This window comes from Dromiciops gliroides, chromosome 2 (assembly GCF_019393635.1).
Source record: "Dromiciops gliroides isolate mDroGli1 chromosome 2, mDroGli1.pri, whole genome shotgun sequence".
In the NCBI taxonomy this organism is placed as follows: Eukaryota; Metazoa; Chordata; class Mammalia; order Microbiotheria; family Microbiotheriidae; genus Dromiciops; species Dromiciops gliroides.
In genome coordinates this window covers 604675191-604747279 of record NC_057862.1, presented here as the reverse complement: position 1 = coordinate 604747279, position 72089 = coordinate 604675191, and the positions used below count along the sequence as shown (strand labels likewise).

Genomic DNA, 72089 nt, shown 5'->3' with positions numbered 1-72089 from the left:
GAACTCATGATAGAAGAGGATCTCCAAAGCCAGGAAAAAAAAAAAAGAACTGTGGAGTAGATGCTGAATGAACCATACTATTTCTTTTGTTTTTGGTGCTGATGTTTTCCTATTTTGAAGTTTTTCGTCATTGCTCTGATTTTTCTCTTATAGCATGACTAATGCAGAAATATGTTTAATGTTATTATGTGTGTGTAAATATATATATAACCTATATCAGATTACCTGCTGTCTAGGGGAGGGTGGAGGGAGAGGAGGGAAGGAGAAAAATCTGAAATTGGAAAGCTTGTATAAACAAAAGTTGAGAACTATCTTTACATGTAATGGGAAAAAATAAAATACTTTATTAATTAAAAAAAATATGATTGCACATGAAACTTGAAATCTATTGTGTACAACTTGCTATTCCTTTTCAATATATAAAAGTTATTGTGTAAATTTCTTTTTTTCCTTTTTTTTTCCTCCCCCTCCTCTAGAGCTGGCTACCATTAGACACAAATAAAGATAGATAGGTAGGTAGGTAGATACATACATACATATATACATACATACATACATACATATGTAAAATCATCCTAAACACATTTCTATTTTTCAGTTCTTTCTCTAGATGCAGATAGCCTCTTCCTTCATATGTCCTTTGTAGTTAATTTGGGAATTTATAATAGTCAAAATGACTTATTCACTCAAATTTGTTCTTAAAACAATATTGCTGTTACTGTATCCAATATTCTCTTGGTTCTGCTCATTTTACTTTTCATTATTTCATTCAAGTCTATCCATATTTTTCTAAGATTGTTGTGCTCATCATTTCTTATTGCATAGTAGTATTCCATCACAATCATATACCACAACTTGTTCAGCCATTCCCCAAGTGATGGTCACTCCCACAATTTCCAGTTCTTTGCCAACATAAGAGCAGCTATAAAAATTTTATACCTACCTTTTGACAAAGGCCCACTTACAATCCCATTACATTAATTAGTGAGAGACTCCTCAAATCAAACAGAGGTTCTCCTGATCACTTCTACTACACTTGAATTATATTTATGTGTATTTATCCACCCCACTCCAGAAGCAGGGTTGGTTTGGTGGATGGACCGCAGGTTTGGAAGCTAGAGACCTGTATTAATGTTCCAATATTGAGACATATTGATGATGTGACCCTAAGCAAATCACTTCACCTCTAGGTGGCCCCAAGTAAATTTCTTTTTTTTTTTTCTTTTTCTTTTTTAGTGGGGCAATTGGGGTTAAGTGATTTGCCCAGGGTCACACAGCTAGTAATTGTTAAGTGTCTGAGGCCGGATTTGAACTCAGGTACTCCTGACTCCAGGGCCGGTGCTCTATCCACTACACCATCTAGTTGCCCCTCCAAGTAAATTTCTAAGACTACAAGTGGCAGAAAAAGTTCTGAACCACATGGGTTGAATCATGTGTTCATCGAACAGTTCCCTATACCTATGAAGTTATAGACACAGTAGCTATCCTTATTTTCCTTTCTCCTAAATTATAAATTGCTTACAGGCAGGGATTGTATTTCTTTTTAAATTTTGTGTGGCTAATTCCAAGGACAGGGCCTTAGATGTTAATACAAGCTAGTTAGATCTGGTCCCTCATGGGGAGTAAAGGAGATATACAAGTAAGAACAATTAAAGTAACTGATGAATAGTCATGACTTAAGCCCATGACCTCCAAAGAAATGCTACCAACCCCTCTGTTTAGCCATGTCTGACTTATTCATGATTGACTTATTCAAATGTAGGTGGTGTCTCCTTGCCCTGAGACCGGTAAATTTGTGAGAAGCTGAAGCTTCCTTTGTCTAGTTCAGTATAAAACCACACAGGCCCTAACATCTGTGAGTCATCCAGTGGTCAGGCTATTGTCCCTAGGCCAAACAAATATGGGGACCCAGAGGGTGGCAGTGAAATAGACCAGAATACACATATCCTCTTGTATTCTTTATTATGAAGGAATATTTACACTGGTGATATGTATATTATTCAATAAGCCTTGGAGTTAGCTTAAGGTGTGGCTGTGTCTCTCTTGAAATACCAAACCTAAGAGGCACACATGGTACTCAAATAACAAATGTTTGCTGAGACTTCTGGGTAGTAATGACCAACAAATCAGAAGACTAGAGATTTTCTCTGATCCTTACAACCTTTGAAACCTTTCCAAAATGGGAATTATGTGCAAGAGATAAATCAACTTCAGCTGTTTTCATGGTTTAAGATACTAAAAACCCTAATGAGGTAAAAACTCAGTGAATTAACAGCAGAGCAAGCTAATTCCTAACCCCTAATGCATTCACTAAGCACCCATTCTCCCACCCGAAGAAACTGATATTTCTAAAAGTGATGCACAACAGAAAAATGAGAATGCAAAATAAATGCCTTGGAAGCATTAATTCCATAATGAATATATAAACTAAAGAAGGAAAACAAAAGTATAAGGGCCAAAAGTCAAAGAATAAAAAAGTCTAAAATAGAAAAGAAGACAAATAATTAAAAGAATGTGGGAAAGAAATGGTTTATAGAAGGTACAGAAAATGAACATTTTAAAAACTAACAAACAAAACAAGTTAAAGGGGAAAAGAAGGAGGATTTTATTTGACTACTTAACTGAGAGGGAAAAAAGAGGGGAAGAAGTAGATAACTAGATAAAAGTAAGAAAAAATGGAATTAATAAGCAAAATTTGAAAATTAGGAAAAGGGGTAACAAATGGAAATTTAGAAGCTTTAGAGTGAGGGGAAGAGAGGGGAATAGGGCTGCCTTAAAATAGATTACACTTTAAAAACTGAAGAAACAAAGTACTATCCTTATTGAGAAAGAAGGGAAAATTCTAATTAGGTAAAATATTAGAGGTAAATGGAGGAAAATATAAGCTTAATTCTCATAACTTTCAATGTGAATGGAATAAACAACCCAATAAAATGAACAAGAGTGACAGACTAGATAAGAAAACAAAACAAAACTTCTCAGTCTGTTGCCGACAAGAAACCCCCCTTCCCCAGTAAAGACTCATGCAGAATAAAAATGAGGGGCAGAAATAAAATTTACTATGCAACACGTGAATCCAAAAAAGGAATTGTAATCATGCTGATGAAGCAAAGATAAACATTCAAAAAATTAAAAGGGATAAACAAGGAAACTGCATTATGCTGAAAGGAAACATAAATAACAAAACAATATTAAACTTACATTCTTTAAATTCATATAGAAAAAAACTAAGTTACAAGAAGACATAGACAGTAATACAATAATGGCAAGAGATTTCAATAACCCATTATCAGTTTAGGACAAATCTAACAGAAAGATAAATAAAATGGAAAATAGAGAATCAAATAAATAACTGGAAAATCTAGAGCTAAAAAAACTTATGGTATCTTCTAAGTGGGATTGCTAAGGAATATATACATGTTCAGCACCACATGGAACTTTTAAGTTCTATTAAGGCATAGAGATATTATAAACAAAAATACTAAATACATCTTTTATAGACCATAATGTAATAAAAACAACAATTAGTTTGTGGAGCACAACCAAAAAACATGGATCCAAAAGGAGATTTTTTTTTAATAGGTTATACATTACAATCACGTTAAACATATTTCCACATTAGTCATGTTGTAAGAGAAGAATCAGAACAAAAGGGAAAAAATTCAAGAAAGAATAAATAAGAACAGTAACAGAAAAGTAACAACAAAAGTGAAAATAGTATGCTTCAATCTGCATTCAGACTCCATAGTTATTTTTCTGAATGTGGAGAGCACTTTCCACCATAATAAGTCTTTTGGCATTATCTTGGATCATTGCATTGCTGAGAAGAGCCAAGTCCATCACAGTTGATCATTACACAATGTTGTTGATAGTGTGTACAATCTTCTCTTGGTTCTGCTCATTTCTTTCAGCATCAATTTGTGTAAGTCTTTCCAGGTTTTTCTGAAATCCATCTGCTTATTATTTCTTACAACACAATAGACTTCCATTATATTCATATACTACAATTTGTTTAGCCATTCCCCAATTGATGGGCATCCTCTCAATTTCCAATTTTTTGCTACCACAGAAAGAGCAGCTATAAATATTTTTGTTCGTGTGGGTCCTTTTCCCTTTTTTATGATTTCTTTGGATATATAGACCTACTAGTGGTATTGCTGGACCAAAGGGTTTGCAGAATTTTATAGCCTTTTGGGCAGGGTTCCAAATTGCTCTCTAGAATGGTTGGGAAAAGGAGACTTAACAATGAAAATTTATTTTAACTAATGAGTGGGTCAAAGAACAAATCATAGAAACAATGAATAATTATATAAAATAAAATGATAATGGTGAAACAACATAGCAAAATTTTTGAGATGAAACTTAAGCAGTCCTCAGGGGAAAATTATATCTTTACAAATATATATATATATATATATATATATATATATATATATATATATATATATATAAACCAAAAAGAGGATTAGTGACCTGGTTTTGCTTTTTGTTAAATTAGAGAAAAGAAAAGAGAGGACTGCCTTTTAAAATGGGCAGCTTGGTGGTGCAATGGATAGTGCACTGGACTTAAAATCAAGAAGACTCATCTTCATGAGTTTAAATATGCCATCTGACACTAGCTGAATGACTCTGGGCAAGTCACTTAACCTTGCTTGCCTCAGTTTCTCCTCTGTAAAATGAGTGGGAAATGGAAATGGCAAATCACTACAGTATCTCTGCCAAGAAAACCCCCAAAATGGAGTCACAGGGAGTCAGACATGACTGAAATGATTCAACAACAAAAATCTTTAAAAATACAAAATATACAAAGTAACAGAAGACCCCAAATAAAAAAAAAACGTACAGATAATTCAAACTCAGAAAAAGAAACAGAAATACTTATAAAGGAACTATAGGGGGCAGCTAGGTGGCACAATGGATAAAGCACGGGCCCTGAATTCAGGCGTACCTGAGTTCAAATCCAGCCTCAGACACTTGACACTTACTAGCTGTGTGACCTTGGGCAAGTCACTTAACCCTCATTGACAAGCCAAAAAGAAAAAAAGTTATAAAAGAACTATAGAAGGGGGGGGGGAACTCTTTGTCCTAGTGTATACTTCTTTTAAACAATAACAATAAAATAAATAAATAAAACAATAAAATAAAAGAATAAAAATGCAAACAAAGGCGATGTCCATCAATTGGGAACTGGATAAACAAATCATGGTACTTGAATGTGATGGATTATTACTGTGCAAATTTGATGAATACAGTGAAGATGGAAAGTTCTACACGAAATGATGCAGAGTGAAGTAAGTAGTGCCAAGGAAATAATGTACACAATTAATAAACCAATTTAAACAAAAAGAAACAAAAATTAAAAGTGGATGTTGTGAAATTACAAAGAACAAGCACAGCTCCAAAGAAGAGGGATGAGAAAACACCCCCGTGACCCCATTTTTGCAGAGGTCAGAGGTCTACAAGTGTGGCACATTGCACATATTTTCAGAATTATTCAGTGTATTGATCAATTGTATTGAGTTGTTCATCTTCTTTTTTTGTTTCTTTAAATATATTTGTTGTATGAGATGGCTTTCTTGGAGGGAGAAGAGAAAGGATAATGAAGGGAATATGGTAAGAATGAGTAAATTGTTGAATTGAAAAAAATTAAATGTTTTCCTCACTATACTATTCTACATTTAATAATGTACTGGAAGGCAGCTAGGTAGCGCAGTGGATAAAGCACCAGCCCTGGATTCATGAGGACCTGAGTTCAAATTAGGCTTCAGACACTTGACACTTACTAACTATGTGACCCTGGGCAAGTCACTTAACCCTTACTGCCCTGCCAAAAAACAACAACAACAACAAACAACATAATAATGTTCTGTTTTTAAAAAGTAAGAGGTAACTTATGGGAGGCATTGTGGTACAGTGGTGGGTAAAGAACTGGCCTTGAAGTCAGGAAAACCTGAGTCCATCAGATCAGAAGCCCCTTAAGTGCAAGGATTTAGGGGTTTTGTTTTGTTTTGTTTTGTTTTGAGGGGAGAAGGGAGTTTTCTTTGTATTCCCAGTAATTAATGCAGTGGCTGGTTCATGGTAGGATGCAAAGGCATTGAAATATCACTATCTCCCCACTCAAACAAGTTTGAAACATCAAAGTCAACTTGGATTCTTCCCTCACACTCATCCACTCCCCCACCCCACCCCCAGCAATATCATTCAATTATAATATTCTATTAATTGTATGTTCATGCCATCTCTTACTCTTATTCTCTTCTCTCCTCTCTAGACACCCATCTTCTTTCACTTGAAGCAGTGTAGTACAGTGGACAGAGTGCTGGACTTGGGAGTCAGGAAGACCTGGATTTGAATCTGGCCTCTTTCTAGCTCTTTCTGACCCTGGGAAGGCCGCTTTGATTCTCTGGGCCTCAGTTTCCTCATCTGTAAACTAAAGAGGCTGGACTCCATGACCTCAAAGGTCCCTTCCAACTCTAAAACTGGTACCAAGGACATATGAGGCTTCCCTTACTGTTGTTCTCCAGCACAACTTCAAATGCTCACTGTAGTGAGGCAAGGGAACTTCTTGTTCTTGGGGGAAGCTCTAGGAAGCCAGAATCCCATGTGCTTTCTAGCTAGATGCATTTCATTAGGAGAGGTGAACTTAGAAGAGAAGTAAATCGTAGAGTCAGGTCCTTTGTCTCCAGAGCCAGCATTCCTTCCACCATGCCACACTCTTGTTCGATGCACACACTTCAACACGGCACATCAAGCTCCAGAGACTCTGGCAGATGGGAACTCAGGAGGTGACCGCCATGGTCAGGAACCTGACAGCCCAGAGCTGGCACCAGATGACTACAATCCCAACAGATTGTAGTATATCTCCATGCCAGTTGCTGAGAGCATCCGTGCAGAGAGGAGATAAGAGAATGACTGACAGTTTTCTCACCCAGTTTCCATACCAACATGCTGAGTTGTTTCCTCACCCTTTTCCAAGGTTTTTCATTTTTTTTCTGGGACGTTTCTTTCCCATCCTTCACTTCTGGGGTTCTAGGAGATTGAGCCTATTTGTATATTGAGGCAGTTAATCAATCAGCCAAGTACCTACAAATACTTATTAAGCACCAGCTCTGAGCCAAGCACTGGGCTAGGCACACTGGGGATACAAAAACAAAAACAAAAATGAAACCTCAGAGAGCTTACATTTTATCAAGGGAGACAACAGACAGTCAAAGGACACATAAAATGTGTACAACAAAATACAGAGGCTTTTTTGGGTTTGCTTTTGCCAGGGAAGCTCTAGCAGCTGGGATGGCAGAGGGAGACAATGATTCTACAGATTGATTCTCATCTCATTGTTTACCCTGTTTTAATGTAAATCACTCAATCGACAAAACATTTGTTGAATGCTTTTGCTATTGGATTCATGAGTCTTTTATGTTCTATGAATAGAGATTTCATTCTACTTTGGGGAAATCACAGGACTAGACCATATGCATACATGTATATATATACACATATGTGTATACACATGGGTGGATATATACATTGTGTGTGATATATTATACATTTACATTGTTAACATAAATATACACATTCTCTTGCTATATGATATGGCATTTAATAACGTTCTGACTTCAAAGAGCTATGAAAAGCAGTATGCTATGGTAGTGAATGGAGAGCTGGTCTTAGTCAGAAAAACTGATATTGAAAGAAAGAGAGAGTGCTTTAATCTCTGACTCTTGTTATCCTTCTCTTCCTTTGAGTCTCCACTGGCTACAAGTTGTTTTGTATACTTTTCCCTGACACTCCACTCCAAAATGAATGTGTTCTCTGCCTCCTCAGATCTTTCTGGAGCACTTACTACATCTCTCCTACATTTCTATCACTCCCAACTTCGTTATTGCAATTACTGAGGTCCTTGTTATAGCCCTTCAATAGGACCATAAATTCCTTGAGCACAGGGGACCTTTTCATTTTTGTCTTTGTATCTCCCATGCACATCCTAGATGCTTAATAAATATTTGTTCTGGGGTAGCTAGGTGGCACAGTGGATAGAGCACTGGCCCTGGATTCAGGAGGACCTGAGTTCAAATATGGTCTCAGACACTTGACACTTACTAGCTGTGTGACCCTGGGTAAGTCACTTAACCCCAATTGCCTCATCAAATAATAATAATAATAAAATAAAAAATAAATAAACATTTGTTCTGTTGAATTTGTTGAATCAATGAATTCATTAATTGCCTATAGGGTTCCCATTACCTGGTAGCGTCTTACACTTTGAGGGATACAAAGAAAGGGCAGGTATGGTCCCTGCCCTCAAGGAACTCACAGCCCCACTGGGGAGATGAGAGGCTCTCATACACGAAACAGCTCTGAAGAAAAAGGACACCACACAATTAAACCCTTGGTGGTGTATTTCAGGCTGAACTATAGCACTTCCAGCCTAAAACACACCATCAACTATTTAATTGTGTGGTGTCTTGCTTCTCCAGAACTGTTTCGTGTCTGACTTTCCTCCCTCCAACAAGAGAAGGAGTCCAGAGAAGATAAGGCTCCTCCTAAAGGACTCTTGCAATCAAGGAAGGCTTTCCTGAAAGGGTGGCCCTTGGGACTTAACCTTCAGGGATGGGTATGGTTTGCAAAATTTGAGGGAAGGGCATTCCAAAGTAGGAAATACAATGTCTTGCATTATGAATTGGCTTATTCGGAGAAAAGAGTGGACCTCATGGAGCAGTTGCGTAGGATGGGGTCAGATTCTGAGGGATCCTCAGCACCAGAATGAGTCTGTAAGCTCCCAGACACAATGGCTTCAATCATCAGAGAATCAGAGACTGTTTCAGAAGGTACTTTAGGAATAGCAGCTTCTCAGATTTGGAAGAGAGTTACTTCAGAGGCCACCTAGTACAACCCAGACCTCAAAAACAAATCTCTTCAGTATGCTGAACAATGAAAAGAGGGCAATGTCTTGAAGAAGTCCTTTTCATTTTGGGATAACTAGTCATCTGGAGATTTCCCCTTACATAAAGCCTAAATTTCCTTCTTGGCCACTTTCACCCATTACTCTGAGTTCTGTCCCTTGGGGCCAAGCAGAATAAGTTCAATCCCTTGTCTACACGAAATCCCTTCATTACCTAGAATATAGTGATCCTGTCCCCTTCCCCTACATCTCTTCTCTAGGCTAACTGTCCCAGTTTCTTCAAAAGACAGCACAAACTCTAGGTCTTTCATTCACCATCCTGCTTGCCTTCTTCTGAATACTCTCTAGCATCTTAATGTCATTACAAAAACATGACACCCAGAACTCTAAATCACCTCATCCAACCCCCTCAGTTTACAGATAAGAAAATTGAGACCTAAAGGCAGAAGGGACCTGCCCAAGATGATCCAAGAAACCAGAGATAGCCCTTGAACCTAGATCCATGATACCTATGAATTATTTAGATAACAACAACAACAATTACTGACCTATCTATAAAGCTTTAAGATTGGCAAAACCCTACAAAAATAGTCCCATTTGAGCGCACAAGAACCCTGTGAGTTGGTCCCTACAGGTATTATCTCCCCTCTTTTACAGATGAGGAGGCAGAGAAGTTAAGTGGACACATAGCTAATAAGTGTAGGAATTAGGGTTTGAACCCAGGCGATGTCTGACCCTCATATCTTGACCTATTACCACTTCCCCATTCTACCTCCATGGAAGATCTCAAGTTCCATTCTCAAGATTCTCCATAATCTGGCTCCATCTAACATGATCTATTGCTCCATGAGACAGCTGATCACTGACTCTTTTTGCAGAAACAAAGATTGAGTTAAAATTGGAGCCTAGTTTTTTTTTTTTTAAGTCTGGGGGCAGGAGGGGAGGAGAAGAGGGGAGATATTATGCTATTTGGCACACCAAGACTGAACATTTTAGCACCTCCTTAATGTGAAAATGTGAAACCATCTTTGAATCTGGCTTGACTTTCTTTCTTTAACTGTAGCCAAAGTGCTGCTGAATTTCAACTTTTATTTAAACCTTGGAAAGCCTTGAACAGGTCTGATGCATTTTGTTTTAGTTGGGAATATTTTTGTAAATCACCTCCTAAGTCAATAAGCAACTTGAGCAATAAAGCTCAGACTTTGAGAAGTACAAGACTGAATCACCTTCAGTATGCAACGTGATGTAGTGGAAAGAATTGGGAATCAGAGCCCAGATTTGAGTCTTAGCTCGCTTTATCAGCAAATCATTTTACCTCCAAGAGCTTTTCTCATCTGTAAAATGGGGCTCATAATGTTTGTACTAAGTACCTCACAGGGCTGCTGTGAGGATTCACTGGGACAGTGCAAACTGTTTTGTCAGCTCTGAAACACTACATGAAAATGTGCTATAATTATTATTATAATTGTTATTGAAATGGGTAAAAGTTGCCAAGACACAAATTTAGACTTAATGCCAGGAAAAAATTTCCTAACATAAAAGCTAGCCCAAAGTAGAATGGGCAGCCCGGGAAGGGAGTGGCTTCCTCCCTCGTTGGAGATCTCCAAGCAAAAACTGGATGACCAAATGACCGCGCGCTGGGTGTGTTGTCATGGGGATTTATTTTCCCAGTATGGGTTGGGTATGATGACTGCTTGGGTCCCTTCCAAGTCTGACATTCTTCCATTCAGGGATGATCCTTGTTTACATCCAGGGTGGATAATCTGCCCTCAAGAATTGGGTATTTGTCTTGGAGGAAAGTGAGAAACTAAACATAGCCAAAGCATTGGGAAGGAAACACTTCTGGTCTCTCTCATAAACACTGAAGTAATGACCATTATAAGTATAGGAGGAGTACCCCCATATCAACTGAATTCTCCAACCCACTTGATGAAATTACCAGATATCATATTTTAAATGGTGCATTTGCATATGAAGGAGTTAAGATTGACAGAGCTGATGGATTTGTCTCTGGCTCTGGCATGCTACGGTTTCTTTTCTCCCACCTGCTCATTTACATGAATGAGAAAAGAAAATGAGAATTTTTTCAATGTGGGAACCTTCCATAGTGAGTCATTCAAGAAGAGAGTCAGCTATGGAGGAAAGACTGCGCTCTGAAGGATACTCTGACTTCTGGCGGGTTCACATGTTCCTCTTATAAAGGCAGGGATTTTCCCTTCCTCTCTCCCCTCTGGATAATGGGATCTTGCAGCAGAAGCACATAGCCATAGGAGACATTCCTGCATGTAACCTCAGAAGAGAATTCAAGGATGTTTCCTGAGCTCCAATGTTCTGTGTAGAGTAGTCTAGAACCTGCAGTGGGGCATCTGCTTCTCAGTGATTGCAGGATCCAGAGCCAGAATTCCAAGGGAAGCAGGACTAGAGGAGCTTCCAGCTAATTCTAGAGGAAGTTCTTTCTGAAGGAACAGAGTAGTAGCCCATTTAAGGACTTCAGTTTAATTAAAAGTTGGAGGGGGCAGCTAGGTGGTGCAGTGGATAAAAGCATAGGCCCTGGATTCAGGAGGACCTGAGTTCAAATATGATCTCAAGACACTTGACACATACTAGCTGTGTGACCCTGGGCAAGTCACTTAACCCCCACTGCCATGCCAAAAAAAAAGTTGGAAGTAGTAGAGACTACAGGCAAAGCAATATGTCCATCAGAGAGCAGCCCCAGAGGGTGCAGCAGATTACGTTGTGCTCTGTGTGTGCTTGTAAGAGAGCACCCACATCCTCAAGTTTTGGTGGGGTTTTTTAGGGGTGAGGTAAACAAAGAGTATTCTATTGTAAATCTTCTTGCTATACTATTCTAGTAAATGTCTACTTAGAGATAATTGTATCTTCTGGATGACTTTTTTTTTTTTTGTTTTCCGGGGCAACGAGAGTTAAGTGACTTGTCCAGGGTCACATAGCTAGTAAGTGTAAGTGTCTGAGGTCAGATTTGAACTCAGGTCCTCCTGAATCCAGGGCCAGTGCTTTATCCACTGCACCACCTAACTGTCCCCCTGGCTGACTTTTAAAAGGCAAAGACATCAATGGACTCTCATGAACTATATTTTTTTCAGAGTATACATCCGTGAAATACCTTGAACCTAAAGGAGCATCCTCTGAGGAATCTAATCTACCAATGAAAGTTAGGGAGATAGCCTAAAGGAGATACTACAATATTCATCTGGAATTTAATATTCCTATGTGAAATAATTATTAATAACCAACCCCATAGGGAGATTCAGCTCTCCCCCCACCTTTTTTAAACTAATGCTGTAATTTAGTCTTTGCCTTTGTTACTAATAGATTTGGACTCATGGTTTTGCACCAGACCACACCCAGGTGAAAACTAGTGTGCTCTGCTCAGCTTGTGTGGGATCTACATTCCTTAAATTGATTACCTTATATAGAGATATTTTCCTGAATCTAGCAGACTCTCAGTCCTTCATCTTAATGTAGCCCACCTTCAATTAAGTTAACCAATTAGATTTGATTGCTGCTCAATGGACCAACTCTTGTCCAAAAGGCATAAAAAGCTGAGGGAATAGCCATTTGCTCTCTTTATTGGGGGGGGGGGGTGATGAGAGGTTAAGGAGCCATTTTTGTCAATCTCTTACCAGTCATGATTGATAAAATTGATTATAATTTACTCAAAATTTTGTCTCTTGTAATTATTTTATTCATCAAATTCCCAAGCAACTGACCTCCAAGAAGACACAATCCTAGCATGCCAGGGTACTGATGCCAAACTCATACTTTCCATGGGCTATGTGTGTATCCTACTTGGAATGCAAAGCTACCAGTTGACATTGACCCAAAGCTCCACTTTGTATCTGCTGCTCTTCCTGGTTTCAATTACAGGGAACAAGATGCTCCTTTACCAGGTGACAGCAAGAAAAGCCCAAGAAAGAGTTTCTGGCTAATTAATATTAAATTTATTACATATTTGTTATTATTTGCTTATTAGACAATTTATTTATTATTTATTAATAATTGCTGTATTAGGCTAGCAAACAGTCAATAAATTGGTGGTCAGTAACCAAAGACAAACCATGGAGATCCTTGAGTGCTTAAATACCTTTGGAAAAGTGAGTGCCCCTGACAGAAGATCAACTTTGATTGGTGAAAAATCAATGGGGGTGGGGGGTGGATTTTCAAATTAGGAGGTGGGTTGAAATCTTTCAGTGGCTTGATAATGAGACTCAGCTGTCTCCAGCTATCTAGACAAAGAATCCATCTCCAACCAAGCCACTCAAATTAAACAAGGTGGTGAGGGGGTAGGGTGTTGAGGCTCAAAGGATGTGAGCCTGATGGTTTAGGGCTGGAATTCACCTAGATTACATTCTATTTCCACCTTAGTCAGAAGTAAACTCTCCGGGGGCAGCTAGGTGGCGCAGTGGATAAAACACCCGCCCTGGATTCAGGAGAACCTGAGTTCAAAGCCGGCCTCAGACGCTTGACACTAGCAGTGTGACCATGGGCAAGTCACTTAACCTTCACTGCCCTGCAAAAAAAAAAAAAAAAAAGTAAACTCTCCTAGCTGGGTAGGATCTGGCCCCAAATAGAGGAGAATGTTCCTGGAGGATTAGGCCAATCTCATTATCAGCCTTTGCCTTCAGAGATTGACTGACCTACTAGGGCTGGACCCTGAATGAGGAAGTAAAAAGAGAAAAACCTCTGAATCCCAATACTAATAACTGGTTATTAATAAAAAAGAAAAATAATCACTTCTCTCACACATACCCCCTGGTGTCCCACACCTCACTACCACTGTGTTCCTGCTTCCTTTTGTTTGTAGCCTCCCCTTTAGATCATAAACTCATTGAGAGCAGAGACTTTCTCTTTATTAATTGTATTCCCAGCACTTAGCATGGTGCTGGGTATGTCATAGGTGCTTAATAAATGTTTATTGGATTGGGTTTTATTGGATTAGGGGTTGAAAGACTATAGCCATAGATTGACCAGTAGCAACCAGGGGAACGAACTCTAGCAGACATTCTGAGACTAACATCAGCAAAGGCAGTAGAAAGATGGTTGTGGGAGAGTCCCTCTGAGTGTATGTCTTGGCCACATATATTTGCTATGTATGTGACTCTCTACTTGCACCCTCTGTATGTCCACTCTCTGATAATTCTGGGTACATTTGTGGGAAACCACATCCACGGTTTATGGGAAATGTGTTTTACCATGATTTTTCTTACTCTGCCTTTTCAGGAAGTGACTTTACTTTGAGCTAATTGTATAGTCTAGTTGACTACTGAAAGATAAACATATCAGTGAAGGCTGATGAACTGTGAGGAGTATGAACTCAAAGAATACCTTGGATATGGTACAGCTGTGCTCCACAGGACCCAATTTGTGCCTGCAAATTAGGGTAGGTGGGGCCCAGGATGCTATATAATCCTAATAAAAATCAAATAATAGAAGTATAAATATTCTATACACCACTGTCATTTCAAAGATCTTAAAGAGGCCCTTTGTTTTTCTCTCTTTGTATGACTGGGAGAAAAGCATTTAATCTCACAATGCCCCCCACTCAACTCTCTAAGATTAAAAAATTACAGAACAGTCAGTCACCATTCTGCCCAATGAGGAAAAAAGATTTTCTTTACTTTGAGTTCTCGGAGCCAACAAAAGCATAGGTCTGGGTACCAGCTCCCATCTCCCACCCCCAAATCTACTAATTAGAGATATTAGAGACATAAGAAGTCTTAGATCTTCAAACCCCTTATTTTACACATGAAGAAATGGAAGCCATGAGAGGTAGATGTACCCAAGGTAACAAAATTATTTCAAGGCATTGCTGGGATTAAAGCCCTCCCTTTTGGAGAGGTAGAATGGGGTGAAATCGCACATGAAAGAAGCACAAAAGGGCTTATGGAATAGGGGGAGAGATATGGGAGGAGTGGGGAAGTGAATAAGCCTTATACACATCAGAATTAGCTCAAAGACTTTAATCTCATCAGAGTTGTCTAAAGGAGGAAATAACATACACTCTCAATTGGGTGAGTAATCTATCTAACCCTGCAGGAAAGTAGGAGGGGAAGGGGATAAGGAGGGAGGGGTGAAAGAAGGGAGGGCAAAGTGGGGGAGGGGACAATCAGAAGCAAAACACTTTGGAGGAGGGATAGGGTAAAAGAAGATAGAAAATAGAGTAAATATCATGGGAAGGAAATAGGATGGAGGGAAACAGTTAACAATAGTAATTGTGAAAAAATTTTTGAAGCAGAGGCAAGAGTAAGATGATGATGGTAATGATAGTTGATCGATAATAATTGGAGGAAGATGAGGATTGATTGATGAGGAGGACTGATTAATGAAGAGGAGGATTCATTGACAATGAGGAGGATTGACTGAGGAAAATGATGAGAATTGATGGATGATGATTGATTATTGATTGATTATGATGGCAAAATATATGGTACTTTGCTGGGCTATTGTGAAGAAAATTCTTTGTCAAGTTTAAGGTACGATATAAAAGTTATCTATTACTGTTGTTGCAATAATCAACCTCATGGGTTCATTGTAAGGAAATCTCTCTTTAAAGTACTATATAAATGAAGTTTACTATTTTTAAAAATGATGAGCAGGATACTATCAGAAAGACCTGGAGGGACCTGTATGAGCTGATTCAAAGTAAAATCTACCGGGGCAGCTAGGTGGAGGAGTGGATAAAGCACTGGCCCTGGATTCAGGAGGACCTGAGTTCAAATCTGGCCTCCAACACTTGACACTAGCTGTGTGACTCTGAGCAAGTCACTTAACCTCATTGCCCCACAAAAAAAACCCAAAGTGAAATCTATTGTATACAAAATAACAGTAATACTGTGAGATGATCTAGATGCTATCAGAAAAACCTGGAAAGTCCTACACGAACTGATGCAGAGTGAAATGTACTGTATACAAAATAACAGCAATAGTGTAAGATGATCTGCTGTGAATGACTTGGTTATTTTCAGCAATGCAATGATCCAAGATAACTCTTAAAGACTTATGAAAATTGCAATCCATCTACAGAGAAAGAACTGATGGTATCTGAAAACAGATTGAAGCATAATTTTCTTTTGATAGTTCCTTCATCTTAAGTTTTGTTTTTGCCTGTTTTCTTTTACAACCTGTCTAATGTGGAGATGTTTTGCAAGACTACTCATGTATAACTTATATTGAATTGCTTGAGTTCTTGGGTGGAAGGGAGGGAGGAAGAGAAGTTGGAACACAAAGTTTTAAAAAATAGATGTCAAAATTTGTTTTTACGTGTAATTTGGAAAAATAAAATTCTAAATAAAAAACAAAAGGGTTTCCTTTCTCACTGTATGGGATTACTCCTGAGGCAGCTAGGTGGCACAGTGGATAAAGCACTGGCCCTGAAGTTGGGAGGACCTCAGTTAAAATCTCACCTCAGACACTAGCTGTGTGACCCTGGGTAAATCACTTAATCCCAATTACCTAAAACATCTGGGGCCATCTCTAGTCCTCCTTATATATATATCATATAACTGGACCCAGATGGTTCTGGAGGAAAGAGTGAGGTTGATGATTTTGCATGGACCTCCCTCACTTAAATTCTATTCAGTACAAGTCATGACATCATGTCCCAATGTTATGGTCCTCTTCAAGAATGAAGAATAAACAACAACAACATTGCTCCTAGAATGCTAACCACATATGAGCCAATTGCTGTGAAATCTTTCCTAAATTGCTTCACCTATGGCCATTTGGCCATAGTTTGTACTCTATGAGTTCAAAGGTCTCCCTTCGGCATTTTACTCCCTCAGAAAAACATTCAGTACACAATATATACTCAGTAAACAAACAACATATTGAAGCTGAGATTTGTATATTGGGCCAGGGAATGTGGTATTGGGCAATAGACCCCGAATGGGGTCAAGAAGAATCAAACAGGACTGAAATAACTAAACAACATCAATGTGGTGGAGTGGGAAAAGCCTTAAAAGTAAAGCGCCTAGTCTTGAATTGCAGCTTTGACTTTTACTGTGAGACTTTAGACAAATCATTGTATTTCTCTGAGTCTTGGTTTACTCATCTGCAAAGTAAGGGAATTATATTCCTAGATCATTTCTAAGGTCCCTTCCAACTAAAATGTTCTGAGTTTGGGAGAGAGGAAGGCTGATTTCATTGATACAAAGGAATCTATAAAATCATTCTTTTTTTTTGTTGTCCAAGACCATGTAGGGAATAGTTAGCTTCATTTTTCTTTGGGGCAGGGGCAGGGAGGGAAGAAGGATTTTTTAGAAAGCAGTTGTGAGGTCATTTGAACTGTTGTTGTTCAGTCATTTCAATCACATCCAACTCTTCATGACCCCATTTGGGGTTTTCTTCACAAAGATACTGAAATGGTTTGCCATTTCCTTCTCCAACACTTTTTTTGCTGATAAGGAAACTGAGGCAAATAGGGCTAAGTGACTTGGTCAGGATCACACAGATAGTAAGGGTCTGTGATGAAATAATGGGATTTAGCAGATACTCAAAGACCCACCTGGAGATTAATCTAGACTGATTGAATCAAGTGAGAGTGATTGACTGCCGATTAGCCTACTTCAAGTTAACTGGATTGTAATCACACCTGGCTAGCCCTTAAGAAGGTATTGTTCTCAGAAGCTAGACTGTGAACTCAACTTGAGAACACCTTCAAAGCCAATGGATTTGGTTGATGCCAACCAATCAGCTTGAAGCAGTGTGTAAGGACTGCCTCTGTTCCAGACCTATAAAAAGCTTCCACAATCAGCTTGCTGGAGAGTACCTGATTAAAGAAGGCTCGTGGAGGAGAACTTGAGGAAGAACCCAACCAGGCTGGAACTCTAGGCTAGATCGACCTTTTCTTAACTTTCTGAACTCCATGTTAATACCTGTATGCTTTAATAAATGTTTAATGCCCAAAGATTGGTGCTGAATCTAAGGCGATCACACAATATAGATTTTAAACATCACAGGTCTGAGACAGGCCAGGTGCTCTATTTACTGTACCACCTAGCTGCCCCTCTTTGAATAACCTTGTTCATTTGCCTTAGGAGAAGATGAGATAAAAAAAAAAAAGCAAGGGTGCCACTATAAACTCCAAGATTCAGTGAGAGATAATATAAGCAAAAGGTATAATGTTCAAGGCTTAGGGGAGGAAGTGGGTAAGCAAGATTGATTGGACAGAAATTAGCACAGAAGTGAAAACAGAGGGGCAGCTAGGTGGTACAGTGGATAGAGCACCGGCCCTGGATTGAGGAGGACCTGAGTTCAAATACAGCCTCAGACACTTAACACTAGCTGTGTGACCCTGGGCAAGTCACTTAACCCCAATTGCCTCATTAAAAAAAAGAAGTGCAAACAGAGACTTATTTGAGCAGACCAATAGGAAAATCTTCTCATAACCCTAAGATGTGAGAAGGTATGAGAAGGGAAAGGCTGTGGGAACTGGACATTCAGGGGAAAAAAGTTCCAAAAGGATGGAGGCACTCTGCTCCAGAGGTTTCTTTTGCATTGTAAAGACTTTAATCTTAGAAAGAAGCTTCAGAGTGGTTGTTCCATATAGACCAGGTGCTAGAGAGCTGGTGCCCTGGGGAAATTGACAAGCACCATCTGCTGAAGAGTGGTGGATCTTCTGATGCTAGGAACTGAGTCTCTGGATACAGAGCTATAAGAGTGCTAGGACCTTAGCTACGTAAGCCAGAGCTATCCTGAAAAGCAAGTGGAGCCTGTGAGGGCAAGCTACCATCTGTTGGAAGGTACAATCTATTCTTATAGCTCTTCTCTGGAGCCAAGTTTGAGTGTTATAATTTCACAATATTCAGTTTCTATTATTTTATTGCATTGTTTCCCATTTACGTTGTTTTAGTCATTTTGTATATTGTTTGCCTAGTTCTGTTCACTTTGCATTAGTTCATATAAATCTTCCCATGACACCCTATATAATTCATATTTATCTCTTATAGCACAAAAATATTCTATTACATTCATATGCCACAATGTTTAGCCATTCCTCAATTAGTGGCTATCTATTTTGTTTCCAGTTTTTTGTTTGTTTGCTTTTGCTACTACACAAATTGCTACTATAAATATTTTGGTGTGTATTGGGTCACTTTCTAGTTTTGACCTTTTTAGAGAATATGACTAAAATAGGGTTTCTAGGTCAAGGGCTATGGAAATTTTATTCATTTTCTTTGCATAATTACAAATTGCTTTCAAGAATCATTGGACCAATTCATAGCTCCACTAATAATGTATTAGGTGCCTATCTTTCTACAACCCCTCCAATATTATATGTCTATTAATTTTCAAATTAAATAGTTTTATTTTTTGAGCCTTGTTAGCCTGAATGTTTGTAAGGGGAATTTATGGCTTTCCTTCAGGGAGTGACATTCCATAATCCACCCTGGTAGAGTCAATAAGTCACAGAAATGAGAGGTCATAAAAGTTACACCCAGACCATTTGTGTTAAAAGGGAACATTACTTTAGGTGGGGTGGGGTAATTTGATTCATTTATTCAATTAACCATGAAGGGTTTGATTTAATTTTTTTTTAAAGGAAAAGAAGAGGGAAAAGATTACAAAATATTTTAGGACTATTCATTCTTTTCTTTAAAATGATTTTAACTTTCAGTTCCAAATTCTCTCCCTCCCTCCACCCCTTTTCCATTTTATGGAGAAGGCAAGAAATACAATACCATTATACATATGAAGTCATGCAAAACATTTCCACCTTAATTATGATGTGGGAAAAAAAGAAGAAAAATAAAGAAAAAATCTTCAATTTGTATTCATATATCATTAGTTTTCTCTCTGGAGGTGGATAACATTTTTCATCATAAGTCCTTCAGAATTGTCTTGGATCCTTGTGTTGATCAGAATAGCTAAGTCAATCACAATTGATCATCATACAATATTGCTGTTACCATGTATAATGTTCTCCTAGTTCCACTCACTTCACTTTGTATCAATTGTTATAAATCCTCCCAGGTTTTTCTGAAGGCATCTTGCTTGTCATTTCTTATAGCACAATAGTATTCTATTACAACCATATACCACAATTCATTCAGCCATTCCCCAGTTGATGGGCATCCCCTCAATTTCCAATTCTTTGCCACCATAAAAAGAGCTGCTATAAATATTTTATATATTTATATGTGTGTGTGTATATGTATGTGTATATATATATATATATATGTCCTTATCCTTCTGCTTTGATAATGTTAGGGTACAAATCTAGTAGTGGTATTGCTGGGTCAAACTATATGTGCAGTTTTATAGCTCTTTCAACATAATTCCAAATTGTTCCCCAAAATGGTTGGACCAGTACAATTTCACTAACTATAGTTTAGTGTACTTATTTTTCCACACTCCCTCTAGTATTTGTCATTTTCCTTTTCTGTCATGTTAGCCAGTCTGATAGGTATTAGGTGGTGTCTCAGAGTTGTTTTCATTTGCATATCTCTAATTATTTAGAACATTTTTTCATGTGATTATTGATGGCTTTGATTTCTTCTGAAAATTGCCTGTTCATATCTTTTGCCCATTTATTGATTGGGTAATAGTTCTTATTTTAAAATATTTGGCTCAGTTTCCTATATATTTGAGATATGAGACCTTTATAATAAAACTTGTTCTAAAATTGTTTTCCCAGTTTTCTACTTTCCATCTAATTTTAGCTACATTGGTTTTGTTTGTGCAAAACCTTTTTATTTTAATATAATAAAAATTATCCATTCTACCTCCTGTGATCAGACTCTCTATTTTTTGTTTGGTCATGAATTTTTCCCTTATCCATAAACCTAACAGGGAAATTTTTCCATGCTCTCCTACTTTTGCTTATTATCTTACTCTTTGTGTCTAAATCACGTACTCAATTTGAGCTTATCTTGCTTTAAAGTGCGAGTGTTTGTCTATGCCTAGTTTCTACCAGGCTACTTTTCAGTTTTCTCAGTAATTTTTGTCAACTAGTGAGTTTTTGCCCCAATAGCTGAGATTTTGAGGTTTATCAAATGCTAGATTACTGTGGTCACCCCTTTATATTATGTACCTAATCTATTTCACTTTGACTTTTTGTTGGCTTTTCTGCTCAGAATTCAATTTGGCATTTTCTATGATTGTTTTGTAAGAGAGATTTGGGAGGAAGTTGGGTAGTTGTAATCCTTCATTCAGTTATCTAGACTCCACCTTGGAAATAACTATTCACTTCTCATAAGCAGGTGAAAAAAACCAGGATTTTCTCCTCTTGTTATTGTTTTGTCTTTCTTTTCTGGCTATGGAGACAGCCGTTTGTGTAGTTGATAGAGTGCTGGGCCTGGAATCAGGAAGATCTGAGTTCAAATGTGGCCTCAGACACTTACCAGATATGTGACCCTGGACAGGCATTTAACCTCTGCTTGCCTCAATTTCCTCAACCATAAAATGGGGATAATAATAACACCTACCACACAGGATTGTTGTGAGGATCAAATGAGTTCATATTTGTAAAAATGCTTGGCATGGAATAGATGCCATGTAAATGTTTATCCCTCTAACTCAATGAGAAGAGAGGAAAAAACCATGAATCCCAGTCTGCATCCCTAAAGAGGGCTTCTTGTTCACTTGTTTTCAGTCATGTCTGACCCTTTTTGACCCCTTGGGGGGTTTTCTTGGCAAAGATATTGGAGTGTTTGCTATTTCCTTCTTCATCTCATTTGACAGATGAAGAAACTGAGGCAAATAAGTTAAGTCACTTGTCCAGGGTCACACAGCTGGTGTCTGAGGCCAGATTTGAACAGGAAGATGAGTCTTCCTGACTCCAGACCTGGCACTTTATCCACTATGCCACCTCTAAAGAGGGGTAGGATTGCCTTTCTTGGGAATCACACACTCGTACTTTAAATGTCTGTGATCTAACTGACTGATGTAGAATAACTACCTGACCTATGCCTTTTTCTTCTCTCTACCCAGAGAAAAAAAGGGATAAGCTTGATAGCCTATCGAAGCTAAGATCAAAGTGAAGAATGACATCATACTTCATTAACATTCTAATGCCAAGCTTTTATATGTTACTTTTGAAACATTCTCTGAGGTGATTTTCTCAACTTGTACTTCTTCTGATGTGTCTAGCACCCAGAGTGTAACTGCTATGTCCCCCAGGGCTCCCACTAGCATGATTCCTGCTAGGATGGTGAGTTGGTTTTCAATTGGGCAGCCAGATTAAATTGCCTTTTATAGGAACAAGTACAGTCAAGTTTGCAATTACATTTGTTTTGAAAACATGAATGTGTTCCATCGTGATTGATCTATTTTTACTGGTAATATTATTTCCCATTTATTTATACATGATTTTGTCAGTGAGAAATAAAACTGTACCAAGCTGAACAAAACACAAAACACACACAAGCATACAACCCAAACATCTACCAGCTGCCTCAGTTTACCACAAGTGATGAACTGCAAGGTTCAGCATCAGGCTACTTTACAATAACTCACAAGCTGTGACTCTTCCTGTACCCACATCCAAAGCAAACACCAGGTCATTTTCAAGGTAAAGTGCCATATTTTTCATATATTTTCTGGTGCAGTGGGAAATATGGGCAGTGGAAAATTGATCCACCCCTCCCCATAACCCATGTTCCAGCATGGCCAAGCCCTCCCACCCCAAATCCAGTCACAGAGCCACAGCTCAGACCAAGGAGTGGAGGGCAGTCACTGATGTTGCCACTATTTATTATAGTAATTATGTATTTCTAACCATTTAACATGTATAAAACTATGCTACCACTTTTATTAGATTCCCATCTTTTTCTTATTGTCACTGTCAAAGTATTTAATCATTGTGCTCCTAATCTCATTTTCCCCATAAGCCCTGTGGTTTTTATTGCACATTTTGCATAGGGAATCCTGTGAGTTTTAGGAATACATGACCCATTATAAGAAAACTGACTGTTCTTATTAAATTGGTAGAGTACGAACAGTTGTTATAAAGCATCCCCTCAAAAGTCTGTGACTCTTTCCCCCAATGCATGCATAGGCCCTCACTTCAAGAATACATGTGACAAAGCAATGACTGCGTCTGGTTACTATAAGTCCTTTTCTTCTCTTCATGGGGTACGGAAGAAAGCATGGTGTAGCTTCTAGAGCAGGCTCCTTGTAGACCCTCGAATCTGTGTCCGATCTGTCCTTGGCTCCCAAAGGAGAAACTGCCAGCTGCTATTCCAGGGACACTGACAGAATATTGATGAGAAGATGGGAAGTGCTCTGGATTTCTGGCCAAAGTGGGGGTGGGGAAGAGGAGAGGATGTCAAATTCAAAGCCTAAGGTGTTTCTTTGTCCTCTCCCCAAGTTACTTTTCCTCAGAGGCAGTTTCCTCTCCACTGATGAATTTCCCTCAGGCCAAAACTCACTTAATATTTTATAGATGACTCACAAGGCATGACCAAGTTTTCTTAGCTCTTCCTGAGCAATGTCACTTCCAGGTCATCCAATGGCTCATCAGGGACATCTAAATCGATCAGGGCCTTTTAACACTGAGTTGGAATGCCTCTGATTGATTTGACTCAGTGAGATGTGTTCCCATCTGGTTAAGTTACCAGAGATTAGCATTTTACCATTTCTCTAGGTGAGGTAGTGTAATTTGATGGAATTATTCAATCAATACTCCCCTACCCTCATACTTCCTTTTGATTTTTCCTTAATTCTTATTTTAATACTTCCAAACATCCATCATTTTATCAGGGTAGGCACTCCTTCCCCCATGCTGATCTCAAGCCCTACCTGTTAGTTATTCTGGCCAAAAATAAACAAAGAAATGTCAGCTGGTAGCCAACCTTAGTTGTGAACCTTTTTGAAAACAGCTAGCCAGTTCCTTGGACACTAGACAGTCTATTATTGGGACCATATTTGAAGCCTTACAAATTAGTATGGCTTACTAAAACTTATACTCTATTAGCTCAGCATTGTCACAATGAAGCATTATATTAAGATTTGGGGGGACAAATTCCTATGCAGATATTGAATTCAAGGAAACAGAGTTTACTGACAACTGAACCAGAGAGTCAACAAATATTTATTAAGTGCCTACTATGTACCAGGCACTATACCAAACACTGGGGATAAAAAAAAAACAAAACCCTGCCCTCAAGAACCTCACTGTATAATGGGGGAGAAAACATGCAAATAACTATATGCAAACTAGGTTATTGTTGTTCAGCCTTCAGTTTTGGAGAGGATTCATGTCATAACGATGCTGTAATCAGTCTGGCTGATCAGTCCAATATAAGTTCAGAAGGCGCTACCACAGGTCAGGCACACACAGTTCGTTAGAACATTTGGGATGGAGATTCTCTGGATTTGTGCAGCTCACATTTCCTTTGTGCTACTTACTGCAATTCTGCTTTGTTCATGTAGTATAGCACCTTCTTCGATGCCAGCACTCCATGCTGGGCCAGCATCTCCCATATTTCACAATCAATACCACAGTTCTTCAGAGGGCCTCATACCTGCTTCTTCCAACCACCTGGTGAACGCTTCCCTTGTGTGAATTCAAACTATAGTTATCCCTTCAACAACTTGACTTTTCCCCTTGCAGTTTTGATATATTGAAGGTCACATAAGAAATTAAATGGAAATTTGGGGGAGTTTTGCAGAAGCTGCAGACGACATGTGAAGGCCAGCAGACAACACAGAAAAAATTTAGAAACTAAGGATTGCATAAAATATATGTACAGTATTGTATAATATCAAACCAAATTTTATAATAAGGCATTGTGAACACCCCATAAAAGAAAAAGGAAAAAAAAAAACAGACTTCTGGTACAAAGGTAGGGCCAAAAATGTTATGTAGATTTTCTATATTGAGGAGGTAGTATCCCCTAACCCCCGTGATGTGGAAGAGACAACTGTAAGTTAATACAAGATAAATTGGAGATAATCTCTGAGAAAAGGCACTATCATTAAGTGGAATCAGGAAATGCTTCATGTAGAAGGTAGGAACTCTTGAACAAAGCCAAGAAATCCAGGAGGTGGATTTGTATCTTCAGGGTTTAGCACAGTGCCTTCCACATAGTAGGCATTTTAAAATGTTTATTGAATGAAAAAGGAGAGAATTCAAGGCATGGGAGAGAATCAGTGAAAATGTTGGAGTCAGGAGATGACTGTCTTGGGCAAGGAAGAGCAAGGAGCCCAGAGTCACTAGATATTAGAATATGTTAGGAAGAGCAGAAAGATAAGTGGGGGGCGGGTTATGAAGGGCTCTGAAGACCAAATCAGAAGGGAGGGGAATTCAGATTCCTTTAGGGGTCTAATATAGGCTGATGGTAGCAGAGAAGAAAGAGAAGGAAAAAATGATCTGGAGTGTTATTTGGGATTCACCTTCAGAAGCTGCCCCAGGCTTTTCTGGTATATGTCACCATACATACACTTTTCATCTGGAAGAGATCTCTAAGGACTTGGACCAGGCTCCTGCCTCTGAGAACTCAAAAGTGTATATACACTATCTTTGAGGAACTCCAGGACTCCACTCTATTCATGCATCCTCACACGCATGTTTAGAAAGCTCTTCCTTAGATAGAGTGAAAAGAGCATTTAACTCAGTCAGAGACCTGAGTTTGAGATCTAGCTTGGATCCTTGAAAGATGTGGTATCTCCAGCAATTTGCTTGAGTTTCCTTCAGTTTCTTCCTTTGCTGAATGAGAATACTAAAAGCCTCACAGTGTAGCTATGAGGAGTTTCATAAACCTTTGTAAATGTGAATTACTATCTAGCTGAAGTTGGGCCTCCCATATCCTCATTTCTTCTAGCTCTGCTTTTGGTTTAGGTTCCCTGAATTTAGTGAGCAACCTTTTTAATCTCTGAAGAATGTCATTAAGAGGCAGGACCTGGAGGGATAGGAGCAGGGAACCCCAAGGGACTATGAGGGATTGGTTGTCTGTATGCTCTGCAGATGGAATGTAGGCCTTATACTGTGGCCACTTGCACCAATGTAAGAATTTGGGTGGGTCCCTAAAATTTCCCATCCTATTCCTGTGTTAAAATAATTTCATAGACTTTGGGAGGAGCTGGGAGGAAATTTAAAGTCCATCTAGTCTAACCGTATATCATCAATATGCTATCAATCAATCAAGAAACATTTTTAGGTACCTACTGTGTACTGCATCTATCACATCTCCAGGTGGGCAGCTAGCCTTCATTTGCAGACATCTAGTGATAGGGAATTCACTATTTCATGCATCAATACATTCCATCTTTTGAACACCTCTAATTGTAAGGAAGATTTATCTTAAATTGAGCCTAAATCCGTTTCTCTACAACTTCCACCTATTGTTCCCAGTTGTTATCTGTTAAGTAGAATGAATCTTGTCTCTTATACATGATTTAGAGAAACCTTGAAGAAATCTTGTCAGTCTACTCTCATTTTCCTAGTCAATTTCTTCTGTGCCCGCTCCAGATAATCAATGACCTTCCCAAAATATGGTTACCAGAACTGAACATAATACTCCAGAATCAGAGAATTCTAGGTATTGAAGGGTCTCCAGCTGTTGTCTATCTGTCATATCTGAAAAGGAATCCCTACTATAACATGTCCAACAGAGTGGTCATCTAACCTCTGTTAAAGGCCTCTCATGACTTCCCAATGCACACCATTCCACTTTTGTATAGCTTTGTTATTAAGGTTTTCCTGACTTCCAGACTAAATTTATCCCTATACCGTCTACAGAATTGTACCAGATTTTGTCCTCTGAGGCAGACAAAACTAGTTAACCTCTCTTTCATATGACAGCCCTTCAAATGCTTGAACACAAATAGTATGTGTGTCTCTCTCCCAACTTCACCAATCACCCCCCCCCCAGTCATATTTTCTCAAGATTGATTACACATACCCAGTTCCTTCAGTTGATTCCCATATAGCATGGATTCAAGGCTCTTCACCATCTCGGATGCCTTCCTCTCAATGCTTTCCAGCTTATTGATGTCCTTAAACTTTAGGGTTTAAATTGAATGAAATAATCCCAATGTGTCTCATCAGGGCTTAATATAGAGAGATTGTCACCTCCTCTTTCCTAGAAGATGTCTCTCCATGCAGTCCAAGATCTTATTAGCCCAGTTCATAATGAACTTTTAAAACAATTTTATCATATTAGATTTGTTTAGCTTTATATTTTGTTTCATTTGTATTTTCTATATGTTTTCCTAGATTTTAGATTGTAAATTATATAGAATTATGTATGTTTTATTATATATTATTATACAATATTATTTTTATATAAATATAATTATGCTCTATTTAGTTTGGCATACAATATATTATAATAATTTAATCTATAATTATAGAATGTTATTATATAATCTATTGTTTATTATATTATATTTTATATAATTGTATTTTATATAGAAATGTATTTTAATATATTCTACATGTATTTCTATATATAAATTATACATATATATTATATATTTCACCTTTGTTTAGCTTTAGACTTACGGTGGCATTAAATCCATACTGTCAGCTTTTTCCTCTCCATATTCCCCAACACACACACACACACACACACACACCTCTTGACAATCCACTAGTCTCTAAACAAAGGATCCTATTTCATCCTCTGCCTTCTTTTTTCTCCCTATGAGAGAAAATAGAAGGAAAGCACCGATTTTCCAGATGGGAAACCCGGACAATACCTCATTGGGGGTGGGGACTGGGTCACCTTTGCATGTGTGTTTCTGGTTCCTCTCACACAGTACATGCTTTAAAATTGCTTGTGCATTGATACTGATTATCGTAGATGACCTTTCCAAAGGCTTAGGGATTTAAAGGCTTGATTCATTTTCTGTGACACACTGCTCCCCAGTGGTGATAAGCCATGGTATACATGGGTGTGGAGACAGAGGGAGATGATGGGATTGTGCTATAATAGAACGTTTTTATTCCCCTTGCACCACTTAGTGTTTTGTACCTTTTGAGTTCCCAGAGTGTCGTGCTTCAATAACCTTGGAAAAGGTTTCTGCAGCAATAAAGCATGATCAGGGATAAGGACTCTTCCTCCCTTTCCTGTTTACTGATACATGATAAAATACTGATTCTGATCTCTCACCAGATGTACAGAGTGAGATAATGGCATGAAGCAGATTAAAAGAAGAGAGGTTGGGAACAGGGGAGAGGTTGGGGTGAATCTAAGGAAGAAGAAAGTTTGAGAGATAAAGAAATCACCAAAAAGGAGTCTGGGGAAATCCTCAGAGGCTTTTGTTTGGGGATCACACTGAAGGAGAAGAAAAGCAAGAGAAAAGAGTTTGTGGAGGCAGTGAGGGAAGAGATGGAGGGCTTGAACCAAATGGGTTAGGGTTTCCCTTCTGGTTCTCATAACATGTTGATATTCTGGCTAAGGTTACATATAATACTGCCTAAAGAGGTTGCAGAACAGTGGCTACTCTGCTCCCACCCCTACCTCCCCCACTGCCCTGTCCCCCCCACCCCCAAATAGAGCTGACCAACCACAGCCCCCGGAAAATGAGAGGTAATAGTGCACATGCCCAGGGAAATGGTTCATGGCACAAGTCCACATGTCTTCAATGTTTCTCCAAGAACTGTGTCCCTGCTTCTCCCAAACTCTCATGCCTGGTCCCAGCTGTCCCAGCCTCTGTATTTGCATTTTTGCATCAATTCAGGACTTGCATCCAAATATTTAAGTTCTATGGGTCCTACTGGACTATCTCTTTCCCACCATTCCTTCCTTTTCATTCCAACTGTCACCAGCCTAGTTCAGACCTTTATCCTCTCTTACCTGGACTATTCCTTATTGTTCTCCCTCTCTCTAGTCTCTTTTGTCTCCAATCCATCTCTCATACTATTGATAGATTAATCTTCCAAAAGCATACAATCATAAGTTATGATCATAAATTGCTCCAACACTGAAAAATGGTCCATGGTTCCAAATTTCCAACTGAACAAAACCCAACACTATAGCCTGGCATTCAAATCCCTCTATAATGTTACAGCCTTATTGTATTAGACTATAGCCAAATTAGTCTATTTGCTGTCCTTTGAACATATGCTAAGCTAACTCATAAAATGGAAGCCGATAGCAGAATTGATAAGATACAAGAATCCAACAATATGTTGTTTGCAAGAAACACACTTGAAACAGAAAGACACACACAGTGAAAATAAGGGTCTGGAACAAGAATTTATTATGCTGCAGCTGAGGTTAGAAAAAAAAGGCAGGGGTGGCAATCCTGACCTCAGACAAAGAAAAAACAAAAATAGCCCTAATTAACAGAGATAATCGAGGAAACTACTGTTTGCTAAAAGGTACCATAGATAATGAAGTAATGTCAATACCAAACATTTATGCACCAAATGGCATAGTATCCATATTCTTAAAGGAAAAATTAAATGAGTAACAGGAATAAATAGACAATAAAACTATACTAGTGGGGGACCTCAACTCTCCTCTCTCAGAACTAGATAAGTCTAACCATAAAATAAATAAGAAAGAAGCTAAGAACACGAATAGACTTTTAGAAAAGTTAGATATGATAGACTTCTGGAGATAATTAAATAATAGAAAAGAGTGTAGATTTCCCTCTGCTATACATAGCACCTTCACAAAAATTAACTATATATTAAGACATAAAAACCTCACAAACAAATGCAGAAAATCAGAAATACTAAATGAATCCTTTTCAGATCATAATACAACTAACTCCAATACTATATAAACTATTTGGAGAAATAGGCCAAAAAAAAAAAAAAAGATGTCCTACCAAATTCCTTTTATGATAAAATTTGGTGGGGCAACCTAAACTAGGAAGAGCAAAAAAAAAAAAAAATAGGAAAAATCTGTAGTCCAATTTCCCTAATGAATACTCATGCAAGAAATTTAAACACAATAACACCAAGAAGATTACAGCAATATATCACAAATAGCATAAACTATGACCAGGTTGGATTTATACAAGATATGCAGGGCTGGTTCAATATTAGAAAAATTATCAGCATAATTGACCACATTAATAACAAAATAATGTTTATATCAATAGATGTAGGAAAAGCTTTAAACAAAATACAACACTCATTTGTATTAAAAAACACTGGAAAGTATAGGAATAAATTGAGCTTTCCTCAAAATAAGTAGTGTCTATCTAAAACTGTCAGCAAACATTATTTGTAATGAAGATAAACTAGAAGCCTTCCCAATAAAATCAGGGATGAAGCAAGGATGCTCATTATCACCACTACTATTCAATATTGTATTAGAAATGCTAGCTATACAGGCTTGATTGACTTATCTTGAACTTTTTTTGCAGTTATTTAAAACATTGCCATATTGTACATTTTGTACAAGAAAACTTGAATAAAAGGAAAAAATTAAATAAAGTGGAAAATAGCATGTTTCAGTCTGTGTTCCATCAATATCAATTCTTTCTTTGGAGGTGGATAGTATGCTTCATCATTAGTCCTTTGGGATTGTCTCTGATCATTGTATTGCTGAGAATAGTTAAGTCATCAAATAATGGTTCATCAAACAATATTGCTGTCTCTGCACAACGTTCTCTTGGTTCTGCTCATTTCACTATACATTGGTTCATAGAAATCTTTCTAGACCTTTCTGAAATCATCCTGCTTGTCATTTCTTATAGCATAATAATATTCCATCACTATCATGTACCACAGCTTGTTTAGCTACTCCCCAATTGATGGGTATTCCTTTGATTTCCAATTCTTAGCCACTACAAAAAAAAAAGCTGCTATAAATATTTTTGTACAAATAGGTCTTTTTCTCTTTTGGGGAATTTCTCTGGGATATAACCCTCCAGCAGTATTGCTGGATCAAAGGGTATACACAGTTCTATAGCCCTTTGAGCACACAACTCCACCAACAGTAGATTAGTGTCCCAGTTTTCCCACATCCCCTCTAATATGCAATATTTTCCTTTTCTGTTATATTTGGGGAATGTCTAAACAAGTTGTGGTATATTAATGTAATGGAATACTATTGTGCTGTAAGAAAAAATAAACTGGCAGATTTCAGAAAAACCTGGAAAGATTTACATGAATTGATGCTGAGTAAAATGAGCAGAACCAAGAGAACATTGTACACAGTATCAACAACACTGTGTGATGATCATCTGTGATAGACTGAACTCTTCTCAGCAATACAATGATCCAAGATAATTCCAAAGGACTCATGATGGAAAATGCTTTCCCCGTCCAAAAAAAAGAAACATGGAATCTGGATGCAGATTGAACCATACTGTTTCTGCTTCTTTTTTTTCTTCTTCTTCTTCGTGGTTTTTCCCTTTTGTTTGGATTCTTCTTTCACAATATGACTAATGTAGAAATATGTTTGATGTGATTGTACACAAATAGCCTATATCAGATTGCTTCTTGTCTTGGGGAGGAGGGAAGGAAGGGAGTGAGGGAGAAGAATTTGGATCTAGAAATCTTATAAAAAAATGTTGAAAACTATCTTTTCATGAAAATGGAAAATAATAAAATACTTTTATAATTAAAAATAAGATGATTGAGCTGGCTTCCCTAATGTATATAGTATAATACCCTAGGACTCCAACAAATTCTTGCTGTTTACTATATTGTCAATATTTCTCCCTCTGGATGCATAGAGAATTCATGTCCAACGAGATGAGAACAATTTGGAACTATGCCCAAAGGGCTACAAAACTGTGCATACATCCTTTGACCCAGTAATGCCACTACCACGTCTATATCCCAAAGAGATCAAAGAAAAGGAAAAAGAGCCTATATGTACAAAAATATTTATAGCAGCTTTTTTTTGTGGTGGCAAAGAATTGGAAATTGAAGGGATGTTCATCAACTGGGAAATGGCTGAACAAATTGTGGTATGTGATTCTGATGGAATACTATTGTGCTATAGGAAATGAAAAGCAAGATGGTTTCAGAAAAATCTAGGAAGACTTATAAGAACTGATACAAAGTGAAGTGAGCAGAACCAGGAGAACATTGCACACAGTAACAACAATATTGTATGATGATCAACTGTGAAAGACCTTACTATTCTGATCAACACAATGGTCAAGATAGTTCTAAAGGACTTATGATGAAAAATGATATCCACCTCCAGAGACAAAACTGATGAATTCTGGGTGCAGATTGAAGTATAATTGAAGCATATTTTTTTCAATTTATTTTTCTTGCTTTGCTTTTGCAACATGGTTAATAAGGAACATGTTTTTCATGATTTCATATGTATAATTGATATCACATTTCTTGCCTTCTCAATGGGTGGGCAAGGAGCTAGAGGGAGAGAATTTGGAACTAAAATTTTTTAAAAATAAATGTTATAAATTAATAATGAACAGAGGGGAATAGATCATGAGTTCTCTTCTTGGGGTAGACATAATATCTCCTCCTCCCTCATCCTTCATGGGAGCTTTTCAATAAATACATATGTATCGGATTATATTGAATTGACTTGTGGTATTTTTAAAATATATAGTCTTGAGGGCCAGAATGAAGAATAATTTCTACACTTGAATAAACTTGAATCTTGTTTCATATTGCTACCAGGAGAAACAAAAGGGGTTTTCACAGGCTTGCAGAATCTCCACACTGGAAGAAATCTCAGAGGCCATGTAGACCAATCCATTCCTGAATAGGAATTCTCTTAACCACATACCCGACAAGTGGTCTTTGAGACTACAGTTGCTTTCATATCATTTATTCTCACCCCACCCTAATTACTTAATTTCAAATGAATCAAGTGACTCATTCTGTCTGGATCTAGGCATTGAGAATAATTCCCAGATTTCACTAGGGGAAGTATAGAAGAACAGATGGAGTGCTAGGCTTAAAGAAAGGTAGCACTGGGTTTAAATTCTACCTCTGACTCTTATAGCTATGTAACCAACAGCAAATTCAGCTGCTTATGGCTTAGACAGTAAGTCATTGATGTGGTTAATTAAAATAGTTCCTATAGTAAAAACTGTTGAAATCACAGATTCTTCCAGTAGATCCAACTCTGTATCGGGGCTAATACAAAGCAAGGAAAAATTAATAATTTTTTTGTTCTGACTTAGAATCAGAAGATTTTATTTGAATCTTGACTCTGCCCCTCATATTAGGTAGGTGACCTGAGTTCAAATTCTGCCTTAGACACTAACTGTGTGACCCTGGGCAAGTCACTTAACTCTGTTTGCCTCAGTTTCCTCATCTGTCTGGAAAAGGAAATGAGCAAACCACTTCAGTATCTTTGCTAAGAAAACCCCAAATGGAGTCATGAATAGTCGTAAGCGACTGAAAAATAACAACATAAATAACACTCAATAATACTACCTATCTCACAAGATTGTTGTGGGGATGAGATAATAGATGTGAAAGCACTTTATAACAACCCTGTAAATTTAAGCTAATATCAGGTGTCTATGCAGAAAATGGTTCCATCCAAGAACCCCTTTCTCTCCATTCGCGCAGTTGCTACCCTAGTTCAGCCCTTCAATGCTAGCAGTACCTTTTCTCTGGGGTTCTCTTTAATTTACCCCATCTATGTCTTGTTCATACATAATGGTCTGCATGTTGTCTCCTCCATTAGACCCTGAGCTCCCTGAGAACAGGGACTGTCTTTTGACTTTCTTTGTACCCCCAGAACTTAGCACAGGGCCTGGCCAGAGTGGGCCATGAATAAATTATGGTTGACTTGACTCCTAGCTGTTGTCTCTGCCTCAATTCTCTTCCCACTCCAATCCCCCATCGGCTGAGCTGCCAAATCCTAAAGAACAGGCCTGACATAGTCACCCCAGCTCCCCCTCCCGATTCACTGAGCTTAAGAGCTTCTTGCTTATTTCTCGGATCAAATAGAACTCCTCTCCTTAGCATGTAAAGCTCTTCACCCCATCACCACTCCTTTCCTTTCCAATCTTCTTACACACTACAGTCCAGCAACAGTGGTTTATCGACAGTCCATTGCACACAGCACTTGTTTCCAGTCTTCTGTCTTTGCTCTGGCTCTCTCCCAGGCCTAAAATGCTCTCTCTCTCCCATCATCCCCACTTCTTGGTTTCTACAGATTCCTTCAAGACTTAGCTTAAATCCTACCTTGTGCAAGAGCCCTTTCTTGGTCTTTCCAGATGCTAGTGCCTTCCCTTCTGAGATTGCCTTCCATCAACTCTGAATATATCTCACATGCATGTAATTTGGGGGCAACTAGATGGCACAGTGCAGTGGACTTGGAATTAGGAAGATTCATTCATCTTTGTGAATTCAAATCTGACCTCAGACACCTACTAGCTGTGTGACCCTGGGCAAGTCACTGACCCCTGTCTGCTTCGGTTCCTCATCTATAAAATAAGCTGGAGAAGGAAATGGTGAACCGCTTCAGTGTCTCTGCCAACAAAACCACAAATGGAGTCACAAAGAGTTGGATGTGACTTAACAAAAACATGTTATTTACCTGAAAATGTCAACCCTTTGAGAGCAAGCATTGTTTTTACCTTTCTCTGTAGCCCCAGTTTTAACACAGTGCCTGACACATAGTAAATACTCAATAAATGCTTATTGACTGAATATTCTATTCCTTGAGAGCTGTCCATGGCACAAGTACTGTACCCCTGCATGGTTCTCTTGAGGGGTACCTGGAAGGGCTAGGCAACTTCCTTGTTCAAAGTTCTATAATTTTTGAGCAGGAAACCCAACATAGTGGTTCAGAGTTGAGAGATGGAAAGTCCTCTAGACCAGAGCTATCTTGTCATTTGCTAAAACCACAGCCTTACTAAGGTTCAGACCTCTTCATGGGATGGAAGGTGGGGAGAGGGTGAGAACTCAGGCAAGAAGATAAGAGAGATCTGTATTCCTAGGAGCAAGATCAGTGAAATGATGGGACCAGTGAAATGATGTTAAGGAATGGAACCAAAGCATAAATAAAACAATTGTTTTGACTCTGAAATTAATAATAACAATGATAATGATGATGGTGGTGGTAATTATGATGATGACAATAATAAAGAATACCAGTTCCTTTTTGCATGGCATGTCAAGATTTATAAAGCGCTTTACTTACAACAACCCAAATGAGGTCCTTAGTGGATCTCATTTCCCAAGTTCCTAAGCCTAGAGATTCTTTTTTTTTATTTCCCTTTTAGGCAGAAAGAAAACAATTCACAAGGGGAAATAAAGAGAGGGGGCATTTCCTTCCTCCCAGGACCTCTCGTTGATATCTTCCCCTAGAGGCCTCACAAGAGATTTTTGGTTGGCATCTCTGTAATGGACTTATCATTCAGTAATGAGTAATATTGCTATCCCAGGTGTAGCATAGTGCTCAGCACAAGAAAGCATTGAGTAAATAGATAAATTTCCACTCCCACCCCTCCTGCTCCCAGAAGATGAGTTCTTTGCAGAAGAAAGATGAAGAAACTGATGCCTGAACACCAGCCCCAAAGAGAAGCAAGGAAATTATAGGAGAACCAGAGTATTTATATTAGTGGGTAATTATTTAGGTTCATCATCTTTTTAAGTTGGTATAAAGCCCAAGTCATCTGGAATACCCTCTAGTAATTGGGCTGTGAGAAGGTCTTCCTCTGATAGTTTCACTTTCCCCTCCAGGGGTTTACAGAATGGAAGAAAAGCATTACCTTGCTATTTCCTTGATGTCCTCACTGGGTTTCCTACTTGGCATCTTCCATTAACCTCATTTACTGAGGCTTTCCCCAGAGAGATTCCCTGGGAAATGTGAATCACTATCCTCTGAATAGCTGTGTTATAATGTATACAAAGGGCTTTTAGTCCAGGCCAGCACCTCTCAGAAAGGAGCCCTATAGTCTAAGGAGGACCATGTCAGGAGGTATATGGGGACTAGGTAAGTGGTGATAGTCTTATTGTACTCCAAACCTAGTCACACTAGTCCAAGCCTAGGTGACTTGTCCAAGGTCACACAGAAGAGTCAAAATTTAAGCCCAGAATCACAAAATTAACTTACTTCAGAGGTAAATTAATCTAACCCAGACAAAAAAAAAAGTTGCTTATATAATACCCCCAAACAAATTTGCGGTAAAGATATAGTATGGAACAGGGAGATGAAGAAACATGGAGAAAGAAAAAGATTTAATCTTGGTTAATTTAGAATCTCAGAACAATAAAAGGTTGGAGTTGAAGCAGGACTTGGAGATCACCTACTCTACCTCACTGGTTTTACATATAAGGAAACTGAGGCTCAGCAGTGAGAAATGACTTGCCCAAAGTCACATAAATTATTAGTGTTAAAGGTTAGACTAAATCCAATATGTTCAGGCCCCCAGTTCTTTCTGTACTCTGACTGATTACTTATTATTAGCCACAATCAGGGCAAGGACCACATCGTAGGTACATATTTTTAAAGTCATTTCCAGTGCCTTGCCACCTCTGCAGATAGCCAGTGCTTATAAATGTTAGGTAAGTGGGGGCAGCTAGGTGGCCCAGTAGATAAAGCACTGGTCCTGGATTCAGGAGGACCTGAGTTCAAATCCAGCCTCAGACACTTGACACTTACTAGTTGTGTGACCCTGGGCAAGTCACTTAACCCTCACTGCCCAGCCCCCCCCCCAAAAAAAAATGTTAGGTAAGTGAATGAATAAATGAATCACAATTCTATGGTCAGAACAAATTACCTTAACACAAACAAATGCATTCCTAGAGCATACTCCCAGCACCAAAGTGAGGGCCATTTTGGAGAGCCACTCTGTCATCTGCTCCATATATGAAAGGACTGACCTCTTCATGAGTTTTCGCTTGGTGCCCAATGGCCTCCTTTGCCCAACCTCCAAAATTCTCAATGCCTCCCTTAGTAGAATCCACTGTCCATTTTCATGATGGAGTCAATAGAAAAAAATGTAGTCCTCAGAATAGGCCAAGCAAAGCTAGAGTTCAACAAAGGCAGGACAATAGTGGGGACTTATGTATCACTCTAAAATTGACAGAGATAGACATATATCATCTCATCTGAGCCTCACGATCCTATAAGGTGCAGATAAAGAATCTGAGGCTGAGACATTAAGCTACTTGCCCAACTTCACTCAGCTTACCAGTGTAACAGGTTTACAAAAAACCCATAGGGTTTTTGTAAGGCTCAGATGAGTTAACATACACATATGTATAATGGAGATTTGCCTCATTCCATAGGCAAAATATCTGTGAACTTTATAATGATATGCAAACGAAGTTTTATTATGTTAATATATATAATTTATATATATATATGTGTGTGTGTGTGTGTGTGTGTGTGTGTGTGTGTATGTGTGCCATATATATATATATTGTGTCATGATAAGAGTAGTAGTCTTGGAGCCAAGAAGACCTGGGTTGAAATGCTGCCTCAAACACGTACTAGTTGTGTGACCTGTGGCAAGTCAATGCCTCAGCTTCCTTATCTGTAAAATGGAAATAATGATACCTACCCCACAAGATGGTTGTGAAAATCAAATGAGATAATATATATATAAAGTACTTTGCAAACCTGAGAGTGCATTATAGGTTTTAGCTATTGTTGTTGTTGTATATTATTGTTAAAATGACCGACGTAGGGGCAGCTATGTGGCGCAGTGGATAGAGCACCGGCCCTGGAGTCAGGAGGACCTGAGTTCAAATCCGACCTCAGACACTTAACACTTACTAGCTGTGTGACCCTGGGCAAGTCACTTAACCCCAATTGCCTCACTAAAAAAAAAAAAATGACTGACATAGGAATCTCCTACAGATAGAGGTGTCATCTGAGAGTGGCTACAATTTCAGGGAATGAGATCCCTCATGCCAGAGAGAGCTGTTGTTCATGGGCTCCAAAAATGCATGGCTCCTTTGAGTCCAGCAGAGAGCTACACCTATGAGGAACCCCATGAGGTTCCACAAAGGGAAAAAAGGACTTCCAGGACCAGTGATCAAAAGCTATTCCTTGGATACATGTGTGTCTCACTGCCTATGTACTCCACTCTCCCCAGGGACCTTCTGTGTTCATCAGAGAGAGTTCCCTCATTCCCCACATATCAAACATTTTTTTTTTTTTGGTGAGGCAATTGGGGTTAAGTGACTTGCCCAGGGTCACACAGCTAGTAAGTGTTAAGTGTCTCAGGCCAGATTTGAACTCGGGTCCTTCTGAATCCAGGGTCAGTGCTCTATCCACTGCGCCACCTAGCTGCCCCCAAACATTTATTAAGTGCTCACTCTATGTCAGACACTGTGATGATGGTGGTGGTGATTGTGATTGTGATGGTGGTGATAGTGGTGTTGGTAGTGCTGGTAGTGGTGGTGATATAATAGCTAACGTTTATAACAGTTACAAATATGTCAGGAACCTGGCTAAGTGCTTTGCAATTATTATCTCATTTGGTTCCAAGTGTTGGGAATAGAAATACAAACAAAAATAAAGATAATCCTTGACCCTCAAGGAGCTTACATCTTTTTTTTAGTTTTCAACATTTGTTTTCATAAGATTTTTTAGTTCCAATTTTTTCTCCCTTCTTCCCTTCCCTCCCCCCTCCCCAAGACAGAAAGCAATCTGATATAGGTTATATGTGTACAATTACATTAAACATGTTTCTGGGGGCAGCTACGTGGTGCAGTGGATAGAGCACCAGCCCTGGAGTCAGGAGGACCTGAGTTCAAATCCAGGCTCAGACACTTGACACTTACTAGCTGTGTGACCTTGGGCACGTCACTTAACCTCTAAAAAGAAAAAAAGTAGAAATAGTATAGTTCAATTTCCATTCAGATTCTACAATTCTTTTTTTCTGGATGTGGAGAGCATTTTCCTTCCTGAGTCCTTTGGAATTATCTTGGATCATTGTATTGCTGAGAAGAGCTAAGTCTATCACAGTTAATCATCACACAATGCTGCTCTTACTGTGTACAATGTTCTCCTGGTTCCGTTCACTTCAGTTACCATCAGTCCACTTAAGTCTTTCCAGGTTTTTCTGAAATCTGCCTGCTTATTGTTTCTTACAGCACGATAATATTCCATTACTTCGTATACCACAACTTGTTTAGCCATTCTCCAATTGATGGGCATCCCCTCAATTTCCAATTCTTTGCCACCACAAAGAGAGCTGCTATGAATATTTTGGTACATGTTGGTCCTTTTCCCTTTTTTATGATCTCTTTGGGTTACAGACATAGTAGTGGTATTGCTGGGTCAAAGGGTATGTACAGCCCCACAGCCCTTTGGGCATAGTTCCAAATTGCTCTCCAGAATGGTTGGATCAGTTCACAGCTCCACCAACAATGCATTAGTGTTCCAATTTTTCCACAGCTTCTCCATATGACAAATAAAATCTAATGTGTGTGTCCTTACCTGCCCCCCCCCCCCAGTGTTTGGGCCTTAAGCATTTATTAAAGTATATTAGAAGTTAGTAAAGAGAGAACATATGGAGTTCAGAAAGATAGCCAAAGCCTATCTACCCTAGAGTTCAGAATTGACTCCTTCTTCTGCTTCCCTCAGCCACCAACCTGAGGTTCTAGCAGGAAAGAGGCCAGAGCTAAGGAGCCAGCCTCCCTTCCTACTTCCTGTCTCCCTCCTCAGAAGGAGCTGTCCTTTAAGCTGATTGGTTGAGGGTGGTCTCATGTGATGTCATAGTCCACAGCCTCTGAGAATACACCCTCCCCCACTCAGGGCCAGCCAGGTGTGGTCTCTATTTAATCAACCTTAAGTAGGTTCTCAGTCAGTCTCACCCAATTCAATCAATTCCAAATCAATCTTCAGGTGGGGCCCCTGGGCGGCTGCCAAATCCCATTATTTTATCACATCCAACATTTATTATTTTCCTTTCTTGTCATATTAGCCAATCTGATAGGAGTGAGGTGGGGAGCTTACATTCTAGTGGGAGAAGACAATGCATAAAAAAGTATCTGAAAAACATATTTGGGGGAAGTACCTAGCTTCATAGGGGCATTGTGCTAAAGTCCAGAGAGTCAAGAGGGGAGGTGGGAAAGGAGTGAAGTGTGGCTGGCTTGGGAATTTCCTCAAAATGTAGGCTCCTAGAGAAATTCACCCATGGAAGTCATTGCTCGGGGGGGGAGGGGGGCAGAGTGTGCTACATCTGCTTGCCGGAGGAAAGATGAATTCTTCTGTGTGTTGGCAAGCTACCTCCCCTTAGATGCTATATTCCTTTCACTTTGAGGTCCTGAAAACTCAGTTGCTCTCTGCTGACTCCCAAATGAAACCTGCCTCTTTGGGAGAGCTGAGTATCAGATGGAAAATGGCTAGGATGAGGCCATATCAGTTACAACAGAATCAAAGAAGAGTATCACTATTTAATGTAACTCAGGCAAAATGGCTGTGGCATGAAGATGTCCATGTGAATTTTAAATGAAAACAGTCAATACAACAAAATGGAGGGCTTTAATCAGGACAAATGAGTTGTAGCTTAGTGTGTTACACAACAAGGAATGGGGTACCCAAGGAAAGGTCTGGGAACTGGGTTTATCTAGGCTTCTAAGGTGGAGAGAAAGACTAGACTGTAGGTGACAGGGGTTAAGCATCTAACCTTTTCACCATGTAAGTTGTTTTGTATAACAAGCAAAAGTCCATAAAAAAATTGTGGGAATTTCTGGAGGGGGGAGTTTGGGAGATCTACCAAATAATTAGAGGCTGGAAGTGACTGTTTCTTGTCTGCTCCAGGCAATTCACTGGCCTGGGAAAGGTGACCAAGGCAGGGTGATCAGCTTCCCTCAATTCTCTGTCAATTGTGTTTGTTGATTATGTTTATAGTTTTCCTAATGTTGAACCAGCCCAGCATTACTGGTATAAATCCCACCTGGTCATAGTGTATTATCCTGGGGATGAATTGCTGTAATCTCCTTGATAACATTTTATTTAAGATTTTTCATCACTTACTAGCTGTGTGACCTTGGGCAAATCACTTAACCCTCACTGCCCCACCAAAGAAAAACCAAACAAACAAAAAAAACCACGATTTTTGCATAGATATTAGGCAAATTGGTCTATAATTTTCTTTCTCTGTTTTGACCCTGCCTGGTTTAGGTATCAACATAATATTTATGTCATAAAAGGAATTTGGTAGAACTCCTTCTTCAACTATTTTTCCAAATAATTTGTATAGTATTGGAATCAATTGTTCTTTAAATGTTTGGTAGAATTTACTTGTAAACCCAGTGAACTGTGTTTGTCAAAAAAAATGTAGGTTCCTCTATCTCTTCTCTATTTTCACTGGATCCATTTAAGAGCAAATTGTTAACACACTAGAAATTAGCAAATGCTACTAACAAGGGTTTGATTTGTTTTGTAAATTGCCTAGACTTAAGAAAGTGATGGAGAACATGTTAATAATGCAAATTGAACTGAAAAGTTTTTCAGGTACACTTGTTTTTCTGAGAGCAGATTGTTAAACATTTACCAGCATACCTTTGTTTCTGTGTCTCTTTTGAAATGACCAATGTCATCAACTATATATAGCAGCAGTGAAAAGCAGAATATTTCTTATCCCACTGATGCATAGAAGAGAAAAGAAAGAAAAGAGAAAACTCGGGTGGGAGATGGGGAGAGGGGAGGAACATGATAACTGTTTTTAGGTATTTGAAGGTAGGTCATATAAAAATAATAACAGAACTTGTTCTGGTTGGCCCCAGAATTGGTAAAGGTTACAGACAGGTAGATTTAGAGTTAAATATCCTAATTATCCAAGGATAGAAGAAGCTGCCAAGGTAGAAAGTTCCCTTCAGAGGAAATCTTCACATAGATGTGGAAGTAATGTAGGAGGTAAAGAAGGGGTTAACAGACAAACCTAAGACCCGAACTCTAATTTAGATCTGAGTTCCAAAAGAGATTAATGGATAACTTAAGACTTGGGCCCTCATCAAAATCAGGGTCTAGGTTCTTGTTAATTGGTACCCGGAGGTCTGGCTCCTATTAATTACCCCCAATTAATCACTACTCATAACAAAAACACAGAGAGGCAAGTCATAGAGACCTTAACTACAACAAAAACATAAAGAGACAGGTTATAGAAATCCTAACTGATAAATGTTAATAACCAGAAACTAGGCCTAAGAATGAAAAACACAGGGACACTCTGACCTTGGTAAGTTGAGGTAACATGCACAGAAAAGGCCAAATTTGTCCCCAGTTCACCTTATGACATGTAAACCCCAAAAACACACCTCCATGGAGAAAGGTACCCGCCTTGGGGTTGGCTTAAGCCCCCAGGAACTCCAGATTAGGATAGACCCTCCCCTGTACCTCCCTAAAGTGGAGATTATTATAATGAGACTGATCATCAATTTATTCATACTATAAATGTAACTGTCTGTCTTCTCTTTCCCTATTCAAAAGACACCTCCATGGTGCTCTCACTGTGGTCACTCACAGTATTGCAATAAAACTTGGGAAACTGAGTCATTGAGTCTTGTAATTCTTTGGGATGCCTCAGGATCAATCTGATCAATTAAACCCACCCCCACATCAGGATGACTACTTGCCGAGCGTGTTGTAGAAAAGATTCTTTTTTTTCAGGTATGGGACGGATTTCTAAAGTTCCTTCCAACTCCAGTTTTATGATTCTGAATGTTATGAGTTCCTGTGAGTTCTTTGTCTCTTTTTTTTTGGGGGGGGAGGCAATTGGGGTTAAGTGACTTGCCCACAGTCACACAGCTAGTATCAAGTGTCTGAGGTCAGATTTGAACTCAGGTCCTCCTGACTCCAGGGCCGGTGCTCTATCCACTGCGCCACCTAGCTGCCCCGAGTTCTTTGTCTCTTTTGCATTTTCAGTGGAGTGAAATAAAGACTGTCCTTTATCAAATGTATATTTGTCATCTTGAGTGCTTATATGGGATATGGGATCCCCCTTATCCACATCTGAAACTGTACAGAAGCTATATAGATTTCTCAGAGTAAACTCTATGTTGGGGGCACAATAAGTCTAAAACACATTTATCTTTTTAGGGTAGCACTTAGGATAAAACCTCAGTCAGTGTGAATCCAGAGCTTGGGAGGTGCTAGATAGATCAAAGGTTACACTTTGCCATTACTTCGCATCTATTTTGTATTTGATTATTTGTATGCATGTTATTTCTCTCTCCCCCTAGTAAAATGGCCGGTACTATCTTTCTATACCCAGTGCTTTGTACATAAAAGACATGGGGAAAAATTCTTGTTCAATTGAATTACTGAATCATGCTTGAAGAAACAATGGTTTGGTGTAACAAGAGGAAGAGGGAAACAGAGGAATTCCTCCATCTTCCCCAGGTAATAACTTCTTTAAGATATTAATCTTGACTTCTTAGTAAATATTGATTGTTTACTCTGAGCTGAGCCTGTATTAAGCTGTGGGGGAGACAAACACAAAGAAAAGATACCATCTCTGCCTCAAGGCATTGCAGTCCAGCTGCGGAGACAAGATCAAGCAGTTTACGACTAATGCCTACAAGAGACCAGAAGAGGGCGATCTCTCCTCTTTCAGTGCTAGCGGTGGTAAGGTGGGCTTTGAGCTAGGCCTTCATATGTAAACAAACCAGATCATTCTGACCATTCCCTTGGTGGAATAAAATTTATGATGCAGTTACTGTATTTGGGAAGCCCAAAACAGTATAACATTTCCCTTTAAGAGAGAATAACTGCTGAACCAGGGCATCAACCAGTTAGAGAAAATGGTGTTCCATGGGTCACGTATGCCACCTAGTGGTCTCGCTGTAAATTGCAGTTGTTTTATAAAATGCAGAAAACCAATTGTCCTTTAGTTTAAGTCAACAAGTATTTGTTAAGAGCCTGCAATGTTCAGGGCACTGTGCTAGGCAACTGACAGACAGAGACAAAAGCAAAAGAGACCACGTCCAGGAGTTTATATGCGCTATGCATATGCATGCAAATACTGCACCATACATGCAAAGAAATTCAAAATAATTTCAGGAGAGAGAGATAGTGCTAGTAAACCAAACACCGGGATGATATCCATCATAGAATTCGAGAAGGAAGTCATTTTAGAACTATCTGTTTTAATAAATTTCATCATGCAAATTTTGTGCTAATTATTTTTGGTCATAGCAATTCTTGAAGCCCGTCTAGCTATCGTTGCATAAATAAGACTAGGAGGACCAGAATTTATAAATATCTCAAAGGGCCAGGCAAGTTTTTGTGTCAATGGGGCACCTGGTCTTAATTTTTAAGTGACCAGTGGATTCAAGGTACATGCTAAGGGAAACAAAGATAAACTGATTACAGTCTCTGGAACTTACAATCTAATCATCAAAATCAAATTGGGCTAGGGGCAGCTAGGTGGAACAGTGGATAAAGCACCAACCCTGGATTCAGGAGGACCTGAGTTCAAATCCAGCCTCAGACACTTGACACTTACTAACTGTGTGACCCTGGGCAAGTCACTTAACCCTCACTGCCCTGGAAAAAAAAGAGAGAGAGAGAAGAAAAGGAGAGAGCTGGGTCCTCTAAAGAGGAAGAAGTTGCTTCTCATCCCAAGAACATTATAATAAAGCTGCATAAGGGATCTGTGAGAGATCATTCTCTAAGGGGCAGAAGAAGAGAAGAGGAGCAATAGGTAGTTGGTGATTCCCTCCTTGTGAGTACCAAGTCAGGTATTTGTTGGCCTGTTGTCATTTGAGGCCAAGTATCTTAGACATAACAGAGCAGCTCTAAAGACGTTATCAGAATGGATGACAACTACCCCCTTCTGGTGATTCACTAACCTAAAAAGTACTGCCAAGGACTATGAAAACCAATCTCTCTGTCTCTGTCTCCCTCTATATTGCTATATTGCCTATAGCATATGACATTGACTACCTCCTCAACATCAATCTCTCCACAATTTCTTTGGGGAGAATGACAATAAAATCTTACGATGAGATAAGCAGAAAAGGAACAGGCTTGCACACCTCCCTATTTTGATAAGCAGAGAGGGAATGGGCAGCTTTGCTAGGAGCTGAAAGGGGTCACAGGACAAGTCCTTGCCCTCCAAGCGGGTCTTCAGGACATACCTTTCACCAGCCGCTCCCAATTGCTTCTTGCAACTTTCACCCTGTTTGTTAGGATGTCCTCCTCCATCCTGCTTGCCTTGCTTCCTGATTCTTCTACCCACAAGACCTTTCCCAAGGTCAGGCCATTGACACACTGGGCTGTCTGCCCTCAAGTCAACTCGAGGTCCTTTGGATCTTAGGGAATGCCAGGGAGAGAAACTGTCAGCCAGAAGGTGGTCTGTCTCCCCTTGCTCCCTGGCCAAACCTTTTGGGAGGAACTCTGAAGGTGGGTTCCACTGAGTACTAGCATGCCAGATTTCTCACAAGAAGAAGACAGAAGAATTTTCTTTTCCTCCCTAATGAAAGAGATGTCATGCTTGGGTAGGGAACACCTCTGGCTTAGGATTTCTGACCAAACACAACTAGAACCTACTGTCTGATCTCTTACACCTTCGGGAAAGGTTTTTGCATTAAGAAATCAGGCTGGTTCCTAGTACAAGCAGGAAATCGCCAGAACACAGGCCAGAGCATGGCACAGTGGAAAGGCAGCTACCTCTCAAGTCAAAAAACTTGGGTGTTCAAATCCCCCCTCTGATGCTTACTAACTAGATGACCTCTTCCTTAGCCACTGTATCTAAATCTGGATAATGAGATTTTTTTTTTTTTAGTGACGCAATTGGGGTTAAGTGACTTGCCCAAGGTCACACAGCTAGTAAGTGTTAAGTGTCTGAGGCCGGATTTGAACTCAGGTACTCCTGACTCCAGGGCTGGTCCTCTATCCACTGTGCCACCTAGCTGCCCCTGGATAATGAGATTTTTAACATCTCATCCAAAAGAAAACTGATCATCTTTCTCCCCAAACCCTCCCTGCTTCCAAACTTCCCTATTTCTGCTGTAGATTTGTAACCTCAACTTGGTGTTATCCTGGACTTCTCATTCTCTCATCCAACTCTTGTTTCTACCTCCACAACATCCCTTACACCCACCCCCTTCTCTCCACTCACACAAGCACCAGTCCTGGATTCAGGAGGACCTGAATTCAAATCTGTCCTCAGACACTTGACACTTACTAGTTGTGTGACCCTGGGCAAGTCACTTAACTCCCATTTGTCCCAAAGGGAAAAAAAAGAAAATATGTATTAATGAGGAGTCAACTATCAGGTATTTACTGTATGTCTGAAGCTCCAGAATATGGGTAGTTTTGATTTATAAGTATAAATGAAATGTTAACTGTTAGGGAAACATCAGGAAAGATATTCAAGTCTAAGTTGTGGTTAGTGAAATTTTGCTATTTAAGTTAAAATTCCTGAGACTGTAACTTACTATTAATTTGAGTTTTGGTTACAGAGATAGGTGTATTGTCATGAAGTCAATAATTTTTTTAAATGGCATGTGCTGCAGTCTGTGCCTGAGAAAAGTTTGGGGATGACTTTACCTAGTCCAAGGTAGGATCCTCATGACCCTATTTCCCCAGTGTCCTATTTTCCTTTCTGAAAAGGAAAATTCCCTTTTGGTTAATCCCAAGCCTTGCTTTTAATACCCTGTGAATACATGATTGGCTGTCAGATATGACTCATGCCTGGAATCAAACAGAGCTAAGGGAATTTTTCCCTGTTATATGACATCATTACAACTATGTCCCTCTGTTCCTTTTATAGAAAATTTCTACAATCAAGAAGTTTTGTAAGTGTAATACTAAATCTATTAAGTAATAAATTAATGCTGGAACATCTCTGAGTTACTATTATAAGATGCAAGTATGAACATTTTACAATTTTAATTTGTATTTCTGGTCAAAGTATAATATAGATATGATATCCTCTAAGGGGGAAATGATTAGGCAAAATAATAAGACAAAGATGTAATATAAAAGTTTTCTAATTAAATGGAACAGTAAATTTTGAGAAAAGCAACATGATTAGACTGTTGTTTTTTCTGAGAACTATACACAGACATATATGATTGGCTTCCAAATGTATCTATCATGAAAATTCAGGTTTTGAATATGTTTTAGTACTAAGTTCACAAAATTGGATTAAAGATTTATTAATTAAGGATTAACTGGATTTTACACATAAATTGTATTGATGATGGTAAAGAAAGAGAAATTATTTTCCCTTTTTAAAAGTATCTGGGGCAGCTAGGTGGTGCAGTGGATAAAGCACCGGCTCTGGATTCAGGAAGACCTGAGTTCAAATTTGACACTTACTAGCTTGACACTTCCTAGCTGGGTAAGTCACTTAACCCTCATTGCCTGCCCCCCCCCCAAAAAAAAGCATCTGATATTATTAGAAGGCAGGAGAATTCATTTTACAGTTGGGCCCTCATAAACTTTTGAAAGGTTTTTATATCAGGTACAGGATTTAGTAAGGATAGAAACAGCAAATGGAATATATAAACTGAAATTCTCTGAAGTTTCAAAACTGGAGAATCAAATTTAATTGATTCTACCAAATTATATTGTCTTGTTACTAGCAGAATTATCTAGGAATCTCTAGGTTTGAAACCAGAAAAGCAGATCCCCCCTTTCAGAGCTGTCCTGAGAATAAAGCCTATTGTCTCAGAAATATCTAAGGACCAGATAAGTATATGAGACATTTGGGACTCAAAATATGTTGGTTAACTGGATATTAAAAATGGGTTGTCAGAAGAACATTGTACACAGCAACAGCAGCATTGTGTGATAATCAACTGATAGACTTACCTCTTCTCAACAATACAATGATCCAAGACAATTCCAAAGGATTCATGATAGAAAATGCTCTCCACATCCAGAAAAAAACTGTGAAATCTGAATGCAGATTGAACCATACTATTTTTTTTTTGCTTTCCCCCCTTTTTGAGGTTTTTCCCTTTTGTTCTGATTCTTTTTTTTCACAACATGACTAATGCGGAAATTTGTTTAATGTGATTGTACATACATAACCTATATCAGATTGCTTTGTCTTGGGGAGGGTAGAGGGAAGGGAGAGAGGGAGGAAAAATTGGAACTCAAAATGTTATAAAAACAAATGTTGGGGCAGCTAGATGGCGCAGTGGATAGAGCACCGGCCTTGGAGTCAGGAGTACCTGAATTCAAATCCGGCTTCAGACACTTAACACTCACTAACTGTATGACCCTGGGCAAGTCACTTAACCCCAATTGCCTCACTAAAAAACAAAACAAAACAAACAAACAAAAAAACAAATGTTGAAAACTATCTTTACATGTAACTGGAAAAAAAATAAAATACTATTAAGATTGGGAAAAAAAAGAATGGGTTATTAGGTTACAAGGAGACTTGATGTTAGTTAACATTGGTGATAATTATTGTATTGCTTTGGTTTTTTGTTTCAAGATGTTTTATGACTGTCTCTTGGTTACCTTGGTGACATGTAAATCTCCCCTCTCAAAACTTGCCCTTTAAGAAGTTTTCTCTGTAATCTGACATTAATGTAACTATGATTATGAATTTATGAAAAATCTTATTGTATTTTTTATCCTAGCCCTGCGTGGCTAGGAAACTGGACCATTCCTGCGCCATTGATCATTGTTTCCAAGGGCTACAAGCAGGTCCTTCTGACCACTCTCACAACTACCAAATTTATGGGTATGTACTCCCGGATCATCTGAAGAAAGCCCCTCCTCCTGAGTGAATGGCAGAACCCTCCAGGGACCTCCAGGTTCGTCTAGTATGGACCCAGAATAAGCCTCCATCGAGATGAGACAGCTGTCCCAAGATTCCAGATGAGGGCTGAATATACCGTCCTAGTTAGGTTTTGTTTTGTTTTCTCTTCTTCCCTTTTGTTATGAGCCTAACCACCAGGGCCCTGATTCAAGTGTGTGTTGGCATTTCCCTCACTCCCTCCCCCTGCTTGCAAGCAAACAATGGCTAGCAATGATACCTGGGACACCTTTCCCTAGTAGATGCCCCCCTCAAGGAACTGACCCCCTCATCAACATCTCATCCTGACCCAACTGGCCTCTTGTGGTTATTGGCCAGAAGGGTAAAGGCTCTGTCAGACCCCCTCCCTTTGGCTAAAAAGGGGAAATGACAAAATATAACCTAGACCCTGTTTTCCAGAGCTAAGGCCCAGCAAGCAAGCTGTCCCCTGAGCTTGGCAGGACAGCAATCCTTTGAGATCACCCTCTGAATCATCTCACCCTCTGGGCTAGTCACACAATCCACTAGGTGTTCTCTGATCAAAGACAAGCACTGGACAAAGTTGGAACGTCCTGCTATGAATCAAACTTGTCGCGTGCTTGCTGCTTCCTCATCGTCAGGGCTACAGCTCACTGGGCAGCCACTAGCATAGGTATTGAGATCTCCCCACACTGCCTCTGGGGTCCCCCACTAGGGATGGGATCCTGGCACATGTGTCTATAGTTCCTCCTTGCTTGCAAGCCTTTTTCCTCACTCTGAAAAGAAAACTTTAATTCCTGATTTTTTTTTTTTGCAGGGCAGTGGGGGTTAAGTGATTTGCCCAGGGTCACACAGCTAGTGTCAAGTGTCTGATGCTGGATTTGAACTCAGGTCCTCCTGAATCCAGGGCTGGTGCTTTATCCACTGCGCCACCTAGCTGCCCTAATTCCTGATTTTACTGTCTCCGGCCTGCTCTGTTCACCTCTGGCCATTCACAGGTTAGAGGTGGGTTCTGATCCGGTTGACAAAGGTGCCTAGCTATTATCATTATTATGAAACCACTTTCATTTTCCTTCCTTCTTCCAGGGTTACAGTAGCACAGATGAGCCCCCTCCCCATCGTTACTCCCCTCTTTCTCTGCCCCCTTGCCAGCCCTCCCTCCAACCCTACACACACTTTGTCAGATCGTTCTTATTTCCCTTGGCTGGCACACCGAACCCTGAGTGGGTCTCCTTAGACCTTAAGCTTCCCCTCAGTTAGAACACTAATAAAGCCAATGTTTCAAGCAGCATTGGCCCAGTTTAGGAATGAACAGCCTCTTTTAAGTTCCCAACCCAATTTTCAAAGCCAGGTCCTCAGATCCCAAAGCCAATCTTTGTCTCTTGCCCTCTATAGGGCTGTTTCCTCGAGTACTAAACAAAAGTAGGTTAGATGTTGTTTAGGGTCCCTTCCAGCTAACACTGCATGATTCAATCATTCCGTTAGGCAATTCAGAAGCTATTTATTAGATGCATACTCTATGCCTGGCAATGGGCTAGGAGGCACTCTCTATTTTCTAAGAATTGCACAAAAGCTTGTTGGATCAGAAGAGGCCCAAGATAACAAGGTTTTTGTTTGATTTTTTTTTTGTTTTGCTCAATAGACAACACCTTTGTTCTTGGTCAAAAAGAACAACTATGACTTCTTCAGTCAGTCCATAAACATTACTCTGTGCCAAGCAATGTACTAAGCTCTGGGGTTACAAAAAACCAGCAAACCAAAACAAAACACTTAAGACAGTCCCTACCCTCAAGGAACTCACAATCTCATGGGGGGAGGACAACACATAAAAAGATCCAGTTCTGGGGCATGATGAGGTGCTGCAGCTGGGGTAGGAAAATGATCTGAAGAAGTGGGTTACAGACTGGATTTCATCATCTTGTAGAATGAGTTTTTGGAAATCCAAACGAAATACTAAACTGCTTCTCCACTGGCAAAGTGAAATGTGTCACTTGGAAAATGCCAGCAAATCCGACACTTTCTGCCTGGGCCCTGGAAAGCTTTCGGCAAATGAAGTTGGCCAGTTCCAGTGTCTGGCAACAAAAGCTATCAGGCCCCGGGTGAAAAAGCTTTGCATTCTGCTCTTGGGAATGTCGTAATATGCTTAATATGCTTAACTTGGCCAGTGAAGCAGGCATCAAAAAGTCACTTAATTGCTAAGAAAAAGAAATGGCTAAAAATGGAGAATGACTTCCAAAGTGAAGTCGGTGTGGTCCTTGAATGGTAGTTGAGAACTTCATTTGAGAAAGCACCCTGATTGGGGCTAGTTTTGCCCAACCAGACCGGCGGAAGGATGCAGTTCTTTAAGGATTACTCAGGTGCTTTCTTGGACAACCTACAGGGGTGAGTTGGTATTATTATTCTCATTTTACAAATGGGGAAAGAGAGGCTCAGAGAAGCGAGTCAGTCCATAAATATGGAACGTGAACCCAGGTCTTTTGAATATAAACCCACGGCTCTTCCTACTATTCCCTGGGGTACCCCTGGATATAAAATGATAAAAATCAGCCCAAGATCAAAAGGAGCAAGAAATATGTGCTCAGGAAATCCTCCACTCTCCCATCGCTCAATTTCATCATTTTTATTACTCATATATCCAGAATAATCCATTATACAAATCTTTCAAAATAACTAGATATTACAAGAATAGTTTACAACTTAGCTCTGATTGCACAAACACTCGACACAGGAAACCATTTTTACGAATACATTTGTTTTCTCTCAAGAATACTTTAATACAGAAAATAGGTCTTTGAACATCTTAGAGCACATTTCAGTAATCAGAGATTCCTTTCCTATTAGTTATGAAAATGACATCTCGTTTCAGGTTTTCTAATGCCATTTAACACAGTATGTCGATCACATCCAAACTTGTACTGAGACAGTGCTTTTTGTCTCAGAGATGTTGTCTTACTTTTCAAATACTGTTGAGTCTACAAAGTTCAAAGGACTTTCGGCCTTTTGTACTGATCTGAAAGAATTCAAGTATTCTTTTGATTAGGAGAGCTCTATTTCAACAGCTTTCCTTCTGAAAACCTATTCTGAATGTTAAGGTGTCTCACTAACCCTTAACTGGCAGCATTCTTGTTTTCATTCTGATGAAGGTTATATTTATGTAGAACTTTATTTTATGCCCCATGACCAGGTAGAGTTTTTTGCATTCTACCTACAGCTTCTACACCATAAAATGGAACTCCAGAAACTAATGTTAAATACAAACATTAAGAAAGTTAATATTTTTGACATCGTTTGGAGCAAAGAACCACATTACATTCATTCAAGGTCTCATTCAAGGTCTCCCCCCGGGTTGAAAATGATGTTTAAAAAAAAAAATAATAGCAAAAAAAGTATAGGGATGTGGCAGTAGTCCTGTAAAATATTGAAAGACTGAAAAGCGTAAATGCTGAGGTCAACATAGGGGGTTATATACACCCAAATCAAAACTGTTTTCATCAACAGGCTCTACTGACAGTTGAGTTCAGTATTTGGCAAACATTCCTTTCTAATGTTTGTAGCTATAAACAGCCTTGCAAACAGCCACCTGCCCACAGCAAGCAACTCTCTGTACTGGGCAAGCCACAAAGAACACTGATTACATGAAAACCGATGGGGTAAATATTCGGCTGAGATTATGTGTCTGGGACACTATTTATTTCCTAGGCCACGTGAAGTTTCCCTGGCTACATGAAAGAAGTATTCATTTGACAAGATTTTCGGATAACATTAATAAAACCAAGAGTCAGGTAGTATCCTACATTCAAAACCGAGATTCTAAGCACCCCCCTCAATGACATACCACATTCTCCAAAAGTGCCTGTCTGTTAAGAAGTTAAACATCAATTCAGAAGTGGGATGCAGTGCCATCATTTTTGAGTCACAGCTCCCAAAAAGTTTCTATTTTTCCTCCGAAGTAACAAGTTGCTACAGGTCGCATCCTATAGCACTGAAGTTGGAAAAGCACAACTACTTTGCAATATGGCAAGCATTCAATCACATTATACTGGGTCACATTTGCATATAACTAGAGGACTGTCAGCAGATTTTTATTCCAGTGATTTTGCAAATTCAGCATAGTCAATGTAGCCGTCATTGTTCTTGTCATCATCCTTTAAAACATCATCTATCAAGTTCATCAGTTCTTCTTCCTTCATGGCTGGTGCCTGCTCCCCTCCTTCCTGTGAAACATAATCAGGTGTCAGTGAATAGCCCAGTCATGCTAAATCCCAGGGGGTGAAATAAGGAGAGGAGAGGTACAAAACTCATGCCAACAAACATCTGTCCCAACATGATGAAAAACACATTATGGTGGTACCAGGATTCAAGGAGATGACTAGGAAACACCATGCAGTAACCAGACTCTACTTCATCGTGTCATTTATTCATTTCTGGCATTTCAACAGTGTAGGGAATTAGCAGAATGAAGCAGATTGGTAATTCATCAGAACATGGCTTAGCTGCCAGGAGAGTGAAGTCTCACGAAAAATGGGGCTCAGAAACGGGGCTTCAACTCAGCTCTTCTGGCCCCCCAGAATGACTATCTGCCTGGTTATGTTGCCCCTCATTTAACAAAAATAAATCTTAGAAACAACTCAGAATTATTTATCCATGAAGAAAGCAGCAACAGCCTGAATAAGCCCTTATTTAGGAAAACTCCTGGAAAAATATGAGCTTTTCCCTGTCCCACAGACACAGCGCCTGAGAGCTATAGCAGACGCTCCTGAGGTGGAGGGGGTGAATGATGTGACACCAACCCATGGCCATTACTGGGGAAACAACTCATGGAGGAAGTGCCCCAATGAGGGGAGGTCAGAGTGAGCGTTTGCTATGGACACCACAGTGACCCATCCCAGATGCTCACTTCACCTATGTGAAACCATGGGGCCACAGGGGGAAGGGGAGTAAGATTATAGCCACGCAAGAGGGAAGTGGCATCAGAGAAAACCTGGGTGATGTTTAACATGGAGCTTGTTCCCAATACTTCTATAAATAGCTCACAGCAGGTCAATGTTTACAAGTCTTGTGGATTCTTCCTTCAAAATACTCCCTACAGCCATCCCATCTTTCCATTTCCAGTCACCACGTTAGCCCCAGCCCTAATCCATTGCCCAGCCCACCCCAAACATCTAGACTGCTGCAACAGCCTAACTGGTCTCACTGTCTTGTCTTCTCTTTCCAATCCATCCTGCCCACCAGTACAGATCCATCTTCCTAAAACACTGCTTCAGGCCATCTCCTTGCTCAAAACTCTTCAAGGCTTCTCATCACCAAGAGGATAACAACGAAAATCCTTAGCTTGGTATATCCATAATCTGATCCCAGCTTACATTTCCAATATGGAAACCTCTCTATCCTACCAAACATACCTTGTGTCTTCTTGCCTCCATACCTTGTTACAGATACCCTTCTACCTGAAAGGAATATCTTCTCCATTCTCTAAATTCTACCTATCAATGGAAGCCTAAGAAATCCCACATCCTCCAAGTAGTTTTCCCTGACTATCTCATGCCATCATCCCCTTCTCCTCTAAATGTCTCATCTGACAGAGCACATGTTGCCTTAAATTGTTATTTTTTTTAATGTGGCTACATCTTATTTCCCCAATTAGATTCCAAACCATACATACTTGAATCTCCAATAGGTTCTAGGAGAGTGATGAGAATACAGTAGGCTCTCATAAGCATAGGAGGCTTGAATTATAATGCAAAACAGTCTAGGTCCTTTCCTGGTAGATTTACACATCTAGTAATGTTAGGGGCCAGCAAATGCAAATTAGATGTCAGCAGGCTGTGGCTCTGCCCCTATTCTGCCATCTACCAGTCCTAGTGCCAAACTTTTCTAGACCTCAGTTCCTCATTCTATTCAGCAAGCATTTATTAATTACCTCCACTATGCATGTACAAGGCCCTAGAGATACAAAAAACAAAACAAGTGACTCCCCTATTAAAATGCAGGCTGAACTAGATGATCTCTAAAGGGCCTTTCCTTCCTGATATTTTAGAATTCCTCAATGTTAAGAAACTCCCAGGGCAGCTAGGTGGCGCAGTAGATAGAGCACCAGCCCTGGATTCAGGAGACCCGAGTTCAAATCCGGCCTCAGACACTTGACATTTACTAGCTGTGTGACCCTGAGAAGTCACTTAACCGTCATTTCCCTGCCAAAAATTAAAAGGAAAAAAAAAAAGAAACTCCCCCAGATGCTGACCATGAATTTTCTAATTTTTTTTAATTAGTATCTACATTAAATTTAAATTGGCATCTAAAACCAACGATCTGTGGCAGTGATTGGGACTGGATGATACAGAAAATCCCAAACCATCATGTTGGCCTGGAGTCAACTTATTCTACTTCCAGACCATTTTTCCCCCCTGAAAGGTGCTATCAAAAGGTGCATTTGAATTGATATGTGTTAGGTTAAAAAAAAATCCTCTAGGAAGGGAAGCTAGGTGGAGCAGTGGATAAAGCACCAGCCCTGGATTCAGGAGAACCTGGGTTTATATCTGGCCTCAGACACTTGACACTAGCTGTGTTGACCCTGGGCAAGTCACTTAACCCTCATTGCCCTGCAAAATAAATAAATAAATAAATAAATCCTCTAGTCTGTCCTCTATGGGAGGGGCAAGGGAACCAGGAAGAAAAACTAAGAGTAGTAGGGAATGACAGGAAAGTCATGAAATTATGAGGATCATCTTGTCCAACCCCTATCTGAAAAAAAGGACCCCTTCTCTAACACCCTGTAACGATTGGAATAACGCCACCTGCTGGATACTTACTGTAGAGGAGTTCTGCCCATGAAGGGAAGGTCTTTGAGGGCAAGACCAGGAGTCAGGAAGTGACGCGGGCTAGTGGGAGGAGGAAGGAAGAGACTGGCGCTCAGGCTCGCGCTCTTTCCTCTGGACTCTGGTGGAGAAGGGAGCTAAATATGTGCTCTCCCTTTAATAGATAGAAATCTAGGCCTTTTTCTCTCTCTTTACCAAATTCTTATTCTCCTTAATAAATGCTTAAAAGTCTAACTCTTGCTAAAGCTTATAATTGATTGGCGACCACTCATTAGATATTTTAGACAGTTTAGCTAGAATTTTACCCCTTAACAGATGGCTGACCACGAAGAGGAAAGCTAACCCTCAGTCTTCTTCTGATCTTCTGGTTGGGTAAGAAATTTCCCCTCCCTCTCCCTTTAACTGCTAAGTACTGGCGTACTGGCTGTGTTTTCCTTCAAATTTTTTCGAATGGACCTTTTAAACTCCCTAATTACCCTATTTTTGATTTTAGTCTGTTTAACCAGACAAATGGGAGATAAGATCATGTTAATGCTTTGTTTTTGTGGATTTTCTATTTTTTTTTTTATTTTTGTTAAAAGAGCCAGCAATTTACTCACACAAAGAAATATCTCTCCCTCTCCCAACCATGCTTTTTCAGAGAAACCTGAAGAGATTCCCGCAGCTTTTCCCAATTCTAACACTAATTGTTGCTCTAATTTTGCAAGCCTGGAGGCAAAGACCCACCCTCTAGAAGCTTTTAATCCCCTAGCGCCTGGAGGCCAAGTGGGGGAAGAGGAATCCAGGCCTGAGTTCAAAATCAAGTCTGATTCAAATTGCTCTGGTCCCTCCCCTCCTCTCCAGACCCCACCCTCTACTCCTCCTATGGCCAAGCCCATAGCTTCCCCTGCCTGGGAAGTCCAGAGATCTGATGCGCATGCTCAACTTTCTCTAACTACATTTGCAGCTTCAGGCTCAGCCCTTCCCCAGCCTGGATGTGCTTCTGAGAGAAGCTTAGAAAGCCCTTTAAATTCCACATATGCCCGTTTTGTTCATAATTTTGCTAACCTGCTTTTGTCTTTAATTAGTAATCTTATAAAGCATTTGTATGGTGAAAAGACTGACAGACAATATAGAGGGGTTAAAGAAGAAAAACTTAAGCTGAATAAGAATGACAATCACCATAGTTCAAGACTCCGCTTCTTTTGCCATGGAAGGGTATATATTTTACAGAAATGTGGAAGTAAACAGCAAGATATTGATATGAGTATTGGGGATTTTAGATATCGGAATCAAAAGTGTTCTGAATTCACTCAGAGTAATAGTATCAGTTCAGAGGTTACATAGGATTTCTATGCTATTACATATGCATTTTGAAATTAATGGTATGGGTTTATTTTCATAGAGATTTTCATGCATTTGAGATTGTGTTTTATACTTAGTTTTTAAAACAAGGAGAATATTTGTAAAAGCTTTTAATAGTCATGTGATCAAGTTTATATTTTATAATACTCTTATTAATATTAAGTTCATGTTCATATAGATTTCCTTAGTTTGAATTTCACTGTCTTTTATTGTTCCATGTGTATTTTCTTCTATTCATTTATCTAATTTTGAAAAAATTGCAAGATGGTTTTGATTTCATAATACAGTGTTAATTCTAGGAGTATTGTGCTCCCATATTCTGAGTTGTTTGTTTTTGTTATTTTTTCTCAACTGATTATTTGATCAAACTCTTTAAAGCATTTCCCTAGCAAATTGTTTGCCATGGCAAGTGTAAATTGATTCTAGAAGTATTATTTTTGATAAGCATATTCCAAAAAAAAAAAAAAAAGAGGGGAACATTTGTAAAAGTTGTCTTTGAGATTGTGTTGTGCTTTAACTTGTATTTAAATATGTTCAGATTTTTCAAAAAAGTAATTGTATGCTAAGTAAAAAAAAAGGTATTATTTGAAATTGTTGCATAATTATATATTATATTCTGAGTCAAGATGTATTCACATTTTTTGCAATCATTTATTATCCTCAATTTTTAAATCCATATGAGACTTGGATTATGGGAACTTATCATTTAAGACATTAATTGCCTTTATTCTGAGTTATCAGATGCCAGTTGGCCAAGATGCCATCCAATCACAAGAGGAATACATGCAAGAGCAGACACTGAACTGTCACATGAGGGGAGACATGCATGAAGTCAAGGTATGGCCAAGGGAACGGCTTTTGACAAATGTTGAGGTTGGATTCTCTTGGTTTAATATTTTATTTTATTTTTCCCCACAATATTGTACAGATGGCTGGAAGTATTGATCCCACCCATCTCACTTCTACACCTGGCTTCTATGCTCCCTCCTATATGCCTGATGCCATGGACCATCTCAATCCCATGCATCTGATTAAGTCTGACTCAGTTTCCTCCAATATGTTCGGTGGCATGGACGTATATTCCATCCACCTATTTTAAGCCTGGCATACTGTATGGGCAGTACATATTGCTCAAGTGTGGGAATGTTCATATCCCATCATTTCTCTGTTCTTTTATGGTAACCCCCATAATTATCTCAGGTGTCATGATAAATAACAGTGTTGAATTTGGCCTTGACATCTGTTACTAATTATATTAGATTTTAAAATTTCTCATAATGGCATGAGGATAATTAGGCAGATGATGCAAAAAGTGATGAAACAGATAAAAATTATTTTTAATAATTAATATTGCAGCAATTGTCTTCTCAATTACCCTCCATAAGGGGGGGACTATAGTAATATTATAATTTTAAAGAATGTTTCAATTTTTGTTTTATTATATGTTTCATGTGTAACAACTAAGATTCTGTATTCCCTTAGACATGTTTTTGAGAACTTTCATTGTTTGATTTTATTATTGACAAAGCTATTTTAAAGTTGTGTTAAGCTCAATTTTGTAGGAAATTTTCCTGGCTGATTACCAGCATCCATACCTCAACCCCTGAAAAGACTTCCATTCCATGACTACACCTAGAGGACATCTGAGAAAAGACTTTCAGAGACTTTAAATGAACAGTTTTGATTTGTTGTTTTTGTTGTTTTTTTCTCTTTCTGTTATAATATACACCATCTGTAACATGTATTCTCTGGAGAGGCCCTCCCTTTGCAAGACTAATGTCAAAGCGTCGGTTCATGAGGACAAAAAAAATCGCCCCTCTGGACAAAACTTTCCTCTCTTCCTTTTCTATATTGTTGTTCACATATTATTAGTTAGCAATAGTTATCATATTGTTTTTACTGTTCCGTCAAGGAAACATTTTGTTTCTTGAGGAACAACAGGGGGGACTGTAATGATTGGAATAACGCCACCTGCTGGATACTTACTGTAGAGGAGTTCTGCCCATGAAGGGAAGGTCTTTGAGGGCAAGACCAGGAGTCAGGAAGTGACGCGGGCTAGTGGGAGGAGGAAGGAAGAGACTGGCGCTCAGTCTCGCTCGCTTTTCCTCTGGACTCTGGTGGAGAAGGGAGCTAAATATGTGCTCTCCCTTTAATAGATAGAAATCTAGGCCTTTTTCTCTCTCTTTACCAAATTCTTATTCTCCTTAATAAATGCTTAAAAGTCTAACTCTTGCTAAAGCTTATAATTTATTGGCGACCACTCATTAGATATTTTAGACAGTTTAGCTAGAATTTTAGCCCTTAACAACCCCCTGTAAGTGGTTCTCCTGCCTTTTCCTGGGAGATCCAGCCCCCAAACACACACACACACACACACACACACACACGCCTCCTAAGGGTGTCTGTATAGCTCTAATTGGAAGACATCACCTCTAGATATACCTTTTGAGTACTTCCATTCATTTCTTCTGGTTCTTCCTTCTGAGACAAAAGAGAAGGCATCTTATGACTCTCCCATTTGGTGGCAAATATAATGTCTCCCCTGAGTCTTCTCTGCTCCAGGCTAAACACCCTTAGTTCTTCTATGGTATTGATCTGAGGTCCTTTTCTATCCTGAGCACGCCTCAGGCTACTCTCACATTTATCAATGTCCTTCTACAAATGTGGTGCCCAGAAGTGAACACAATTCTCCAGGTAGAAGCTACAAGGTAACGAGGCCCTTGCTACAGAAGAGCTGAAGGTCACATCAGTAACGTATTCCCAGGATTACCAAGGGACCTTTTCACACGGGCATAGCCTCCTGTGTGGTTTTCTCACTCACCTCCTTGTGGACGTGAGAGATAGCAGTAGCGAGTTCTAAGCCATCGAGCAAATTATTGCCATCGTAGTCATGCATCTTGAAGTAATGGAGCTGCAGCTCCTGTGGAGACATCTCCGACTCTGTTTTCTCAATGACACCCTCTAGATGTTCCATGATGTGCCTAAAAACCAACAGTCAGACTGAGACCGCTGCAAAGGCTTATGGCGACTTCAATCAGCTCGAACTGTCGCAAAGGAGGAACCCAGGAGTAATCGGGTCTGGCTGCAATCATGACTTAAAGCTCAGGCCTTTTATCAGAGCAGCAAACAGTAATGGAAGCCTGGCTGAAGTGACCTGAGCCACCCCAGGACAAGGAAGATTTAAGGGGGAAGACAACGCTGTAAGGTTATTTCTCATACACCAAGGGAAAAGACATGGCAATGCAGGGAGAGAGGATATGTAGGCACCAGTTGTGGCTGTCCCATTAACTCACTTAACTTCTCTGGGCCTCAGTTTCCCCACTCATGTGGCTGGCGATAGTAACCAACATGACTTACCCACCTCCCAGGGTTTGCTGCTTGGATCAAATGAAATCAGGGATTGGAATATGCTTTAGGAAAAAATCACGTCCTGTTGCAGCTGCAGCTGCCACTGGCCAGGCACAATCTCCAGCGCCTGGCAGCCCCCACAACACGTACTCTTTGTCCTGCACCATGTTCTTATCCAGGCGAACTCCAGCATGGCCATCCACGTGCTCTTCTGCCCCAGCCCTCAGGGTGCCAAATGCCCCAAGGAGGCAGCACAGGAGAGTGGCTCTAAGCATCCTTGGGGAGCTTATGTCCATATCTAGTAAGAGGAAATACAGAGGGTGATAATGACAACTAAAGTTCCCATAAAGATTTGCATTCTAGTCATCGCTCCTGCTAATTCAAAGAAGCAACCTGGTACCTGGCCCACTGGACTTGGGGGAAGGGGACGTGAGGAGGGGTCCTAGGTCTGCCTCCAGCTCAATGTGTGACTTTAGACTATTTCTTATCTGTCCAATGGGGCCTCATAACCCCTGGCCTGCCTGTCTCACCAGGCTGCTAGGATGATTTAAAGAATGGCACAACAGATGTGAAGGGATTAAGTGCTATGGAGATGGAGTACCCTGGAAGCCTGGCACAGTATGACCTGCCAAGAAGTCACAGTTTACAACAATTAAAGGCAAAAAGTCCCAGGCCTTTGCTGACTCAACCATCTGGTCTGGAGGCAGCAGGTAAATAAATAACCAAAGCGGGAGAACAGCTTGCAAAGTGCAAAGGCCCAATGGACACAATAACTGGGGAGGAGGTGGGCAGCAGGTCCTACTGAGACTCCCTGATACAGACCATCCACGTGGCCAGCGGGAGTCCATAAACCTTTGGGTTATAGCATAGGCTGGTGCAGTGGAATGCTCCCCAAACTCAGCAAGGGGGAGGGGAGGGGCGTCTGGAACCATTCCTTCTCCCATCTCTTGCAAAGAACAGCTGTCATCCAAAGGGCACTGTCATTGGCTCACCTCATCCCCAGCCTCCCAAAAATGCCATTGGCATATACTCCAAGGAGGTCAATAACATCGAGGAAAGTCCCAGGGATAAGACACCATTCAGAGCAGCTGGCAACAAAGTGACTGGAGGAGGGCAGGGGGACATAATGGAAGAGCCTTACACTGGATGTGAGAAGTTAACAAAGACGTGGAATTCTGAGGAATGTGGAAAGACGTGTATGAAGTGACAGAGATGCAGAACAAGGAAATCAGAACTGGGAGAACACATACCATGATGTAAATAGCACAGATGACAACAACACTAAAGGGCAGCTAAACTCCAATAATTACAGTGGAACAATCTTGATTCCAAGAACAGATGAAAAGGACACATCCCTGACCTGTCTGGGGAGGGGTCAAGTGGGGGAATGCAGGGAACTAAGATTTCATGCTTCGTCAGTTTGTTTTGCAGAACTGGTTTTCTTTGTTTTAAGGAGGTTCGATGTAGAGTGGAGGAAACATTCAAGGACATAACTGATGTTAAAACAAAGTTGTCAACCAAAAAGAGGAGGGGAAAGTGGAGGGTTGGTATCATTCTTGGCAGCAATGCCCCAGCACTCCCCAGAGAGGCACTCATTTGGACAGACATGCAGTGAATAGAGTATTTGTGTAGACGATCCAAAAGGTTTCCGTGTGAATTGTCATCTCACTAGAACAAAAAGTAGGGCAATTAGGTGACGCAAAGGATAGATTGCTGGGCCTGGAGTTAAGAAGACTCATCTTTGTGAGTTCTAATCTAGCCTCAGACCCAGCTGTGTGACCCTGAGCAAGTCACTTCACCCTGTTTGCCTCAGTTTCTTTCTTCATCTGTAAAATGATCTGGAGAAGGAAATGGTAAACCACTCCAGTATCTCTGCCAAGAAAACTCCAAATGAGGTCACAGAGTCAGACGCAACTAAAAATGACCAAACAACAAAAATAACAACAACAACAAAAAAAAAGTCAATAACAGAGAGAAACTACATTCTAACTTTCAAATGTCAAATTTCAGCAGTGAATGTAAACTTAAGTCACCTCTAAGTGTGACTATTCAGGCCTTATAATTCTAAGAAACATGAGAAGGGGGCAGGAATGCCAGTTCTTCCCTGATATTTCCAACTTGGGCATTCGTTGTCAAATCCAAACAATAAGAATCATTTGGGGTATTTGGCTCAATCCCTCTCACGGCACCTCCCTTAGCTCCCTCTAAAAACAGCAATTACCATATGTTTCTAACTCTCAGGAACAAGAAAGAACAAACCAACCGAACAGAAGAAAAACAAAACACAACACCCCCTGTCAAGTCCTGGCTTGGGCATGACAATTTGAGAGTCCCCGGCTAGTATCTAATGATACAACCTAAATTCCAAATGCCCACTTCAAAAAAATGTCTCAAGACCAAGGCATCACCAGCAAGTCAGAACAAGGACTTAGCTGCTCCACGTACAGACAGACAGCCTGACACATAAACTACAGGAGCAACGTCCCCATATCTCAGTGTTGCCCCAGAAAATGACATGCTCTTCATTACAGAGGGGTAATGAATGAGTGACTCAGCTCCAGAGATGGGTTCTTAGTTAAGATAGCTTACTCATCCAAGGAAAAATCACCAGCTTAAAAAAGTTCAGTCCGGAATCTTCATTAATACCAGACCCAACAGTGTCTTGGCCACAGCAGGCATACAATGAGTATTTGTGGATTTGGGTTTAAAGAGAAAAGACAAGGACTGGCTTCCAACTTGAGAGATGGAATAGAATCCTTTCCTCCAGCCTAAACTTCTTACGTTGGCATTTGAGGCCCTCCACCATTTACCCCCACTCTAACTATCCTATTTATTTTTTTCTCTTTCCCCCAACATACTTTCTCTGCCCCACCAAGAGTTTCCTTGCTTCTATATCATGCCAGACTATTCCTGCCTATATTTTCTTTCTTTCTTTTTTTTTTTTTTGGTTTGTGAGGCAATTGGGGTTAAGTGACTTGCCCAGGGTCACACAGCTAGTAAGTGTTAAGTGTCTGAGGTCGGATTTGAACTCAGGTCCTCCTGAATCCAGGGCCGGTGCTCTATCCACTGCACCATCTAGCTGCCCCGTCCTGCCTATATTTTCACTCCCAATGGTCTCTCCCCATCTTCAACCTCCATCTAAAGCCTCATCCTTCAGTGTCAAAGGTTCAAATCTCAGAGTTACCATGGAGCAGTATGGTTTGGTGGAAAGGGCACCAACTCTGGAGTCAGAAGACCTCTCAAGCTTACTAAACCTGTGTGACCTCGGGCAAGGTACTTTATCCCTGTGGGCCTTAGTTTTCTCATCTGTAAAATGAGAAGATCCATCCAGATGACCTCTAAGGTCCCTTCCAGCTACAGACCCTTGAGTACACTGTTAACTATTTCAAGCAACCCAGACGCTTCCCTTCTGTTACTATCTATAGGCCTTACTGTCTAAAGCATCATATGGTAGAGTGCTGGATTCCAGGTCAGTTAAAGACTTGAATTCAATCCTGCCTCAGGAATGCAACAATGTGACCGTGAGCGAATCACTAATAGCCTCAGTTTCTTACCCTGTAAAATGGAGATTATAATGCTTACTTTGCAGGATTGGTCTGCAGATTAAAGCACTTTGAAAATATTAAAGTGCTTTTTGTTGTTGTCCGGTAGTTTTTCAGTCATTTGTCCAACTCTTCATGAGCCCATTTTGGGTTTTCTTGGCAAAGATAATGGAGTGGTTTGCTATTTTCTTGTCCAGATCCTTTTATAGATGAGGAAACTCAGGCAAACAAGGTAAAGTGACTAGCCCAGGGTCACACAGCTACTAAGTGTCTGAGGCTGGATTTGAACTCACTAGAATGAGTTGTCTTGACTCTAGGCCCAGCACTCTATCCACTGTGCCACCTAGCTGGCCTTTAAAATGCTATATGCCAGTTATTTAATATTCGTGTAGGCACTTATTGTGTACATGAGAGCAGGACTTCTTAAACTTTTCCCCCACGTAATTTCTACATGACACCGGGAATATAAGTAGATAACTAGATATACATAACCTTTTACTGTTGCCAAATTTTTCTCAACCCCCACATTCAGTTCCGTGACCCCATATGGGGTCGTGACCTACAGTTTAAGAAGTTAGGCATTAGACTCTTCTTTCCTACTAGATTATGAAATTTGAGGGAAAATCTTTGGTTGTCTCATATCGTTCATAGCACCTAGAGATGAACGTACACCAGGCACTTGGTAAAACTCGGGTTGAACTGAAAGGAATGTAATCTGATAGGTTTTTTGTATATTCCTGAACCAGGGAAGGAGATTTTGAAACCTCCAGACATGTGCTGGATTTGGAGTCAAATGATTTGAGTTGAGATCCCAGCTTCGTCCTGTACTGCCCATGTAACCTTAGAAAAGTCACGGAGCTTAACTAGACCTGTTTTTTCATCTGTACAATGAGAGGATTGGATTGGTCGCCCTCTGTGGTTCTTTTCCTGCTCAGGTCAACCCATCAGCTGGACAAGCCCAGCTACGTTACTACTGAAGAACATGATGTTGCAAGGGACCTCTGACATTTCCTACTTGAAGCAACCAAGTTATCGTTAGTCCAGTTAGAATCTGAAAGCATTTGGTTACCCTCTTACCTCCCCCAAATGATCACAAGCTGTTAGTTAGCTCTCCTAGCCTGGGAGGAACCAAAAACAAAGCTCCTGCAGCACGTTACTGATGCCGTACACACTGTGCCCAAGATAATCTCTACCCAAGGCAAGGGACAAAGTGACAGAGGCAAGGTAGGCAGTTTTGCCTGTCAAGATCGTAGGGTCACACATTTAGAGCCGGAAAGGCCCTTGGATAACACTGAGTCCAATTCCCTCATTTTACAGATGAGGAAATAGGCAATGACGAAGATAAATGACTTTTCCCAAGGTTCCACAGCAGCCAATGTGTTCATGGTAGGAGGTGACCTGGGTCTTCCTGATTCCAAGCCCTGTACCCTGTTTCACAACACCTCTGCTCCTGGCCTGCACTGGGGAGAGGAAGCATATGCTTGAGGGAGTTTGGCAGGTTCACTCAGGCAGGTTCAAAGCAGACCTCTAAAGTGGAAGAGCTGAGAAACCCTCCATTGCTCTGCTCAAAAGCAGGTATTACAAGCAGACCTTAATTTGGGGACTTCTAGAAACACCCCTGATTCTGATACTCAGCTGCCTCTGCCTTCTAAGGGTCCCAGCTAAGACCCTGGGCAGTGCCCTGAACTACCTGGAACAGACTCACCTAGACCTTGTCACTTCTCCCTGCGGGGTCTGTGTTGGAGGGAGGGGGAACAGAGCAAAGACCTTTCGGGCCGGGGTATCTGCCCTGATCCATGCAGGGAAGAAGATGCAGCTGCTACCTTGGGTCTCAGGGAAGTACAGGGTGCATGCAGCCTTTTGGGACCCTTCTGCTTCAAAACCCACCTGCAGCCTCCTGAGAGACTGCTCCCTCCATCCAAGGGAATCACCCTCTAGAGCCTTCACCTTGCACGATCTCCCTGATCCCTCAACCCTATTGCACCCCCGGATTCCATGAGCTTAGCATGCTCTCAGATACCTGGGATCTCTCTCTGGGCATCCAGATCACTAGCCTGCTCCGAGATTCACAGTCCCCAGATCCCTATCTCCCTCCCTCTGGATCCCCAGACCCTTATCCTCTCTCTGGATCCCCAAGGTCCCAAACCCCTAATCTTCTCCCACGGTCCCCAGGCCTCTACTTCGTTCCTTGGGTCTCCAGACCCCTACCCTGAAGCCTCAACCACCTTCCCCGGGCCCCCTCCCCATACTCCGCAGAGCCGTGTCCCGGGCCGCGGTTTACCGGATCCCACGGCCAGATCCGCCCAGATTCCCTCAGGAGCCCCCCTCTCAGCCCCCGGTTCCGCTCCTTTCGGTCCTGGGGTCCCGTTAGCTGGGCTGTCCCGCCGGAAGCCGCCTCCAGGCCGAGGTTTGGGAACTCAGAGTTCCAGACCCCGGCCCCCCACTCACCCTGGCCGCAGTCAGTGAGCACTGAACACCGAGCCTGCCAGGGAGCTTCTCAGTCTCCCCGGTCCCGCGTCCCAGTTCTCTTCCTCCTCTTGCTCCGCCCCTTCGGGAACTCCCTTCTAGCGCATGCGCGCCCCTTTATCGTTCGCCTATTGGCAACCTCTCCGCCCCGCCTTCCCACTTCCCGGAGTCCCGCTTGTGGCAATTCTCTGAGCTTTCCACGTGTAACCGGGCCCAGGCTGAGGGGCGGGGCCTTCCGCCGGGTCCTGCTCTAGCCACCCAGCCCAACTTCCTCCCTCTGCCCCCGACCTCCGCCACGGCGGTGAGACTCCACCCCCTAACTCTCCTCCCCCCGCGAGGAGAGAAGGCTGGTTGCCCAGCGACCAAACACGCCACAAGGCATGACCTGGTGATGGGGCCCCCCAGTGGCTGAGTTTAAAACTGCACCTACTTCAAAGAGTAAAAAAGAGAAAAAGGACCCATACATACAAAAATATAAGTGTGTTGTTGTCTTGGGGGGTTTTTTGTTGGGGTTTTTTTTGGGGGGTGGGGTGGGAAAAGACTCAGGAAGTTAAGGGATGTCCATCACTTTGGGAATAGCTGAACAAATTATGGTATATAACTGTGTTGTAATAAATGATGGAGGGAATGATTTCAGAAAAACGTTGGAAGACTTGTATGAACTGATGATTAACTTTGAAAGCCTTAGAAACTCTCATACACACAATGACCAAAAATCCAAAGAACTCATGATGAAATATACTATCCACATCCAAGGAGAACTGATGAGTTCAGTAGGCAAACTGAAGCATAGTTTTCTTTTCCTTCCTTCCTTTCTTTTCTTTCTGTCTTTTTTTTTTTTTGACATGGCTAACACAGGAATTTGTTTTGCATGACCAGACATATTTCTAACGGGTTTTGTTTGTTTGTTGTCGTTGGGGTTTTTTGTCTCCTGGACAAATGAAGGAAGGGAAAAGGGAAGAAGAGAATTCAGAATTGAATACAAAATAAAATTGAATTAAAAAAATAAATACAGTGAGACCTTGCATTCCATAGTCACTGATGTGACTATAAAGATGCTGTAGAATAGCATTTGAAAAGTCTTATCTGATCCCCTCTCAAAATTCCATCAAGGATACTCTTGTTGTGTTTGTAGAAGACTTAAAGTTTTTTAGAGATGGAAATATAAAACATATGTCATGTTGTTCCACATTCTCCACCTCTGCAGAGGACTTGGGGGAGGTCTCTTATCACATCTTTTCCTTGGGAACATGCTTCTTTGTAATTTTGCAACATTAATTTCCATGGTTTTATAATGGTTGTTCTTTCCATTTACTATGTTGTCATAATTGTATATATTGTTTTCTTGGCTCTGGTTACTTTACAGTGTATCAGTTCATATAAGTCTTTCCACATTTCTCTATATTCATCATATTTGTTTTTTATTACAAAACAGTGTTCTATTACATTCACATATCACAATTTGTTTCGTCATTCTGAATCAATAGATACTAATTTGTTTCCAGTTCTTTGCTACTACAAAAAGCGCTGCTATAATTATTATTTTTTTGGTTAAAATTGAATAAACTGTTTAGTGTATTTACTGACTTGTGAAGAAAACAGCAGAAGCAAGATCTGGAGTTATGGATGGGGGAAGAGGAGGAAGAACACCTATGAGGTCTACTTTCAGCCTCCACTACATTCCTCCAGTCTGTATTTCCATATTCCTCTCTCCCCACACTTCCCAATCCACACTTCTGCCCATCCTTCAAGGCCCTGCTTCAATCTTTTTTTTTTTTTTTTTTTTAGTGAGGCAATTGGGGTTAAGTGACTTGCCCAGGGTCACACAGCTAGTAAGTGTTAAGTGTCTGAGGCTGGATTTGAACTCAGGTACTCCTGACTCCAGGGCTGGTGCTCTATTCACTGCGCCACCTAGCTGTGCCCCCTGCTTCAATCTTACTAAAATAATTTTTCCTTCCTACTAACTTCCGCAGTGAAGACATCCCCCAGCAGAATGGGCAGATGAGAACAATTCATTCCAATGGCCATGAAGGCAGCTGAGGGAGATGCTATAGAGTGCTTAGAGCTTGGCCAGACATCAGACGCCTGGGTCACCATGACATTCCATGCCATCACTAGTCAACTTGACTTTTGTCCTAACACTGGACTTCAATGATTCTGGAAGAGAGAGTGAGGCTGACAACCTCTTTTATTTAAAACCTGTGTAACTGTGGGCAAATCACTTCTACCTATACCCGGTACAGGTCTCAGTTTCCTTATCTGTAAAATGAGGGGTGCAGTGGACTAGATTCCAGCTTAAACCAAAGCTGTTTTTGTCTTTTTTCCCTATTCAAGGATTTTTCCAAGGCAAAGATTGTCTTATTTGTCTTTGTAAGCCCCACAATATTGCAGAGGTATCCACTGAGAGAATCATAAACCTGGAGGGCGAGGGTCACTCCATTTTTTGTCTTCATATCCTCAAGACCTAGCACACTGGAAGCACTAATAAATGCTTGTTAATTAATTAAACAGAGTAGGCACTTAACAACTATTTGGTGATTTGAGTTAATATAGGATAAACATACAAAGTGTGTAGTAAAGGCCAGTCAAGGGGTTCTTCCTAAGAGGCCCAGACTATTTTCAGTAACCCTGGGGCAAAGTCTATATAAATAAAGTGCAACCTGTGTAGAACTGGCTCCCTGGAAATTCATTTCAACTTCAGTTGAGCAATCCTTTTATTCATTTTATATTGATTCTCTAATGTTCTCTAATCTCTTTAAGCCTCTAACCTTCCCCTACTTAGATTCACATATTGCATTTTACTAAGAAGATTGAGATCATCAGTTAATCAGTTAACCAATAGTAAATGCTGTCAAATATTTACTATTTTTTTAAAGAGGTTCCTTCGGGACACAAAGTACACAAGTACGATTTGGTAGTAGATTAAATGAACTGGCTCTTTTGACTAATAGAACCCACCCAGGATACCTAGGATATTGTGTACCTTGTGTTCTACAGAGAACAGCAAACTATAGCCCATGGGTCATAGTGTGCTGACTCCTGCCAAATCAAAAATGGATGCTTTTCAGCATCCTCTTAAATTCAGTACTTTGGAGAAAACCTCTAGTTGTTCTGACCCAATTATGGCTTGGACCCCTAGTATACTAAGGCAACTTACCACTTACAAGCACACAATTTACAATACTATAGGGAAAACTTGTATTTAAAATATATTTTATACAAAAATATAAATATATATATTTTTTATTTTATATGCATTATATAATACATATATATCATAAAATAGACTACTTTTAATTAATAAGCATATATTAAGCACCTTCTGTGAGACAGACACTATGCTAGGCACTAGGAAAATAAATCCAAAGACTAAATCTCTATCCGGAAGGAGTAAATATCTATATTTAAATATAAAGAAAATAAATAGAAGGTAGTTTGGAAGAGAAGTTTGCCAGCAGCTGGCGGAGGGGGGAGGGGTGCAGGGGCAGGAGAGAGATTTGACTTCATAACAAAGCTGGTACTTCAGTTGTGACTTAAAGAGAAGGATTCTGTGGAGTAAACGGGAGGGAGCCCACTTCAGGCACTGGGGAAGAGCCGGTTCAAAGCAAGGAGACAGGAGTATTGGGTGAGCAGAACAGACAGAAGGCTAATGTGGCCGGTGTGGGAGGGGAATGTTCAATGAGGCTTGCAGAATAGGTTGGGAGCCAGGTTGTGAATAGCTTTAATAGACAAATAAAGGAATTTGTATTTTATCCTAAAGTCAATAGCCATTGGAGTTTATTGAGTAGGCTGGATATGGTTGCTTAAGTAAACTCACTTTCACCTCTACTGTCTGGAGAAGGGACAAGGCTTGAGGCAAGGAGGCCAATGAAAGGAGTCATTTGCAGTAATGTAGGTGACCTAAGATGGTGGCTGTGTGAACAGAGAGAAGAATTCAGTTTCTAGAGATGTTATGTTTTGGTTTTGTTGTTGTTGTTGTTTTGAGGGGGGGTGAGGCAGTTGGGGTTAAATGACTTGCCTAGGGTCACACAGCTAGTAAGTGTTAAGTGTCTGAGGCTGGATTTGAACTCAGGTCCTCCTGACTTCAGGGCCAGTGCTCTATCCACTGCACCACCTAGCTGCCCCCTAGAGATATTATGGAGGTAAAAATGGCAAGATCTGGCAGCTGACTGGATATGTGGGATGAGGAAAAACGGGGAGACAAGGATAGTGCCAAGGTTACAAATACAGGAGGCTGGAAGAATGGGTGATACCTGGAGGAGTGTGGAAGAGGGGAGGATTGGGGAAAAAAGATAATGAGTTCTGATTTACATATGCTGAGTTTGAGTGTCTCTGAATCTCCAGTTTGAAATATCCAATAGGAGATAGGTAATATGTAACTGGAGCTCAGGAGAAAGACAAGGCCTAGATATAAAGCTCTGAGTTATATGAACAGTTGTTGTTGTTCAGTCATGTCTGACTCTTCAGGGACCCATTTGGAGTTTTCTTGGCAAAGATACTGGAGCGGTTTGCCATTTCCTTCTCCTGCTCATTTTGCAGATGAGGAAACTGAGCCATACAGGGATAAGTGACTTGCCCAGGGTCACATAGCTACTAAGTGTCCAAAGCCAGATATAAACTCAGGAAGATTAGTCTTCCTTCTTCCAAGTCTGGCCCTCTATCCACTCCATTGCCTAGCTGCCCTATGATATATCATAAGCACTTAATAAATGCTTTTTGACAACTTATTTTGCCGGACTATGTAAATATGTTTTGAGGGATTCCCTTTTCAGTTTTGTTCTTTCAATTTGCTTGATGGGGGAAAAGGGGGGGGGTGACAAAGACAATTTTCTTTTTAAATACTTGTTCCTTGAAAAATAAAATTAATAGAGAACAGTTAGGTGATGCAGTGGATAGAGTTCAGGACTTGGAGTTAGGAAGATCTGAGTTCAAATCCTGCCTCAGAAACATATTAGCTGTTTATCCTGGTCATGTAGACAGACACCTTTGTGTCTCAGTTTCTCTATTTGTAGAATGGGGGTAATAATTGCAACTCCTTCACTGGGTTATTGCCAGGATAAAAAGAATTAATTCATGTAAAGCACTTTACAAACTCTAAGGTGTTATATAAATAGTATTATTATTAACAATAACAACAATAACTTTTAAAAAGATAAGGAGAGGCAGCCTGAGATAACAGAAAGTGCACTGGACTAGAAGTTAGTGCCCATCATTCTGCTGGCTCTTGTTTTTGTACCATAGCTATTTCCCCTATAATAAGTAATGAAGTTTTTTTTGGGGGGGGTGGCAGGGTAAAGAGGGTTAAGTAACTTGCCCAAGGTCACACAGCTAATAAGTGTCAAGTGTCTGAGGCCAAATTTGAACTCAGGTCCTCCGGAATCCAGGACTGGTGCTTTATCTACTTTGCCATCTAGCTGCCCTCCCCCATCATTCTAATCTCAGCTGTGTAACCCAAAGAAAATGGCTTCACTTCTCTTGTCCTCAGTTTCTTCATCTATAAAATTAACTGGATAATCTCTAAATTTCCTTCTGGTTCTAAAGTTGTTTCCAAGATAAATTACAAAAGGATAGAGCAGACACACTGGCACATGAGGAGCTCTTAATAAATGCTTGTTTCTTGACTTGATATAGAAGTTCAGAGGAGAAAACTGTGGGTTGAGGTCGGCAGGGAATTTTCATTAGTAAATGGGACACAAATGATGACTTATCAGTAGGAGACTGGATGGAAGAGGACATTTTGAGGGAAGAGAATGCCAGTATGAGCAGCAGCATTGTGGGTGTGGGAAGGAAAAAGCATTTATTAGGCACCTACTGTGTATGTTCCAGGCACTGTGCTAAGCCCTTTTTACAAATATTGTCTCATTTTATCCTCACAACAACCCTAGGAATTAGGTGCTATTATTTCCATGTTAGAGAGATGAGAAAACTGATGCAAACAGAGTTTAAGTGACTTGCTCAGGGTCACACAGTTAATAAGTGTCGTAGGGCAGACTTGAACTCAGATCTTCCTGACTCCAGGTCCAATGCTCTATCCACTGTACCACTTAGCTTCCTCAGGCATATAAAAGGCTCCTCTACTCTTCTGGAGTTTTTTTTCTTCAATTTTGCATTCATGTATGTCTTATTTGCCTAACTCCGGTTTATGGGTATTCA

At 40.1% G+C, this 72089-nt stretch overlaps 1 protein-coding gene across 2 annotated transcripts; it reads right to left on the bottom strand.

Moving 5' to 3' along the window:
- Nucleotides 1–51026: 51026 nt before the first annotated feature.
- MCFD2 (multiple coagulation factor deficiency 2, ER cargo receptor complex subunit) lies at nt 51027–66033 on the bottom strand. 2 transcript variants are annotated; one of them, XM_043990193.1, is made up of 5 exons: nt 65919–66033; nt 60079–60226; nt 59402–59561; nt 59023–59061; nt 51027–52635 (listed from the first exon to the last, which is right to left on the bottom strand). In XM_043990193.1, the coding sequence occupies exons 2-5, from the start codon at nt 60222–60224 to the stop codon at nt 52504–52506; spliced, it is 477 nt and encodes a 158-aa protein (XP_043846128.1). In that variant the 5' UTR covers nt 60225–60226; nt 65919–66033; the 3' UTR covers nt 51027–52503. The 2 variants fall into 2 exon arrangements, with proteins under 2 accessions (XP_043846128.1, XP_043846129.1); XM_043990194.1 differs by lacking the exon at nt 59023–59061.
- Between the last annotated feature and the right edge of the window lie 6056 nt (nt 66034–72089).

Bases quoted from the DNA above. Each gene is read 5' to 3' on its own strand.
- MCFD2 (XM_043990193.1), bottom strand. From the start codon at position 60,224: ATGGACATAAGCTCCCCAAGGATGCTTAGAGCCACTCTCCTGTGCTGC. The intron at 59,562-60,078 runs GTACGTGTTGTG...GTTGGTTTTTAG, and splicing joins AACATGGTGCAGGACAAAGA to GCACATCATGGAACATCTAG. The intron at 52,636-59,022 runs GTATATCTAGAG...TATGTTTCACAG, and splicing joins TGAATGGAAGTACTCAAAAG to GAAGGAGGGGAGCAGGCACC.